Source organism: Haliotis rufescens, unplaced genomic scaffold (assembly GCF_023055435.1).
Source record: "Haliotis rufescens isolate VD_foot unplaced genomic scaffold, xgHalRufe1.0.p SCAF_120, whole genome shotgun sequence".
In the NCBI taxonomy this organism is placed as follows: Eukaryota; Metazoa; Mollusca; class Gastropoda; order Lepetellida; family Haliotidae; genus Haliotis; species Haliotis rufescens.
In genome coordinates, this window is record NW_025963803.1 from 242,862 (window position 1) to 314,950 (window position 72,089).

Genomic DNA, 72,089 nt, shown 5'->3' on the forward strand with positions numbered 1-72,089 from the left:
CAGTATACGGCTCACCGGTGGCACCCGTCACAAACATATGCAAAGACAAAAAAACGAAAAACGAAACAAAACAAACAAAAACAAAACATATGCAAGGACAAGATAGTTGAAAACAACATTTAGTACAAGTGAAAATGGGGCATCAAACATTATTCTTGTCACTGATGCATTACATCTGGATTTGCAACCCCCCCCCCCCCCCCCCAACCCCCACCCCCACCTCCACCCCCACACACAAAGGGAAAAAAAGAAGAAAAAAGGCTTTTGAAACATTAATAAGGCCTTAAATGCTGTCAGTTCTGAGTGCAGCATTAAAACATCAAACAAACAAATCATCATTAAATTAAGTGAATTAAGGTTGTCTGTTGCTTGGAAAATCGTTTCTTATAAGCAGGTCTAATGGTGTTCTTATCTTTACACGTGGTGATATAACTGGAATAATGTTAAAAGCGAAGCTAAACCCAACTCACTCTTGTTATCAGTTAAGGACTGAGATTAACCAGTCTCGATGATCCATCATTTCATTGGACTATAAGGGAAAATAGCGATCAAATTATATGAAAGGGTCACTGAAAATCAGTGTTGATACCATCTCTTTGCGAAAAGTGCAAGGCATGCCCTGTCTTACCCGGATCTTTACAGAAGCTTTTTTTGTGAATTCAAGTCTATCAGAAACATTTTTCCCAGAGCAAAGGAGCAGGATATGTGATGACTTTGCACACAGAAAATACCTTTATTTGTAATTATGTACAACAGTGCAAAGAACAGCTGACTTTTAGAAGCATAGACAAAGCAAAAACATTTTAATACTGATGATATTTGTTTTGGGGTGAAGTGATATGGGCTTTAACATCGCGGTCCGGAGCATTACACCGATACAGCGAAGTGCATGCATGTTGGCTGCTTGTGCTGGTTCGGACTAATTCCGGTTTTAGAGTGCTAGCCCACTGAGATACCATGCTGCAGTTTAATATGGATGCCCCACTCATTCACATGATGCACATGACTCCGAGCCGATCAGTTTTAATCCCTTTATGCCGAACGCTAGAAAGGATGACAAGTACCATCTTTCAACGTCTTTTGGTTTGCCTCGGTCATAGGATGGAACCCCGGACCTTCCACTCTCCGGGCAGACACTGCCCACTACACCACAGATCTAGAGAAGGCTTGACAATAATGACAATATAGAGAATCTCACCAGAGTGTCTTTTGATATCAAATATATCAACACGAGTTGATAAAAATGGAAAAATTCCGAGGCTTGCCGAGGATTTTTGCCACTTTTATCAACGAGTGTTGATATATTTGATATCAAAAGACACGAGGGTGAGATTATATTTATCATCCAACATCATTCTTCCAACTTTTTCAATTTGTTGACAGTAATTAGCAGTGTCTTCAGTGTAAAAAGTACTGCTAACAGCTTCAGTAGCAGAGCCATTAGTGATGTCATTTGATTGTGATGTCATGGTAACCAGTGACGTCACAATGGTCTGCAAAGCATTGTGATGTAATTTCATTGCAGCGATATCTACAGTGTAGATATCGCTTGATCTAATCCAGGCGATATCTCCTGTGGGAGCCAGTTTGGGATGATAAATCAATTTATGCTCTCCGTCATTTGGAGTCACAGATATGTCTTGTCGTTTTGATAGGCTCGTCAAGTAGCTATCATAGGTACCAGATGGAGTGTATGGACAAAATAGAAGGGTTGTGTAAGTTGACTGAAAAATATGGGAGGATTGAATGGAATGTCAAATATAAAAGAAATAACGCTGTTCGTAATGGTTCTTCAAGAATACCAACAATATAATATGCTCTAAAATGTATTTATTGATCACATGTTACAGGTGTCTTGAGAAGCACTTGGATATTGACAGAACCTGGCATGTTGGAGACAAAAGCCAATTAACAGTAGAGTGCCTCCTTCAGAAATAACTTACAACTTTTCTACAGTCACTCAAAGCCTATCATAAGCATATATACTGAACTGCAAAATAAACGTCACCCCAAGTAACATTGCATGAAAAATTGTCATTTAAATATCTGTGTAATTTTTGTCAAAGTTTCTAAAACTTAACATTACCTTGTCCGGAAAAATAAAATTTGATGTGAAAAATCAAAGCAAATGACAATAAAACTGATCGCCCAAACACATCACGGCAACGGCCATGGTAACCCGATGCACGTGAGTTCCGTGCAAATTGAAATGCACATGCGTTCCCCCATTTCTTGCCCTATAAAAATCCGCCCAGATCGTATAACATTCACTCGTTATTGAATTGCTACCACATGCCAAGATTGACAAGAAATCAGCGACATCAAGCCCTTGGACGATTGCAAGCTGGACAAACCACCCGGCAAAAAGCCAATGCATATCAAGTCCACGTGAGGGCCGTATACAGGCTTCAGCAACGGTACCAGACCACCAACACTACAGATGACCGACCACATAGTGGAAGACCAAGGGTTATCACCCGGCGTCAGGATCGTCAGATTGTGTGTTACTGCTGAGGAAACTGCTTGACAGACCATGGGGACACATCAGCGGCACATTGGAGCGGATACCGTGCGTCGACGATTGAGAAGCAGACATCTCCACTTTCACAGGCCACACCGAGGACCCATTCTGACACCAGGTCATCGCCGGGACCGTCTTCAGTTGGCAATACAGCACCAGCATTGGCGCCACCAGCCACACAAGAATCCTCTTCCTAGGCGAGAGCTGTTATTTTATCTCAACAGCAGATGGCAGAGAGAGGGTCGTGTGCTTGTGTTGTTGAGAGAGACTCGTGGGGTGGTCCGAGCATCAGGGTGTGGGTGGAATTGGTCTTGCACAGAAGATCGGCCCTGTGGTCTTCCAGAACATCGGTCCAGGGAGGGGCAATGGTGTCTGGAGATCACAAGCCATACCTCATTTGGCACGTCGCCGCAACCACGAGTTTCAGCATGATAACGCCCGTGCCCGCACTGCGAGAGCAACAAGAGACTTCCTCCAGCAGAATGGCATCAGAACCATACAGTGGCCTGCCCTCAGTCCCGATTTAAATCCCATTGAGCACCTGTGGGGCGAGATTCAAAGACGTCTGAATGACGTCCGATCGAGGCCGACAACTGCAGCTGAACTGCGTCAGACGTTCTTCAGAGTGTGGGTTCAAGTGCCTATGGCCTTCATCAACCCTGTTCCTTGTATCGACGTTGCACGGCAGTCATGATTGCACATGGCGGACACACGATACTGACTAGTGATGCCATTTTCTCAGAGACTAGTGTTGTGTTTCACTTTAAGAACATTTGACACTTTAATTTCAACCTTGATGATCAGTTTTGCCAGGTTTCATCTTTTTAATATGTCTCAAAGTATGTTTACAAATAAGGTTTCTCATATATCTATCCACAGTGACGTTTCGTTTGCGGTTCAGTTTATTTGCAACTTGTAACATATAGCTGTTACACTCTACTATAGCTGGAATATTGCTGAGTGCGGCGTTAAACAACAAGCAAACAAACAGTCAAACTCGTCAAGTTGCTGTTCTTTCTCTTCTGTAGATTGATGTTAGATACTATTTAACTACTTTCATTAATAAATATGTCAGATATTTGACATCTGTCTCAGGAACGTGGCCATTGCTATTTCATATCTATATAAAACAAATGTAACTATCCATGTAATAAACAAACAAGAAACACACAATAAAAGATAATATGGTACAACATGCTGTGGTATTATAAATGTCATCAAACAGTATGAGCAGTTAGGGAATCAAACATATATAGGTTGCATAAGATGGCGGAAGCTGTGATTCATACCTGTCATTGCTCTTTAGATCAACGGTAACAATTTGTCCACTGGTACTGACATACAATTTATAATCATAGTGAACCATGTCAAATACAGAAGAAGACACACGTGTGACAATCCGTGAACTGTTTGTTGGTAAGGATAATCCTATAATGCTTTTATTGCTGGTGTAGTAAAGCATATCGTCCTTTGGTTCCAGAGCCATCAAATCCGCCCTTATCGGGCCTTTAACAATTATTGTTTGAATTACTTTACCCTCATAACTAGAACTAATAATATCTGCATTGGTAGAAATGTAAATCTGTCTTCTTTTCTCATCGACAACAATATCTAAGGCATATTTGTATCTTGTTATTGTGAACACGTGCGTAACATTGACTCCTGTGGTTGACATACTATAAACTTGAATACCAGATTTGAACACATTCAGGAAGATGACTTGTCGACGCTCATCCACGTCCATATCTTTAACCCGTAAACCGATTCTGAGAGTGGACCGTTTACCATCATCTAATGTGAGGGTCATCAGATCTGTTTTCTTGTTTACGGCTATAATAATCTGCCCTGGGAGTGGTACATACAACAATGCCCTCACCTTGCAATTGATTAAGGTAGGGTAGACGGAAACTACTGAAGTGTTTAGCTTTAACTGTTTCAATTGTTGCTGATATATATTGCGGGGCTTTGACATCAACAGCCGTGTCCTTATCGTATGGCTGTTCCAGAGATGTTGTGTTGTGTCAGCGTGGCTCATTCCGTCAAAGGCTGCGATAAAAAGTACAAAGTAGTGTCAAATGCAACATCAAAATCATTTTTTTTACTCTGTAACGATACTTCTCTACGTGAAGATTTGATGTCACTTCCATAACACTTTGACCACCCAGTCAAATGAATGGTATATATGTTGGTTTGGTTGCCAACCAGATGTCAAATTGTTTGATAGGCATTACTTAGAAGTTGACGGATGACAAGGTTGACACATTTTTATGGATAACAACTTCTTTAATACTGTAAAAATCGATGTTTCGGTATAGATCCTTAAACCGTTGTCAAGCAAGCAAGCAAGCAGTCTTGCTTGACAACGGTTTAAGGATCTATACCGAAACGCCGCTTTTTACAGTATTAAAGAAGTTGTTATCCATAAAAATGTGTTTACCTAACTAGATGCCAGTCTCATAAATTAATTCGGTTTTATTTTGTCCCCTATTTTGACTTGTGAGTTATTGAGTATGGGTTTACGCCACTTTTACCAATATTCCAGGAAACTCAGAGCGGGACACCAGAAATGGGTTTCACACATTGCACACATTGGGGATTCGAACACGAGTGTTCGGCGTGAGAGGGAACGCTTTTACCACTTGGCCACCCCACCGCCCCATCTGTTTACATGTACCTTATGTTTTCTTCTGTGTTTACGTGGACTCACCTTTTCGCAAACACTATTTGATATTGATTCATTAACACATGTTTATGACATCGTCGGAATTGTACAATGATGAAAAGGGTTTTTGATTCTGAGAGGCTATGCACAATAGTCAGTTTAATCTGCACGTTTGCTAAACATTTATTAGCGCCAAGTTATATTAACTCTGCTTCCTATTTCATTGATAACATTGGGGTTAACAGACAAAATTGCTTCCAGTTCACTTGAATCAAACTTTCTAGACCTGCCAATTTATTCAACCATACAATTTGGTAGGGTCCGACAATAGCTCGGCAGTCCTGATTTGCTGAGAAGACAAACTGCCTCGGTGAGTGAGTGAGTTGGGTTTAACGCCGCTTTTTAACTTTATTCCAGTTATATCACGGCGTGTCAGCTTAATGTGGGAGGAAAGCCCGAAGTGATGCAGGTCTCAGACTTTAACCACTTCGGTGAAACCCACGAGCACGGGTATGGTGCTGACAAACCTAGAAACATAATTGGGGCGAAGCGGGATTGGAACCCACAACCATAGGTTTCAGGCGTGCCCAAGGGACGCAACTCTGCACAGCGAATCGCGGCGCCTTAGACGACTGGGCCACCCGTGCCCCCCAACCTGCCTCAGAGCGCCGTTACATAACAATGACATTGGCTAATAATGTTAATGTCGAACAGCATCTATACAACATAATGACACCCTTCATGATGTCTTTGTTTGTCCCAAACATCAGCCAGCAAGTGCCAAGGGCGGCAAAGGATAAATTCACACGCGAAGTTTTGTAAATGGGATTGTAGGATTGTCTACTGGGATAGATATAAGGTGCTGACAAACATAGAAACACAATTGGGGCGAACCGGGATTCGAACCCACAATCATAGGTTTCTGGCGCGCCCAAGAGACGCAACTCTGCACAGCGAATCGCGGCGCCTTAGACGACTGGGACACGCGTGCCCCCAGACTATTGTGAAAATAGGGGTAAATACTTACACGGCTGACAGGTTATCTTCTTGCTCCTGGTTTGCAATATCCTTGAGGCTATAGGACACGTGTTCTTCAATGATGTGTTCCATGAAGGCTCCTAGAGAAAAGTTTGTTTGTTGATTAACGCCGCACTCGGCAATATTCAAGCTATATGACGACGGTCTCTAATTAATCGAGTCTGGACCAGACAATCAAGTGATTGATATCATGAGCATCAATCCACGTAATTGGGTTTCGATGACATGCCTCAAACAAGTCATCCCTGACCATCCCATCCCGTTAGCCGCCTCTGACGACAAGCATAGTCGCTTTTTACGGCAAGCATGGGTTGCTGAAGACCTATTCTAACCCGGATCTTAACGGGTGCAAAAAAAACAATCATATGTATATACTTTATGTGTACAACCCTTAAGCATTAAACTAAAATAAGCACCGATAACATGATTGATTTACACATACCTCTGACACGTCGTAAAGAAATCTAAATTCATCCTTCGACTGGGAGGGATAGTTCGCACTCTTCGCGTGACAAACCAGGCCTTTAGCGCGATATGTATAGGAGTGACATCCAAAGGTATGGCGACAGAGCTGGTCGCACATCCGGGGCCCAAATGGTGACCGGTCATGTGACCCTGCTGTGACCCACACGTGAAGCAAGCAGAGAAGGGGAAACATCCCAGGCGAACCACTCTCCGTGTGTTGAACTCTTCTAAAAAGTAATGCATTTTCCATTTAGTGATATGTTCTCAAAATAGTCCCACCGTTTTCACAGAACACCACGCCATACATATTGGTAAAATACCAAGATGTAGTCTATAGAGTGCGTTTTCATTTATGTTTCATCACATGTTAATCAGTGTTAGAAATTGGCACTAGTCCTGTAGTCCTTGCCAAACTGCCCAATAGTTAAGGACTAGTACAAATTTGCCGTTTTAAAGGGTTTTGCTATATGTTATTATTATGAGGAGTAGTGGACTGAAACTGTTAGTTTCTACCGCTGTTAATCACTAAAATGTTCCATTAATTCTCAGTACTCGAAAGTAGGGAATGGTGAGCTGTACTCTGAGAAAGAGTGAGACCCGTGCTTGCCGTAACAGGCGACTATGCTTGTCGTAAGAAGCGACTAACGGGATCGGGTGGTCAGGCTCACTGACTTAGTTGATGCATGTCATCGTATCTCAACTGCATGAATCGATGGTCATGATGTCAATCACTGGATTGTCTGGTCCAGGCTCGATTATATACAAACCGCCGTCAAGTAGCTTGAATATTGCCGAGTGCGGCGTTAAACAAACAAACAATTAAAAACTGAGTGTGTGAGTGAAGTGGAATTAACGCCGCTTTGAACAGTATTCCAGTTATGTCACAGTGTGCCGTCTTAATATTGGGATAGGGGCGGTCGGGTAGCCTAGTGGTTAAAGCGTTCGCTCGTCACGCCGAAGACCCGGGTTCGATTCCCGACATGGGTACAATGTGTGAAGCCCATTTCTGGTGTCCCCCGCCGTGATATTGCTGGAATATTGCTAAAAGCGGCGTAAAACCATATTCACTCACTCACTCACTTATGTTGGGATAAAGCCCCAAGCGATGCAGGTCTCACACGGGGGGCGGCAGAACGCAGTTGTAAATTTTGTAATCTTATTTGTGTTGAAGATGAAACCCATTTTCTTTTACGGTGCCCATTTTATCATGATATTCGTACATCCGTTTTACCAAACTTTTTCAATAACCCTTCTTTTATCAATAATATTCTAGATGAGCAAATGCAGCGGCTTTTAAATAGTAATGGCATTCTTAGCAATCTTGGTCAAATGTGTTTTAATATGTATTCTCGAAGAAAGCGTTTTGTCAACACATTTTAAATAACTGTATGTAACCTATTACATGAAATAGTTTTTGATGTGTGTGATTTTGAAACTAGAATCATTGTATTGTATATACAAGTTATAGTGTCTCCTCGGCCTGCCCAGGCCTTGCATAAAACATTTGATGTATTGTATCTATATGGCTATTAATCTGTATTTTATGCGTGACACTGAAATCAACAATTCATTCATTCATTCATTCATTCATTCATTCATTCATTCATTCATTCATTCATTCATTCATTCATTCATTCATTCATTCATTCATTATATGACTGGATCACTAAACTCACTGATGCCACCCGGTGTTCGCGAATACATTCAGAGTTTGTATTTCAATCATTGAAACGTAGATCAGATCCCGTCTTTCCTAAAAACTTAAGATTGCCATTGCATGCAAAAAAATGTTCTTTGAAAAACACTGTGTCTGCGAAAATCTGAAACACACACACATATTATAATAAACACCGATATATGTCATATGTGCAGTATCATAACAATATTCATTGTTGATAACGCAGTACTTACCACCTTTGAGTTGGATGTGCCACAGCCTCCCTCAGGCCAAGTGATCAACTGTTTATTCTTCACCATCAAATGTGTCGTGAATATTTGTGGAATCATGCAATAAATTTCCTAAATATTTGCTAATGTGACATTTTGGAGCCAACTGTGACTAGTTTCTTTTCTTTGGAATGCACACATTATTTTGTTATTCGTATCAAATATTTCCTTTTATGGGAAAGAGTGGCACTGCTCACATTGAGAAAATAACAATTAAGAGCTCTATTTATTCAACGTCAAATACCAGAGATCTCTGCTTTCAGCATTTTATTGGAAAATGTCCATAATTGAGGTGAGTTATTAGTTAATTACTTCCCTCTTTTTCGTTAGGCACATGTTCAACAGAATTTCAAAATTCGCTCACTCGACACATTTTGAAATAAACTGGCTGAAATCAAGTCGACAACCTTCACACTGGCTTTTGGTTGGACCTAACCCCCTTCGGAAACACGTATAGTGTCTAAATAGTACTAACCTAGGGCATGAGACCTGTGAAGATCCGGGGTAGAATAGGTCTTCAGCAACCCATGCTTGCCGTAAAAGGTGACTATGCTTGTCGTTAAAGGCGACTAACGGGATCGGGTGGTCAGGCTCGCTGACTTGGTTCAGGCATGTCATCGATCCCAATTGCGTGGATGGATGCTCATGATATTAATCACTGGATTGTCTGGTCCAGACTTGATTATTTACAGACCGCCGTCATATAGCTTGAATATTGCTGAGTGCAGCGTTAAACAACAAACAAACAACAAACAAACAACAACAACTTAGGGCATGTAATGTCTCATAGTTACTCCACTGGTAATAATGTCAACTTCAAGGGTTTTTTCCTGCAATAATCAGATCTCTTTCACACAATTGCATTTCTGTCAAACAATGTCCTCAAAACTATTAAGTCTTTCAACAAACCATAAGGTTTCTAGTCGCCTTAAATTTAAGTTTTTGTCCATAATAACACAGGTCGTATCAGGTGTGCCAGAAACCTATGATCGCGGGTTCGAAGATCTTGATTATGTTTCTCAGAAACATGCGGTCCTCGTGGACTTCACCAAAGTGTTGAACGTCTGAGGCCTGATCACTTCGGGCTTTCCTCCCACATCAAGCAGACATGCGGTGATATAACTGAAATAGTGAGTGAGTGAGCTGGGTTTAACGCCGCATAAAACAGTATTTCAGTTATACCACGGCGTGTCAGCTTAATATGGGAGGAAAGCCCGAAGTGATAAAGGTTTCAGACGTTTGCCACTTCGGTGAAACCCACGAGCACGGGTATGGTGCTGACAAACCTAGAAACATAATCGTGGCGAACCGGGATTCTAACCCACAATCATAGCTTTCTGGCGTGTCCAAGGGACGCAACTCTGCACAGCAAATCGCGGCGCCTTAGACGACTGGGCCACCCGTGCACCCTGTTTATGTAGATGTGCCGTTACAATGTAATTCACTCACTATTATTACATATTTTATAAGTACTTCACTTTGACCAGGGTTACGCGGCGAGGGAAGAACTCAATTGATAACGTTGGTTTGTTTAAATGATTAAGTTAGTTGTTATTTACGCCTCCGGGTATGGTGCTGACAAACTTAGAAACATAATCGGGGCGAACCGGGATTCGAACCCACAATCATAGGTGTTTGATGCAGGTCTAAGGCATATAACACTTTGGTGAAAGCCACGAGCACGGGTATGGTGCTGACAAACCTAGAAACATAATCAGGATTCGAACCCACGATCATAAGTGTCTGGCGTGCCCAAGGGACGCAACTCTGCACAGTAGTTAAAAGACTCTTGCCCTTATTTGTCTAGATACATTACATAGGGGTCACGTGCACTTATGACACAAGCTTTTTGAAGTCAGCTCTATTTTACCCTAGATTAGGAGTGTAACGGGAAACTGAAGATTCCACGAGCCTTTTTCTTAATCACTGTTTTCAATATTTTGTTTTTAATTCTCTCAAAGCTTAGTTTTCAATTTCCACCCACTATAACTGTAAGAGACACTGCACTTTCTAAATGTGAAATTATGAATTGTATATTTCGTGAATTTGTGCAGAAAGAAAATCTATAATTAAAACTAATATTTTACCTATTAAAAGAAAGGTGAGGTGAGGTGAAATGGGGTTTAACGTCGCGTCCAAGATTATTGCACTTATATAGCGACGTGCATGCACGTGTGTGTGTGGCTGCTTGTACTAGTCTGGACTGATACCGATTTATAGTGCTAGCTCACTGAGATACTATGCCGCAGTCTAACATGAATACCCAACTCAGACACAGTATACTGACTCCGAGCCGACCAGTCCTTGTTTTAGGCCTTAATGCCGAGCGCCAGACAGGGTAACAACAATTACCATCTTTAAACGTCTTTTGGTATGACGCGGCCGGGGATCGAGCCCCGGACCTTCCGCTCTCCGGGCGGACGCTCTGCCACTAGACCACGGAGACGGTCTATTGAAAGAAAGAGTCTCAGCTAAGGGCTGCCACTGTTTTCACTTTGCATCTCTATGTAATATGGTGAGTGAATTACATTGTAAAGGCACATCTTCATAAACAGGGTGCACGGGTGGCCCAGTCGTCTAAGGCGCCGCGATTCGCTGTGCAGAGTTACGTCCCTTGGGCACGCCAGAAAGCTATGATTGTGGGTTAGAATCCCGGTTCGCCCCGATTATGTTTCTAGGTTTGTCAGCACCATACCCGTGCTCGTGGGTTTCACCGAAGTGGTAAACGTCCGAGACCTGCATCACTTCGGGCTTTCCTCTCACATTAAGCTGACACACCGTGATGTGATTGGAATACTGTTAAAAGCGGCGTTAAACCCAACTCAACTCACTCACTCGACATAAAGATATTACCATTAGGGAAGTAACTCTCACAGAGAAGTATGGTTCATGGTTAAAAATATCACAAGCACTCACAACGTTGTGGGTTTGAATTGTATCAACATCTGCATGTCTCGATGCGCAGATCTACTTCATAATAACATAATATTACAACATTGTAGCTATTACTTTGAAAAGATTAAGTATGAACAGATATTAAAACCTTTACTGTAGATAGCAAAGCCATCAGTACCATGTATCCCACTATGATTGTGTCCACTTAATACCCCATGTTCCTTGAAACCAATAACAACTGTTTCAGGAAGTCATTGTTGTGAAAACATACTTCAAGTTTTGTTTTCATAACATGTTTGTTTTCTTCTTTCATATTACATACATATTTAACTGAAATGTGCCATATTCTCATTCCTGATTCTGAAGGTACCACATGCAAATTACAATTCGTTTTACCTTGTGGGTTGCACGTGTGGGCTTTGAGACGGTATAGGTACTTGCATCAATGGGTAGATATGCTACAAAATTTCTTTGCGCCGTGTTGATCCTCTGGATGAAAGTTCACTCTCATTGTGTTTTGACACCAAGTGATATACGGCAAAACCGGGCGAAAACGCGATATAGGGTACCACACTTTGAAATGCTGTAACAACAAGTTCGTCCTAATTGTTTTCTCGTTAACATTCAAAATCATGTTAAGTATGTTTATGGGCTTTCAAAAAAATTTGTGGGGTTGGGGTGGGGTGTGGGGTGGGGTGTGGGGTGGTGGGGGTTGGGGGTGGGGTGGGGTGGGGTGTGTGTGTTGGCATGGGTTATACCTAGCCCACGGCCTAGAATCATAGCTGATTATCGCAGGAAATAGGAATGTCATTTATTTCAACCTATTGGAACTTGCTAAACAAACCTCAGACTACACAATCGTTTTTATCTGTGGTCAGCTTACCTCGTATTTATTTTAAAACAACCATCAAATATCAACCCTACGCTTCGCCGCCGAGGTGAACAAGAAAAAGGTGGCCGGAAATAACAGCGCTACACGGGCTTGAACTCACCTAACGTTTCTGATTGGCTAAAAAAATAGTGGATCGAAATATTAGCACACTGTGAAGGGGGGGAGGGGTGGTGAATTCAAAACCGTCAATGGTAAGCCTGCTTGCAAAATGTTGGGGTTGACAAGGCAATCTACAGAATTATTAAACATTTCGAAGCAGATTATAATCGGTCTTGAATCTCCCACCCCTCCTTCCCCATGTGCTAATATTATGATACACATTTTAACCAATCAGAAACGTTTGCTGAGTTCAAGCCCGTGTAGCGCCGTAATTTCCGGCCACCTTTTTCTTGTTTACCTCAGCGGCGCAGCGTAGAGCCGACATTTGATTGTTGTTTAAAAATAAATACGAGGTAAGGTGACCACAGATAAACATGATTGTATAGCCTATGGTTTGTTTAGCAGGTGCCAATAGGTTGAAATAAGTGGCATTCATATTTCATGCGATATCGAGCTGTGATTCGAACCGAGTGCGAAATCTTGAATAAGAACCATGATGGCGGGTGTCACTCCTTGTCTCTATGTATATAGAGGGGTGTGGTTATTTTCTGTACGAATATATCATGTTATACACGCTATCATTGAGTTCCTGTGTGTGGAATGTTCTACAGCTCGACTAATACAGCATGGGGTAGAGCCTTCGAGAATGTATTTAGTGAGTGAGGATGGTTTTACGCCGCTTTAGCAATATTCCAGCAATATCACGGCGGGGGACACCAGAAATGGGCTTCACACATTGTACCCAGGTCTTCAGCGTGACAAGCGAACGCTTTAACCACTAGGCTGCCCGTCCGCCCAAGAATGTATTTAGACTACGTATAAAAGGGACAAGAGCGTGCCTCTCTCGTCTCACATTATGTCAGAACCAGCGGTTGTGTCAAGATCATTGTGTTGATCACTCTGGGTGTCCAGCCTAGGCCTGTTTTGAAAGCTTGACCACTGTTGGTCACTGTTGCGGCTAGATGAATATTATGACAGCTGCCATTGTATTTCATTCTATTTGTTTTGTTACAATGGATGTTGAGTGAGTGAGTGAGTTTGGTTTTACGCCGCTTTTAGCAATATTCCAGCAATATCACGGCGGGGGACACGAGAAATGGGCTTCACACATTGTACCCATGTCGGGATTGGAACCCGGGTCGTCGGCTTGACGAGCGAACGTTTTAACCACTAGGCTACCCGACCCCCCCTACAATGGATGTTGAAGTCTTCATCTGAGACATTGAACGAGTGAGTGAGTGAGTGAAATGTAACCTCACATCAGCCATGTCGTGACGAAACAGTTATAATAATAATTATTATATTTAGATTAAGTAAAAAGCTGGACAGTATTATAACTGGTGTATCAGTTTCGATTTTAAAACAAGTTGATAACATTTAAAGGATACATTTTCATTCAACAATACAATACAAAATTAGGCTACAGATGACCAGCAACCAAATTTAGGCCACCTCACTAGGGACCGTAGGGACTTACAATACTTCTGCTACCTGCACGGTTCCACAGCAGGATGAAACATTGGATGACGTAGTGGTTTGACGACTGTTGGAATAATAGTGATTGCGGCTTGTCACCAGTGATGTCTGGTGCTTGTTTGTGTAATGCTGATTTGTTTGAATGATTCGTCCGCACAGAACGATTCTGAGCCTATCTTTATATTCAATCTACAGTGTCTAGAATAATAAATTGAAATAACTGTATTTCATTTTGGTATTTCATCCAGGAGACTAATTGTTCCAGCTGATCTATTATTAAATTGGTTATTAATATCTGATAATTCGACCCTGTTGTTATCAACCCTCAATTATGGATCCATGTGAAGTTGTAGAGTAACTGATGGCAGAATGTATTGTATTCTTGGGATGACGCTAACACTGGCGGACTACTTCCACATTGCTGGGAATTCCCTCGCCCGTATAAATACAGAAGCGTTTGATGATAATCTAAATGTTTCAGCATACGTTAGGATAAAGTCAGATAGTTGGACTGTATGTCGATTCAAGAACATCCTCGCCAAAGACCATCCAAGCGAACAGAACGAATACTCACATTCCCACTATGGAGTCGACCCGTGTCCAGATATGACGTGATAGTCTACAACAATCTATAATTTTTCGATCACATTTCACTGATCGGTCAATTGATCAATGATGGCTGACACTTGTAATCGCCCCCCCCCCCCCCCCCACACACACACACACAAACACACACCATACAAACACACACCACACGCACGCACGCACGCACGCACACACACGCACCACACACACGCACCCACACACGCGCGCGCACCAAACACACCACACACACACGCGCGCGCACCAAACACACCACACACACGCACTGACACACACGCACACACACCACGCACACCCACCACACACGCACACACACACACACACTCACGCGCATGCATTAGTGCAATAATCCTGGACGCGACGTTAAACCCCATTTCACCTTCACCTCCCGTCACATTTATTGTGTCGCCGTTTTAACGTCCTGTATTTGATGTCAATGTATTAAAGTGACCGACTTACTAAGGTAGTTCTTAAGAGACCTCTTTCATCTAATGGTGATAAGATATGAATCGTTTTGCTGTATCCAAACAAACTGTAGAGAACTTGAGCATACACACGTTATATTTATATTTATTCCTAGGTATAAAGTAGTGACATACAAAATATAAGAATTGACTTTCTCTTTGTAAGTTTATTGGAGTATGAACCTTCATAGATTGAGGGCTCAAAAAGTCGCAGGTTCCGACGTTCACATATATAGTCTCTTTATGACGGTTCACAGATTAAATTAGCCAATGCTTTATTTATTTCGGAACTATTTGTTAAACGGCAAGTTCGTTAAGAAGTTCGATCTCTTGATTTCCTTTGACTCTAGTTTACAAATAATGCCTGCAGTTAATACTTCTAATTTGTGAATGGCATGTACATTTGTGGATAATAACCTTGTATTGACACTTGTAGTAAGTCATTAACTGTTATTTTAATAATGCCAAATTATGCTTGGAAGGACGCAAAGAAGTCTGCTTGGCTACAATTTGAAAATGCAATAAATTTTGTTTCAGAGCCTAACTCATTTTACCGTGAAATATTTATTTTTGGAAGTGTACACATCATCTTTGCGCTGTCTGGTGCATCTAACATTTAACGAGAAATATGAGTTCTTGGCATTTCCAAGGCAATCCTCCAATTAAATAAGTATCTGATAACGTAAATCAGCAGAAAAGGTATGTATTTACAAATAGATTCGTTAATGTCTATCACGACCATTACTGAACTCTTCAAACGAATGACCGTTTCCGTGGGTCAGTGGACAGAACAACTGCTCTGAGAGCAGGAGGCCGGTGGTTCGGCGGGTTTCGCGTTATTTCATTTTTTTTGCGAAATTTCGAGTTTCTGAAATAAATTTGAAATAAAGAGTAAATAGTTGAAATAACGAGAAAAAAATCGAAATTACGAGAAAAACCTCCAAATAACCAGAGAATAATTGAAATTACACAAAATATAATCGAAATAAGGTGAAAATATTCTAAATTTCGAGCACATAAACTCCAAATTGAAATAATTCGAAATCTTGATTAAAAGTTCCATCATTTACTGACTGGGGCGGTCGGGTAGCCTAGTGGTTAAAGCGTTCGCTCGTCACGCCGAGAAATATTGCTAAAAGCGGCGTAAAACCAAACTCACTCACTCACTGACTTACTGATATAAGTATGCTGCCACCTCCTTATGCATTGAATATTGTGAAGTGTTTTATATCTATATCAACCTGTGACACTGCTGCGCGCATTTTCCCAATTCAGCAAATAAAGTCATTTTACCAAATTATTATGCTGCCAACTCCAATGGCCTCTGGGCGGTCGGGTAGCCTAGTGGTTAAAGCGTTCGCTCGTCACGCCGAAGACCCGGGTTCGATTCCCGACATGGGTACAATGTGTGAAGCCCATTTCTGGTGTCCCCCGCCGTGATATTGCTGGAATATTGCTAAAAGCGGCGTCAAACCATACTCACTCACTCACTCACCCAATGGCCTCTTAACACAACATCGATACCCACGCACCAACACCTCTAAAGTGCCGGAGACAGCCTCCGTGGTCTAGTGGTAGACCGTCCGCCAGGAGAGCGGGAGGTCCGGGGTTCAATCCCCTGCCGCGTCATACCAAAAGACCTTAAAAGATGGTACTTGTTGTTACCCTGTCTGGCGCTCGGCATTAAGGGGCTAAAACAAGGACTGGTCGGCTCAGAGTCAGTATACTGTGTCTGAGTGGGGTATTCATGCTGCTCTCCTGTCACATGATTGAAAACATCATGTTGTGTTCGAATCCTAATTCTAATAAATTTGATTTTGATTTTGTTCATTTTGCTTCTCAGTGTACATGTAATGTGCTGAGCCCCTCGTGTCATACGACATATAAAAATTACAATTTCTTGACCATTTACTCGTCACAATATGCGACGTAATATTTTAACTCATTCACTTTAGACCATATACCATCAGTCAGCAATCAATCCTATTAAACACTGACGTGTAAAATGTCTGTTTGTTAAAATGTTAAAATCAGTATACTCTTCCTGCTAACTATTAAATTCTATCCTTGCCAACGTCAACCAGTAAGGTCACGACGAACACTTGTCAACTTGAAACTGAAAGACCACAGGCCAATAGTGCAACGTATTTACAAGATAGGACAACACTAGACTCCATATAAACTGACGTCCAAAAGAAACTTTACCAACTGAAAATATAAATTTCAGACAAAGCATAAATGTTTTTTCGATGAAGTCTATCTAAAACACATAACCTAAATACAACAATAGTGTATGCAGAAAATGTTAATCGTCTGTTACATGTTTGCAAGATAACACGCGAAAAACACGTGCACCACGGACAACTGCAAATGCACGTGCGGGTAAGGGTATAAAACGATTGCAACGGCAAGTCAGACATCCACAGTGATAAAAAAAAACACAAAAGAAATGCCACGACTCACAGTCGAACACCGTGAACGAGCCTTGGGTATGGTACAGATGGGAGCCACCCAAGCCAATATTGCACGAACCTTCGGTTGCTCCCGTGTTGCCGTTACCAACTTGATGCAACGTTACAGACAGACAGGGCGGACCGTTTTCAGGCCAAGAACAGGCAGACCCAGGGTGACCACGCCCCATGATGACCGGTACTTGCGTACCTTGCACCTCCGAAATCGCTTCCTGACAGTGACGTCATCGGCAACAAATGCCTTAGGTCACAGAGTTAGTTGACAGACAGTGGCCAGGAGACTCAGGGCTCATGGAACCAGGGCTTTTAGACCATACAGAGGACAGCTAGTGACAGCGCAACATCGTCGTCTGCGATTGAGATGGGCCCGGACTCTACGACGTTGGCAACGACGTGACTGGCACAGGGTTGTCTTCACTGACGAAAGTCGATTCTGTATATTTAGGGCTGATGGAAGACAACGTGTTTACCGCCGAAGGGGTGAACGAACGGCGGCGTGTTGCGTGCAGGAGGTCGTACCATATGGTGGAGTGAGTGTCATGGTGTGGGGAGGGATCGGTGGGCAGGATGGTCATCGTTGACGGAAACTTGACAGCTTAGCGTTACATGGATAACATATTTCGTCCAGTTGTCCTACCATTTCTCCAACAGCAGCCACGTGGTGTCATTTATCAGCATGACAACGCTAGAGCCCATACAGCCAGAATTGTCACTAACTTCCTCGCAGCCAACAACGTCAACGTCCTGCCGTGGCCTGCACGCTCACCCGAGTCCCCCATAGAACAGCTCTGGGACTTGATGGATCGTCGTGTTCGACAACGACCACACTCTCCAGCCAACCGGCAAGAACTGATCTTGGCCCTCCAAGAAGAATGACGTCAAATCCCACGTGACCTCTTCAGACGACTGACTTTTCCTGTGCGTCGAAGAGTTTTTGCGTGTATTGAGGCATTTGGTGGTCACACACGCTACTAATGACTTGTTATTGAACGTGGGCGATTGTTTATGTACTCTGCCTATTGTCCATGATTCTGAAAGCTCGAGTTTTGTACCACACCCAACTTTGGGGGGGCTCTGACGTCATTCTCGGTCGCGGTATGATTGTCATTTTCAGTGTTGATTATGTTAATATATTGATCTTCTCAATACACTTTACTTCATGCATGTATGTTTTGTTGTTTTTGAGCAAGAGTGATTTCAAACTCTGGTAAAGTTTCTTTGGGACGTCAGTTTATTTATGTCTAAACGCAGAGCAGAATCCTATGATAATGGGATTGGATACCGTATTCACTCTGATAACGGTTCTTGTCTCGTCAGCCCCATACCGGTGTTCGTAGGTTTCACCAAGGTTGTAAATGGCCCAACCAATACCTGCAACACTTCATGGGTAGCTCCTAAATGAATCTGACACGCAGTGGTATGACTGAAATATATTTTAAAGCGTAATCGTAATAATATAAATTCCTGTTAACCGCCGTCAAATAGCTGCAACATTGTTGGATGAGGCGATAACGACAAACAAACAAAAATGCTGTTCTGTGATATTTTTATTAAAATATTACACGGAGGATAATCAATATCGAGGCATGTCTCTGTTAATAAGCAATCACAAAAACGCTATCAAACAAATTGAAAACAAGTGTTAACGACTGAATCAAAGCATCATTGTGGTGTGTCAACAACCCTCTCATTAACAACGTTATAATGGTGGTGATAATTTTTTGGATACACTTCTGCAGTTAACAAGTCTTTGTATCTTTTCATTATACAATTTAGCAAATCCAAATGCAGTATATAACGAACACGCTTATAACGAACTGCCCGATATAACGAACTTATTTTTATAGTCCAGACTATTTGTTGTATAAATGCTGTATATATGCTTATAACGAACTACGGTTATAACGAACTAAAATAAATGGTCCATTTGAGTTCGTTTAACCATAGTTTACTGTATAGAAAGTTTTAAAATACGTTTGTAGCGAACACGCTTGTAACGAAGTGACGGATATAACGAACTTATTTTTTAGTCCAGACCATTTGTTGTATAAATGCTGTATATATAATTATAACGAACTACGGTTATAACGAAGTAAAATTATTGGTCCATTTGAGTTCGTTATAACCGTAGTATACTGTACTACCTAGCAAAACGAGATGTCTCATAATACATCATCAAGACTAATTGGTGTGCCTTCTTCAATAGCCATCTGGTTTACAATATTTAGAGAATAATAAACTAGACCTACGACTTAGCAATTGAAAGCTGATAGATTTTTAATAGCTCCGTGACCCGTGAAGATCGATATCCGGGTTAGAATAGGTCCTTAGCAATCCATGCTTTCCCTAAAAGGCGACTATGCTTGTTGTTAAAGGCGACTAACTGGATCGGGTGGTCAGGCTCTCTGACTAGGTTGATGCATGTCAACGATCCCAATTGCTGTTGACATGCTCTGCCACGTAAGCAAACATGTACAGGCAACAGCTTACAAACATGCACAAAGAGTCAAGGAACCAAACATATGTAGGCTATTCTGGTACTCATTTCTTTTGTTTCATTGCTCTTCAAATCAAACATAACAAGTGAATCCCAAATACTGATATACAGTTTGTTACCATAGTGAACCATGTCAAAAGTAGACTTTGGCAAACGTGACACATATCGTGAAACGTTTGTTTGTAACGAAAATACATTAATTATCTTGTCATTGATATAGTAAAGCACATCTTGGTTTGGTTCCAAAGTCATTGTATTTACTTTGATAAGTTTTTTAACAATTGTATGCATGTTGTTACCCTCATAACTAACACTAATCATTACTTTTGTAAGAATAGAAATGTACAAGTTCTTTCTCTTTTCATCAACAACAATGTCTGTGGCACCTTTATACTTTTTTGTATTGATAACCTGTATAAGATTAGCACCCGTGGTTGTCATTCTATAAATGGTAAGTCCATGTCCGATTACATTTATGAAAACAAGTTGTCTGCTCTCGTCGACATCCATATCTTTAACGCGCAGACGAAGCTTGAGAGTAGACAGTTTACCATCATCTAATGCACAGGCCTTCATGCTTTTTCTTTTTGGTATAGCAATTAGGACAGTTCTACGAATAGACAAATACAGTAATGCTCTCACTTGACAACTGATCAAACAAGGGTAATAGGTGGAAAATGAGGAAGTGTTCAAATTTAGCTGTCTCAAGTGTGTCTGACTTTTCCCACTCGGTTTGGAAATCAGTAGTCGTGTCCTTGGTTCATCTTCGCCATGTCTGACACTGAACTGTCCTGCTTTGTTACTGCATCTCTTCCCGTCCAATACTGGAATAAATAAATAAATAAATAAATAAATAAATAAATAAATAAATAAATAAATATAAATAAATAAATAAATAAATAAATAAATAAATAAATAGTACGGTTTTACGCCGCTTTTAGCAATATTCCAGCAATATCACGGCGGGGGACACCAGAAATGGGCTTCACACATTGTTCCCTTGTCGGGAATCGAACCCGGGTCTTTGGCGTGACGAGCGAACGCTTTAACCACTAGGCTACCCGACCGCCCCATCCCAAAACGAAAACTCACACTCATACTTATATCTTAAAACATAACTGGTAATGTTAAGATCGCACAATGATTTTCAGGCCCGATGACGTTCTTGTGGAGGATATTTCCAAATTTGACACATCAGTGACAAAAATGATGTCAGATGCAATTCCCTATTATGACTTGTACCATATGTCGCCGTGTTTTTTCAGGTGAACAATTGATTTGTCTTTTCAAGTGTCCATGACAGGTGCAACCGGTGGGCAGGATACGCTCACGCCGTTGTGTCGAACTTTGAAGTGTCGAATTCATGGTTGTCTCGAAGTAAAAGCTTGGTCACTGTGTATTCCTTCTTTAGTCATCATTTTAACGTTTGTGTCGAACCCCAGATACCTAAGTATTTACGTAGGTCCTACAACTTCGACACAACGGTGTTTGACTGTAATTATGAAATATACTAGTATAAGATACGAGTCCTGGGATGAGTTCCTGTCAGTGACCTGTAAATGTTGGGTTGTTCGGTCAGTCAATAATTGTTAAAAACCACTTACATGTCTGACAAGAGATCAGCTTGTTTCTTGTAGAGAACGTTTTGAAAGCTCTTGGACATCTTTCTTTTAATACTGTGCTCCATATAAGTTGCTAAAATATAAACGTTGATAAGTTGTAGGGTAAGGAACACGATATTGTTTGAATTTATGTTTGAACTAATTTTCAATTTAAAAGAAAATCATTTAACATTCAACAATAATACACTTAACGAACATAACTGTAATGCACTTTCTATTGTGGTAAATATGCCCCTTAATTTCTATCTTTGTCCGGGGCGGTCGGGTAACGGTGTGGTTAAAGCATTCGCTCGTCACGCTGAAGAAACGGGTTCGATTCCCGACATGGGTACAATGTGTGAAGCCCATTTCTGGTGCCCCCCGCCGTGATTTAGCTGGAATATTGCTAAAAGCGACGTAAAACAACTCTGAACATAAACACGGCACACCTTGTGACGCCATAATGTGTAAAAATGAGTAATGCGTTGGATGATGAAAAGACTATTTCATTGGAATTGTGAATGAGTGGGTGAGTGAATATTTATAGTCACATCGGCAATATTTCAGCCATATCGTGACTAAATCAAGTCATAGGGGACTTACAGTAGCTCGGATCCTGCTTATGAACATTAGTAATACCTCCTGTGTTAACGTGTGTACATGCATGCACAACACCAACCTGTCTTCATTATACAAATATCGGACTTTAAGTTATTTCTAAATTCAAAATGATCCAGTTTAAAACGTGGACAAGTGAAATTCTTACTTCATCCTCAGTCACGGAAGAATGATTGATGTTTTTCATATGACAAGCCATTTCCACCACATGATATTTGTCAAACTGGCATCCAAAATTATGGCGGCAGAGTTGAACGCACAGTCTTGGTCCACAGGGTGCCAGTTCCTGTGTGTCTGGTTGCATGGCAACAGGTGCTCTGCCCCATACATGACTTATGACAAGCAGATGAAACATCAGATGTGTACAATCCTCCATATGTTAACTGTAAAAAGATTGGTTATACATCATATTTCTTCAGTGAGTTGATCTCGCTTAGACATTTCTGTCAATTGTGAAGTGTACAATCCTCCATATGTTTACTGTAAATAGATTAGTTATGCATTATATTTCTTTAATTAATTGATCTCGGTTAGGCATTTCTGTCAATTGTGAAGTGTACAATCCTCCATATGTTAACTGTAAATAGATTGGTTATGCATTATATTTATTTAATGAATTGATCTCGGTTAGGCATTTATGTCAATTGTGAAGTGTACAATCCTCCATATGTTAACTTAAATAGATTGGTTATGCATTATATTTATTTAGTGAATTGATGTCGGTTAGTCATTTCTGTCAATTGCGAAGTGTACAATCATCCATATGTTAACTTAAATATATTGGTTATGCATTATAATTCTTTAGTGAATTGATCTCGTTTAGGCATAGCTGTTAATTGCGAAGTGTACAGTCATCCATGTGTTTACTTAAATAGATTGGTTATGCATTATATTTCTTTAATACAATTGATCTTGCTAAGGCATTTCTGTCATTTGCGAAGTGTACAATCCTCCATATGTTACCTTAAATAGATTGGTTATGCATTATATTTATTTAGTGAATTGATGTCGGTTAGTCATTTCTGTCAATTGCGAAGTGTACAATCATCCATATGTTAACTTAAATAGATTGGTTAAGCATTATATTTCTTCAGTGAATTGATCTCGGTTAGGCATTTCTGTCAATTGCGAAGTGTACAATCCTCCATTTGTTAACTTAAATAGATTGGTTATGCATTATATTTCTTCAGTGATTTGATCTCGCTAAGGCATTTCTGTCATTTGCGAAGTGTACAATCCTCCTTATGTTAACTTAAATAGATTTGTTATGTATTAGATTTCTTTAATTAATTGATCTCGCTAAGACATTTCTGTCAATTGCGAAGTGTACAATCCTCCTTATGTTAACTTAAATAGATTTGTTATGTATTATAATTCTTTAGTGAATTGATCTCGTTTAGGCATTTCTGTCAATTGCGAAGTGTACAGTCATCCATGTGTTTACTTAAATAGATTAGTTATGCATTATATTTCTTTAATTAATTGATCTTGCTAAGGCATTTCTGTCAATTGCGAAGTGTACAATCATCCATATGTTAACTTAAATAGATTTGTTATGTATTATAATTCTTTAGTGAATTGATCTCGTTTAGGCATTTCTGTCAATTGCGAAGTGTACAGTCATCCATGTGTTTACTTAAATAGATTGGTTATGCATTATATTTCTTTAATTAATTGATCTTGCTAAGGCATTTCTGTCAATTGCGAAGTGTACAATCCTCCATTTGTTAGCTTAAATAGATTGGTTATGCATTATATTTCTTTAGTGATTTGATCTCGGTTAGGCGTTTCTGTCAATTGCGAAGTGTACAATCCTCCATTTGTTAACTTAAATAGATTGGTTATGCATTATATTTCTTCAGTGATTTGATCTCGCTAAGGCATTTCTGTCATTTGCGAAGTGTACAATCCTCCTTATGTTAACTTAAATAGATTTGTTATGTATTAGATTTCTTTAATTAATTGATCTCGCTAAGACATTTCTGTCAATTGCGAAGTGTACAATCCTCCATATGTTAACTTAAATAGATTGGTTATGTATTATATTTATTTAGTGAATTGATCTCGGTTAGTCATTTATGTCAGTTGTGAAGTGTACAATCCTCCATATGTTAACTGTAAAAAGATTAGTTATGCATTATATTTCTTTAATTAATTGATCTCGCTAATGCATTTCTGTCAATTGTGAAGTGTACAATCCTCCATATGTTAACTGTAAATAGATTGGTTATGCATATATTTCTTCAGTGAATTGATCTCGGTTAGGCATTTATGTCAATTGTGAAGTGTACAATCCTCCATATGTTAACTTAAATAGATTGGTTATGCATTATATTTATTTAGTGAATTGATCTCGGTTAGTCATTTCTGTCAATTGCGAAGTGTACAATCATCCATATGTTAACTTAAATAGATTGGTTAAGCATTATATTTCTTCAGTGAATTGATTTCGGTTAGGCGTTTCTGTCAATTGCGAAGTGTACAATCCTCCATTTGTTAACTTAAATAGATTGGTTATGCATTATATTTCTTCAGTGATTTGATCTCGCTAAGGCATTTCTGTCATTTGCGAAGTGTACAATCCTCCTTATGTTAACTTAAATAGATTTGTTATGTATTAGATTTCTTTAATTAATTGATCTCGCTAAGACATTTCTGTCAATTGCGAAGTGTACAATCCTCCATATGTTACCTTAAATAGATTGGTTATGCATTATATTTATTTAGTGAATTGATGTCGGTTAGTCATTTCTGTCAATTGCGAAGTGTACAATCCTCCATTTGTTAACTTAAATAGATTGGTTATGCATTATATTTCTTCAGTGATTTGATCTCGCTAAGGCATTTCTGTCATTTGCGAAGTGTACAATCCTCCTTATGTTAACTTAAATAGATTTGTTATGTATTAGATTTCTTTAATTAATTGATCTCGCTAAGACATTTCTGTCAATTGCGAAGTGTACAATCCTCCATATGTTAACTTAAATAGATTGGTTATTTATTATATTTATTTAGTGAATTGATCTCGGTTAGTCATTTATGTCAGTTGTGAAGTGTACAATCCTCCATATGTTAACTGTAAAAAGATTAGTTATGCATTATATTTCTTTAATTAATTGATCTCGCTAATGCATTTCTGTCAATTGTGAAGAGTACAATCCTCCATATGTTAACTGTAAATAGATTGGTTATGCATATATTTATTTAGTGAATTGATCTCGGTTAGGCATTTATGTCAATTGTGAAGTGTACAATCCTCCATATGTTAACTTAAATAGATTGGTTATGCATTATATTTATTTAGTGAATTGATCTCGGTTAGTCATTTCTGTCAATTGCGAAGTGTACAATCATCCATATGTTAACTTAAATAGATTGGTTAAGCATTATATTTCTTCAGTGAATTGATTTCGGTTAGGCGTTTCTGTCAATTGCGAAGTGTACAATCCTCCATTTGTTAACTTAAATAGATTGGTTATGCATTATATTTCTTCAGTGATTTGATCTCGCTAAGGCATTTCTGTCATTTGCGAAGTGTACAATCCTCCTTATGTTAACTTAAATAGATTTGTTATGTATTAGATTTCTTTAATTAATTGATCTCGCTAAGGCATTTCTGTCAATTGCGAAGTGTACAATCCTCCATATGTTACCTTAAATAGATTGGTTATGCATTATATTGATTTAGTGAATTGATGTCGGTTAGTCATTTCTGTCAATTGCGAAGTGTACAATCATCCATATGTTAACTTAAATAGATTGGTTAAGCATTATATTTCTTCAGTGAATTGATCTCGGTTAGGCATTTCTGTCAATTGCGAAGTGTACAATCCTCCATTTGTTAACTTAAATAGATTGGTTATGCATTATATTTCTTCAGTGATTTGATCTCGCTAAGGCATTTCTGTCATTTGCGAAGTGTACAATCCTCCTTATGTTAACTTAAATAGATTTGTTATGTATTAGATTTCTTTAATTAATTGATCTCGCTAAGACATTTCTGTCAATTGCGAAGTGTACAATCCTCCATATGTTAACTTAAATAGATTGGTTATGCATTATATTTCTTCAATGAATTGCTCTCGTTTAGGCATTTCTGTCAATTGCGAAGTGTACAGTCCTCCATGTGTTAACTTAAATAGATTAGATATGCATTATATTTCTTTAATTAATTGATCTTGCTAAGGCATTTCTGTCAATTGCGAAGTGTACAATCCTCCATTTGTTAGCTTAAATAGATTGGTTATGCATTATATTTCTTTAGTGATTTGATCTCGCTAAGGCATTTCTGTCATTTGCGAAGTGTACAATCCTCCTTATGTTAACTGTAAATAGATTGGTTATGCATTATATTTATTTAGTGAATTGATCTCAGTTAGTCATTTCTGTCAATTGCGAAGTGTACAATCATCCATATGTTAACTTAAATAGATTGGTTAAGCATTATATTTCTTCAGTGAATTGATCTCGGTTAGGCGTTTCTGTCATTTGCGAAGTGTACAATCCTCCATTTGTTAACTTAAATAGATTGGTTATGCATTATATTTCTTCAGTGATTTGATCTCGCTAAGGCATTTCTGTCATTTGCGAAGTGTACAATCCTCCTTATGTTAACTTAAATAGATTTGTTATGTATTAGATTTCTTTAATTAATTGATCTCGCTAAGACATTTCTGTCAATTGCGAAGTGTACAATCCTCCATATGTTAACTTAAATAGATTTGTTATGCATTATATTTATTTAGTGAATTGATCTCGGTTAGTCATTTATGTCAGTTGTGAAGTGTACAATCCTCCATATGTTAACTGTAAAAAGATTAGTTATGCATTATATTCCTTTAATTATTTCTGTCAATTGTGAAGTGTACAATCCTCCATATGTTAACTGTAAATAGATTGGTTATGCATATATTTATTTAGTGAATTGATCTCGGTTAGTCATTTCTGTCAATTGCGAAGTGTACAATCCTCCATATGTTAACTTAAATAGATTTGTTATGCATTATATTTATTAAGTGAATTGATCTCGGTTAGTCATTTCTGTCAATTGCGAAGTGTATAATCATCCATATGTTAACTTAAATAGATTGGTTATGCATTATATTTCTTCAGTGAATTGAACTCGCTTAGGCATTTCTGTCAATTGCGAAGAGTACAATCCTCCATATGTTAACTGTATATAGATTGGTTATGCATTATATTTCTTCATTGAATTGATCTCGCCTGGGCATTTCTGTCAATTGCAAAGTGTACAATCCTCCATATGTTAACTGTAAATAGATGGGTTATGAATTATATTTCTTCAGTGAATTGATCTCGGTTAGGCATTTCTGTCGATTGCAAAGTGTACATTCCTCCATATGTTAACTGTTAATAGATTGGTTATACATTGTATTTCTTTAATTAATTGATCTCGTTTAGGCATTTCTGTCAATTGCAAAGTGTACAATCCTCCATATGTTAACTGTAAATAGGTTAAGGTGAGATGAAATGGGGTTTAACCTCGCGTCCAAGATTATTGCTCACTGAGATACCATGCTGCAGTTTAACATGGATACCCAACTCAGACACAGTATACTGACTCCGACCCGACTAGTCCTTGTTTAGCTCCTTAACGCCGAGCACCAGACAGGGTAACAACAAGTACAATCTTTTAACGTCTTTTGGTATGACGCGGCCGGGATCTAATCCCGGACCTTTCGCTCCCCGGGCGGACGCTGATAGGAGTGAAGTGAATGTTATGCTGACTGAAAATGTATTTCATTTATACATCACATACATATCAGTTTAATGTAGGAGTTAAATATTACCGGTTTATATTTCAATGGAAACCGGAAACGTGACCGGGAGGTTTGAAATTATAAACTTTCCGGACTTTGACCAAACCCAGAATGTTTATCGAAATTGGAAAAAGCGAAGTAGCTTCATCATTTGAGAGGATGTAGCGAAATAATTTGTTTTCATTATTGTTGACATTTACATTTTGTGTGGAAAATATATTTCTTCTTTTGAGTGTGTTTGGTACATCATCAATGGTTGAACATGTAAAGCATAGTCTCTGATGTAGTGGGGTGGGTGGTTTTGTATATCTTCCAAAAACGTTCTGAAGTATTATGGGTTTAGGATTAACATGGTGAGAGAAATTCATTATTTTATTTGTATTGTGCAGATAAAAAGATAAAGTCCTAGTTCTGCTCGGCTTGCCCAGTAGTGTGTTGTTTTGGTGACCCCTACATGCATTTACAAAATCTGAGCCGCACTTACGTATGGTTGATCGAATCAGAGTTGTTCATGAGGATTGATTCTATACCCCAGATTTCACATTATATAGGACTACTGGCACGATTAATGTTTTGAATAATTTTCAAGCAAGAGCTATAGGTATATATGTGTTGAAAATGGTAGACTGAAGCTCGTGGTCGGCCTTAGACCCTTTTTCAGGAGAGATTTAGCACTATTTTTTTAAGTTTACAATTCGCTTCAAATGCTATTCCCTAAGTAATTATATCTATCCCTTATTTGTATTCTTTTATCAACCACGGTGCATGTATTCTTTTCTTCGGCGTGACGAGCGAACGTTTTAACCGCTAGGCTACCCGACCTCCCCTTCTTAATGTGAAGGAAAGCACGAAGTGATGAAAGTAACAGTGAGTGAGTGAGTATGGTTTGACGCCGCTTTTAGCAATATTCCAGCAATATCACGGCGGGGGACACCAGAAATGGGCTTCAAACATTGTACCCATGTCGGGAATCGAACCCGGGGCTACGGCGTGACGAGCGAACGCTTTAACCACTAGGCTACCCGACCGCTCCTGCAAGTATCAGATGTTTACCACTCACATGAGCAGGGGTATGGTGCGGACCAACCCAGAAACATAATGTGGGTGAACCAGGAATCGAAACCACAATCATAGGTTTCTAGCCTGCCCAAAGGTTGGTTGGTTGGTTGGTTGTTTAACGCCGCACTCAGCAATATTCCAGCTATATGACGGCGGTCTGTAAAATCGAGTCTGGACCAGACAATCCAGTGATTGATATCATGAGCATCGATCCACGCAAATGGGATTGATAACATGCATCAACCAGGTCAGAGAGCCTGACCATCCGATCCCGTTAGTCGCCCCTTACAGCAAGCTTAGTCGCCTTTTACGGCAAGCATTGGTTGCTGAAGACACAACTCACCCACCCACCCATCACAGCGAATTGCGGTGCTTAAGACGGCTGGGCCAGAGTAAGACCTAAGCGGCGATGGAGACCCGTCTGGTTCACACTGGTACACACTTATATAGTATACATATATCCATGAACGTCTAATGCATGTAATACACACAGTTTCTTATAACTAACACAAATGCGAATATCAATTGAAGTCGACTGCCCTTAAACTTGGAACCATTCTTCATTTAATAGAACCACTTTATAACATTGTTTATGGGATACAGTGAAGAGGCGTCCTATTTAGTATGGAATGTGGACAGTTTCTTGAAATATTGCAGGTATCAATGACAAACAAAACATCATTGTTACATGACCCGTGAAGATCCGGGATAGAATAGATCTTCAGCAACCCATGCTTGCAGTAAAAGGTGACTATGCTTGTCGTAAAAGGCGACTAACGGGATCGGGTGGTCAGGCTCGCTGACTTGGTTGATGCATGTCATCGATCCCAATTGCGTGGATCAATGCTCATGATATTAATCACTTGATTGTCTGGTCCAGAGTCGATTATTTACAGACCGCCGTCATATAGCTGGAATATTGCTGAGTGCGGCGTTAAACAACAAACCAACCAACCAACCAACGAAACATTGTTACATAACAACAGCAACATTAATCGCTTCTGTACTTACGACCTTGACCTTCAGAGTGAAAATGATCCCCTTCGTGCAAATGAACAGTTTAGCTGCTTTAATTGTAATAATTGCAATGTTTCAATACATTCAAAACACTCGCGCATGTGAAACATTATTCGTCTCTTGGAGAATATCCCAGGCTACTCTGATACCAGATTTGTTTTTTTTAAATTTTATAAATGGTTTTTGATCGATGGTGCATATTATAGAATGTTCTACAAATTTGGGAGTATGCACTTCCTTATAATTAATCAGAAAAATCGGCACACTAACTGCTCTCAGACACAATCAGCAGTTTGATCAACATTTACCGATTGTTTTGTCAAATGTCATCCTCATAACTATGATGTTGTTATGGGAAGAAGTGCATAATTATCATGGGTTATGATTAAATCACTGCACTTCCTCATTAAATGCAACTTTAATGGCAACTCATGAATATCTCTTGTTTCCAGAACAGGTTAAGTTTGAGAAATTTGCTCTCAGTGCAGACAGTTTCGTGAATAATACATTTTAATGTCTTGTGGTTTCGTTTGTTGTTTAACGCCGCACTCTGCAATATTCCAGTTATATGACGGCGGTCTGTAAATAATCGAGTCTGGACCAGACAATCCAGTGATTGATATCATGAGCATCGATCCACGCAATTGGGATATGATGACATGTATCAACCAAGTCAGCGAGCCTGACCACCCGATCCCGTTAGTCGCCTTTTACGACAAGCATAGTCGCCTTTGATGGCAAGTATGGGTTGCTGAAGACATATTCTACCCCGGAATCTTCACGGGTCGCAACCTAAAGATCTTGTGGCTGTCCCGAGACATACCTGTATCATCATGAATTTATCAGTCCTAGTAACATTTATTGCTATTATTGGGTATCGAACATACCACACACCAAAACACAAATCACATGATTCAAAGTTAATAAAGCGTTTACTAACGAAATAAAGAGTTTTACGGGCATTTATGTCTAGTCCGGTTCCCGCAGTTACCTTATTTATCACGCGCAGTCCAGAAACAACCGTCTGCGTCTTCTTGATTACAAAGCAACAATATGGCCGACTTCATCTACGGGAGTTTTGATATGGGCGATTCCAAGTCTGTTTTGGGGTTTCAAGCAAGAGAAACTGACATGCTTGGTCCTGAATTTGATGACTTAGATTTTCTGGAGGATTTTAATCTGGAAGAAATAGACAATTTTCTAGAAATTACGACTTCAACTACTCCAGAAATGGCAATGGTTTTACAAAACAACAAAAACCCATCGCTAGCACCGTTCATCATCGAATCGGAATGATGAAAGCAGGCAATCCACGTCTACAAAGCAGTCGGAATTGAACAATGGACAGATATGTTTTTATTATAATGGGTTATGGCGTTTGTCGCTTTTAAGAAATTGCTCAACCAGTTATGTTTTTGGTGTTTTTTGTAATGTTTGTAGATTATTTTATTTATATTTTGTTCCCACATGGAAGGGGGAACGATGGCTCAGTTGTCTGTCCATGGCGCCGCCATTCGCTGGGCAGTATGGCTGCAACGAATACACTATGAGGCGAATACGATTCATATCACGAATATAGGGTAACGAATACGAATATTAATTCACAGTTACAATCACAAGTCAGCAGTTTATGTAGTATTTATTATATTCAGTGAAGCTATAACATCATAATTTATTTGACATTGTTTGTTAATTATTAATATATTATACATTTATATACTGCACTTATCCAGGTACTAGTAACTGCTCAATGCGACAATGAGCAGTGAAAACAATACTATCAAATTAAATATTATTAGAGTGTTGTCACTGAAAGAAATCTATGCATATAATATGTTGTTATGGATATTTTTAGGTACAGGGTATGTAAATATATATGATAGCATATTCATAAATATTCGATTCTAGTGGCCATGAATAACGAATTCAATTCATGAATGGTTACGGTTCGATTCACCGAAAAGGCCAGTGAATCGTAACAGCCCTACTGGGCAGAGTTGTGTCCCTTGGGCACGCCAGAAAAAAAATTGTGGGTTCGAATCCCTGTTCACCCGAATTATGTGTCTAGGTTTGTCAGCACCATACCCGTTCCCGTGGGTTTCAGCGAAGTGGTAAACGTCTAAGAGTCTACATCATTTCGGGCTTTCCTCCAAAATAAAACAGACACGTCCTGATATAACAAGAATACTGTTAAAAGCGGCGTTGAACATAACTCACTCCCACGTGGAAATTGTTGGATAATATATGGTTCCTTTCCTAGCGCCTGCGTATGTGTTGCGTTGATCAAGTCAATGTTCCCTTTAAACAAACAGGCAAACAAAACAACTTCGAGTGCATAATTTCAATCTCAGATGTCCACTGTATGTGTTCCAGATATCAGTACTCTGTCAAGGCGTTCTACATTTTACACGTGAGATATTGACATATATATATATATACAGCATTAACGTTATTAATATTGTTTTATAATTAATCTTTTATAAAAAGTAAAATAGCTACAATTTTGTGATAGAGTGAAGTGAATCTGCACATGGAGACATGCAGATATTGTTATCCCCCGCCCCAACGAAGTTGGCGGATGATATTGGAATGGGTTCCGTGTATGCGTGCGTCCCGAAATCGTTTCCGGGGCATAACTCAGAACCCGTTAAATATTTCTCTATGAAACTTTGCATGTCTATCAGGCTCATGCTGAACTGGTACCTTTTCCTGTTTAGGAATTGTAGCAATATATATTTTTTTACGTTTCCATGGCATTAAGTTAGGCTTAGGTTCTATAAGGGTGATGTTCATTTCCGGAGCGTAACTCAAAAAGTGTGAAATACTTTCTTACAAAGCTTTGCATGTCTACCAGGCACATACTGAACTGGTGCCTTTTGATATAGGAATTTTATAATTTTTTATTTTTTATGTTTCCATGGCAACAAGTTGGAGGCATTTTCACCCCTGAGCTTATGTGAACACGTGGTCATGCATTCTGTCTGTAAATCACTGTCCTATTTTACAACTGCACCAGCTGTGCTCACGATACGACTGAAAGAGTTCAATATTGCCGCGGCATGGTATGTCGGAAGCCGAGAGAGGCGTGTTTGGAACCCTCGCAGTTATAGCGTGTGTTCGGGTACACTTTTTTATTGTTGATTTGTTTTTGAAAGTTCAGACAATATTTGTGAACCCGTAAGACCATATATTCTGAGTTCACGGAATTTCAATGTGTTCGAGTTGACAACACCTACACGTACCTGACTACAAGCTCGGATTTCATATCACGTTTTGGAACACGTTTCTGTTTCTCGATGTAACAGTGCGCCGCAACACGTCTGCAACAAAATGGCTTCTCAGGTCGTCAAAATGTGGAAAATGCCAATACAATAGTGAGTATTTGCCGTATATTTTAAAAATTAATTGCACTACACACTCGAAAAATGCACCATTATGGATAAGGCACGCATTACTTCAAGTCGTTACACATCCATGGCATTAAATTGAAGATATTCAGTTTTTGACGTGAACTGCAGATGTGCCTCATTATAGCGCAAGCCACGTATAGTAACGCTGTTCATTATGAAACCGGGTGGTTGTCCCCACCCTCCACATACCCCCCCGGATAGTTATCATGGATACGGAATACGTATTTTTCAGGCTTCAAGATTCATATTTTTAGTTCACCTAATCATACCGAGCATATTATATATTGCGGGCCTGTGTCTCTCGCCCATGGCCCACAGCAACATTTAGGTTATCGGTCTAGCTTGGCAAAATACAGTCTAATTTCAATGCACGAATGTTTGTTTGTTGTTAACGCGGCACTCAGCAATATTACGGTATACGACGGTGGCCTGTAAATAATTTAGTCTCAACCAGACGATCCAGTGATTGCCATCATGACACTTGATACACGCAATGTGGGATATGAGGACAAACAAACAAGTCACCATGCCTGACCACCCAATCCATTTAGTAGCCTCTTAAGACAAGCACATGTTGCTAGTGTAGCAGGGCGTGGAGTCATCTCACAGATGACATCCTTACCTTGTCAGCCTGCTGACGGGGTTAACCTCTTTGGTCATGTGGACAAGGCGTCCGACCCCGGATGAGAAGGTCCGTGGTTCGAATCCCATCGAGGGACGCGGAAATTTTATGGCCGCTACACTAGGAGCATATATTCTTAAATTTATATGTCTCTCTGTGTCTAATATTACCAATAAAATATAGTATTGTTGGGGCACGTGTGGCCTTGTTGTCAAAGGTGCTGCTATTCCCAGTAAGAGTTACGTCCCCTGGGTATGCCAGAAACCTTTGATCCTGGGTTTGAAATCCGGTTTGCCATGAGACCTGCATCACTTCAGTTTTTCCTCCCACTTCAAACTGACATGCAGTGATATAACAGGAATACTGTTCACTCACAAACTCAGATTGTATTGATATCTGGAAGCAGGATTCCGGGTTAGAATAGGTCTCCAACAACTATGGCGGTTGTTAGAGTCAGCCAGTGGATTGGGTTGTCAGGCTCGGTGATTTGATTGATTCAATTGTAGCAGGGTGTGGAGTCGTCCCACAGATGACATCCTTACCTTGTCAGCTTGCTGACGGGGTTAACCTCTTTGGTCATGTTGACAAGGCGTCCGACCTCGGATCAGAAGGTCCATGGTTCGAATCCCATCATGGGACTCGGACATTTTTTGGCCGCTGCGTTGGCGCCCAACATGGGGCTGAGCACGTTCATATTAAATTTGAGCAAAATATGCCTCAGTACCCTACTAAGCGGCCCGGGGCGTGCCTCCTGTCGACGGGGGAGTATGTAGCAGGGTGTGGAGTCGTCCCACAGATGACATCCTTACCTTGTCAGCTTGCTGACGGGGTTAACCTCTTTGGTCATGTGGTCAAGGCGTCCGACCTCGGATCAGAAGGTCTGTGGTTCGAATCCCATCACAGGGCTCGGAAATTTTATGGCCGCTACACAATCATTGTGCATTTTTGTACTCTAACGCCATGGATCGGTGCCCCCAATATCAATCATTGGATTGTTAGGTCAGTATTCTTTTTGCTTCATATCACTGTAATATTGCTGAGGTTTAGTTTGAATCATTTTCTTGAACATTGGCTGACGTCCTAAAAAATTATTTTTTTCAAATTTGGTAATGGTAGAGAAGAATGCACTCACAAAAACTGATAAAGCCCATTGAAACCCATGCTCACTTGTCACTAGCAAAATCAGACCACCTCCGTGGTCTAGTGGTAGAACGTCCGCCCGGAGAGCTGAAGGTCCGGGGTTCGATCCCCGGCCGTGTCATACCAAAAGACGTTAAAAGATTGTACTTGTTCTTACCCTGTCTGGCGCTCAGCATTAAGGGGCTAAAACAAGGACTGGTCGGCTCGGAGTCCGTATACTGTGTCTGAGTGGGGTATTCATTTTAGACTGCGGCATGGTATCTCAGTTGGCTAGCACTATAAATCAGCATCAGTCCGGACTGGTACTAGCAGCCACACACACACACACACGTACATGCACGTCGCTATATAAGTGCAATAATCTTGGACGCGACGTTAAACCCCATTTCACCTCAGCTCACCTCACTAACAAAATCACTGACAATTATCAAGTTTATTATGCACGATAGCTCGTGTGAGATCTGCATTATGACGTGACTGTAGCACAGGTTCATGCGATCAAAGTCGGTAAACAATGATCTGATTACAAAATGTTGAATATTTTATCCATCAACAACACCTGTTCCATCTATTGATATTCCGGTATTTGTTTGGTTGATCTTGAAAGTCAAGGCCAGTGTTTAGAAATCCTGCTTAGAAATCAGTGTAACCTGGAATAGGTGAGGTGAGGTGAAATGGGGTTTAACGTCGCGTCCAAGATTATTGCACTTATATAGCGACGTGCATGTACGTGTGTGTGTGTGTGTGTGTGTGTGTGTGTGCTTGTACTAGTCCAGACTGATGCCGATTTATAGTGCTAGCTCACTGAGATACCATGCCACAGTTTAACATGAATACCCCCCTCAGACACAGTATACAGACTCCGAGCTGACCAGTCCTTGTTTTAGCCCCTTAATGCCGAGCGCCAGACAGGGTAACAACAAGTACCATCTTTTAACGTCTTTTGGTATGACGCGGTCGGGGATTGAACCCCGGACCTTCCGCTCTCCGGGCGGACGCTCTACCACTAGACCACGGAGGCTGTCGTAAACTGGAATAATGTGAAGACTTGTTGGCTGTCACACCAGATGGCCAATCTCTTTGTCCCAAAGGGTGAAATTGCTCCTTTCGAAAGGACATCAACAGCAGTCCAGCAAGCGAATATTTTGACTTATTCCGTATGTATGAACCTCCCCTGTGGCCTAGCGGTAGAGTGTCTATCCGGAGAGTTGAAAGTCTGGGGTTCGCTCCCTGGCCTCGCCATACTAAAAGTAAAAGACGTTAAAAAATGATGCAGTAAAACAATCTGATAAACTTGGTATCACAATCAGATAAACAGGATATCGTAAGAGACGACTAACGGGACTGGGTAGTCAGGCTAGCTGTCTGGTTTGATGCATGTCATCGAATCCCAATTACGTGGATCGATGATCATGATGTTTATCACTGGATTGTCTGGTCCAGACTGCCGTCATATAGCTGGAATTTGCTGTCTTGACCAGACAATCCAGTGATTGACATCATGAGCATCCATCCAATTAGGATACAATGACATACATCTACCAAGTCAGCGAGCCTGACAACCCGATCCTGTTAGTTGCCTCTTATGACAAGCATAGTTGCCTTTAATGGCAAGCATGGGTTGCTGAAGACAAACAAATCATATTGCTGGACTATTCCTGAGTGCTGCGTAAACAACAAACAAACAAACAGTGTAATACATGGGTCAGTTCACTCTGACATTGTATTCATCATTAGTTTCTTTATTGGGTCATATTATGTCTTGAACATTGATTATTTTACGAATGACATGTGGTAACAAATTTATCACACTCCTGGGCAAAAGCTAAAGGCTGGCATCATCGCCTCCACTACCATCCCGAGGCAAGAGCATCCACTAGCCTTTTTATCAAAGTCTTGTTTCCACCCTTGCCACATCAAGCCCACTTTCCTGTGCTAAATATGATTGGACTATCGCACATATTGATAGTCCAATCAGAGAACGTTTTACAACATCAGCATCCACGACTGGAACACCTTCATATACAAGTGATTTACCGCGGCCTGTCTTTGTTGGCACGTCTTTTTCATCTTTTAAACCCAACAACGATTGCCTATATTTTTATGTCGGATGAAATCGCAATTTTTTTCTGAGATCAACTAGATCGTCGCCTATGGTAGTCACTATCTTTGTGAAGCTATACAAGATGAGAACTGCGATCTGATTGGATATCGCGTTTACATTACAAGGGGCACAACTCGTGATCTATGCGAGGTGGCGCCAGGGTCGAACCGAGGAAAGTGGCCTTGATGTAGCAAGGGTACAAAGTTGGCTCTGATATACATGATATAAGCTACTGGACACGCTTGCCTCGGGAAGATGACCATCTTTATTCCCAATACATGATATTTACGAACAGAAACACTTAGCTAATATCTCAATTTATCCAACAGTATTATATATTTCTGTATTCTCTTTAACAGGTTGAGGTCATGCGTTCGGCAGTGATGTGGTAATGGAAGATGAATTTGGCATTGTGAAGAGCACCTGTTCCATTACCTGTGATTTACATGAGCAGCCAGTGAAATTCTTGGCGCCGTCAAGTTACGTGGCGCCATATCCATGAGACCTCGATCCAGTTGATATTCATATGCTGGAAGCAGCCTGAACCTTAACCATACCTCAGTGGAAGGTTTGGTCGAATCAGGTTTTGCACTTTTTGTCAATAGTTCAGTTTCCATAGTAACAATGGAACATCCAGATACAGGTGAAATGGACCAGAATATCAACGTCAGTGAATCTGATGTTGCCCATGCAAATTATTCTAGCTCCCACGTGTCCAATATCATTTCACAGATGATCAATGATAGTGAACCTGAGGACACAGCATCGTCGTCTGGTGGTGGCGGTGGTGAGGTTGAGACCGAGATCATTGATGACACGGGTACCAAGTGTCATGTGTGTACTGTCTGCCAGAAGATCTTCTACAAGCCGTATCTCCTTCGTGTTCATATGGTCAGTCATACTGATCTCAAGCCATATGAGTGTGACATATGCCATAAAACATTTCGGCACCCGTCATCTTTGTCCATCCATAAAAAGATGCACACAAGAGAAGGTCTCGTGACTTGTGAAATCTGCGAGCAATTGTTCACAAGTCCATCGAAACTGCAGCAACATATGCAGAGCCACATTGCCAAACCGAGAGCAAGACGTGAGAACGGGCTTAGCTCTCCCTCAGAAGCGACAGAACACTTATCCGAAACTGAGAGACTTTCAGCTATAAAAGCTTATGGTGTCGAGTCTTTATATTCGAATATGTCAAGTGAAAAAAGTTTGGAACAGAAAAAACAACATGAATGTGATGTTTGCCAAAAGGTTCTGTCGTCAGCTTCGAATTTGAACAAACATAAAAAGGTCCATACAAGAGTAAAAAACATGTGTACCCTTTGTGGCATGACGTTTCCTTTCACGACTCAGTATGACATACACATGAGGCAGCACAAGGGCCTGAAGACCCAGGAGTGTGATGTGTGTGGGAAGTTGTTTCTAGAGCCCGGCAAACTGAGGATTCATATGCGTGTTCACAATGGCGACAAGCCGTACAGGTGCGATGTTTGTGGCCATGCTTTCTCACAGTCAGGTAGTCTGAAGTTTCATAAACTCAAACATACCGGGGAGAGTCCTTATGCCTGTAAGCATTGTGACAAGATGTTTCGGACCCCGACTAGGCTGAAAGAACACGAGCGACTACATACTGGAGAGAAGCCGTTCAGCTGCGAAGTTTGCTCCAAGTCTTTCAGGACATCCAAGATGCTCAGGAGCCATATCTTCACTCACGAGAAGGAGAGTAAGGCGAGTCAGGATGAGTCCGTGTCAGGGTTGTGTAATCCTGGTGATGCAGCAGCAGGTAGTCCTGGGAACAGTTCTGCGGTCTTCGTGATGGAGAGTTCAAAGGACACCCTGGCATCATCTGACCCTGGAGAGGAATCGTTGATGTCTGTGTCCGACTCTCAGTTGTCCTGCAGCCCTGCTGGGGACATGAAGGGCTCGGCTGATCAGCGACAGACATCATGGGATAATACGGATGATGGGATGACGGGATCTGAAGAAAATACCGACGACGGGTTGTCGCATGGTCCGATGTCCGGGTCATCAGATCGACCAAACATGACCAGTTCCGCAACGGAGAAGTTATGGAGGTGCGACATTTGTGACAGAGTGTTTACATATCTGTCCTACCTTGAGCGACACAAACTTGTTCAACACAGCGATGGCAGGAAGTACTACTGTAAGCCCTGCGACAGGATTTTTAAGTCGCTCATGGCCTTCCATGGCCACAAGTCTTTCCATACTGGAGGAGGGAAAGCCAACTGTGAGGTTTGTGGGATGGAGTTCTCCAACAGCCGGAGCTTGAACAACCACCGGAGGGTTCACACCAAGGAGGAGTATACTTGCGGGGTGTGTGAGATGAGCTTCGCTGAGGTGACAGAACTCCTGACTCACATGGAGGAACATGGCAGTTCCTCCTGAGCCAGGAATATGTGTTGATGAAGTCAGTTTGCTGATAATGTTTCTTTGTTGTTTGTTTGTTTGTTGTTTAACGCCGCACTCAGCAATATTCCAGCTATATGACGGCGGTCTGTAAAATAATCGAGTCTGGACCAGACAATCCAGTGATCGACATCATGAGCATCGATCCACGCAATTGGGATTGATGACATGTATCAACCAAGTCAGCGAGCCTGACCACCTGATCCTGTTAGTCGCTTGTTTGCTGATAAACAATAGGAAAATGAGTGAACCTGATTACCGTATTCGATGTAATAAGCACCCACTGCGATATTTTCTAATATATTGGCTAGTGAACAATCCCAATTAGCACCCCTTCCGATTGATCAATGTACACAGGACTTATTTATTCATGTATAATACGTATGTTATATGCATTCTTAATTATGGGAAATTAAATTCTGGAAAAAATATATCCGTCGTATATAAACATTTCAAGCTGTCAGCATAAACCACAAAATTTACGATCTTTCAACTCTGTTGTTTTTCACCAAAATAATATTCTAATAAGAGACCCCTATTTCTAATTTTGAGAGTGCCCTGGGCACTTATTATGTCGAATACGGTATATACTGAACAAAACAAGATAGATATCATGGCTATTTTTGGCGGTATTTTTTGGTAGTGAAGACTGACCTCCCAATTTCATAAAAAAATCCCCAGACATTTTGTGTTCAGTATCGATGGCTTGGTTTGCTTTACAGTCAATATCAATATGGCATTAGCAGTACTGTTCGATGAGCAATATCGTTCAATATATTGCCAATTAATTTCTATAATTGTAAATTTGTTTTTTAAATTAACAATAATTTTGTGAGGTTGCCAATAATGTAATGAGTTAATATTTAACCTGAATCTGATTATATGCACCTGGAAATAAATTAGCACCAACCATCTTTATTTCTATCTATCTTGAACTTTCATGTAGCCTTTGAACTGCCTCCAAGGTCTAGTGGTAGAGCGTCTGCCAGAAGAGCAGGAGGTCAGGGTTTGATTCCCGGGCGCTTTATACCAAAACACGTTATGAGCTGGTACTTGTTGTTACCCTGCCTGGCGCTCGGCATTAAGGGGCTAAAGCAAGGACTGACAGCTTCGAGTCAGTATACTGTTTCTGAGTGTGATATTTATGTTAAACTGCAGCATGATATCTCAGTGGGCTAGCACTATACAATCGGCCAAAGTCTGACTGGTTCAAGCAGCCACACACGTGCATACATATCTCGCATCTTGAACACGACGTTAAACCCCATTTCACCTAATCTCACTTCACCATGTAGCCTTTGGCTGTATAACTCTGATTTTGTGTTGGTAAATGTCCAAACTACCACTTACCCCAGATGAAATGACTCCTGAACACTAAATATTTCTCCAGGGGCTCGTCTCTGTGGGAACCCAGGCTAGAATGTGTCCAGCCCTCCATTGCTAGTCGATAGAGGTGACTAATTGGGAACCTGTGGAGCCTCGGGGTAGAATGTGTCCAGCCCTCCATTGCTAGTCGATAGAGGTGACTAATTGGGAACCTGTGTGGCCCACGGCTAGAATGTGTCCAGCCCTCCATTGCTAGTTGATAGAGGTGACTAATTGGGAACCAGTGGAGCCCCAGGCTAGAATGTGTCCAGCCCTCCATTGCTAGTCGATAGGGGTGACTAATTTGGAACCTGTGTGGCCTCGGGGTAGAATGTGTCCAGCCCTCCATTGCTAGTCGATAGAGGTGACTAATTGGGAACCTGTGTGGCCCACGGCTAGAATGTGTCCAGCCCTCCATTGCTAGTCGATAGAGGTGACTAATTGGGAACCTGTGTGGCCCACGGCTAGAATGTGTCCAGCCCTCCATTGCTAGTCGATAGGGGTGACTAATTAGGAACCTGTGTGGGCTCGGGGTAGAATGTGTCCAGCCCTCCATTGCTAGTAGATAGAGGTGACTAATTGGGAACCTGTGTGGCCCACGGCTAGAATGTGTCCAGCCCTCCATTGCTAGTTGATAGAGGTGACTAATTGGGAACCAGTGGAGCCCCAGGCTAGAATGTGTCCAGCCCTCCATTGCTAGTCGATAGAGGTGACTAATTGGGAACCTGTGTGGCCCACGGCTAGAATGTGTCCAGCCCTCCATTGCTAGTTGATAGAGGTGACTAATTGGGAACCAGTGGAGCCCCAGGCTAGAATGTGTCCAGCCCTCCATTGCTAGTCGATAGGGGTGACTAATTTGGAACCTGTGTGGCCTCGGGGTAGAATGTGTCCAGCCCTCCATTGCTAGTCGATAGAGGTGACTAATTGGGAACCTGTGTGGGCTCGGGGTAGAATGTGTCCAGCCCTCCATTGCTAGTAGATAGAGGTGACTAATTGGGAACCTGTGTGGCCAACGGCTAGAATGTGTCCAGCCCTCCATTGCTAGTCGATAGGGGTGACTAATTAGGAACCTGTGGAGCCCCGGGCTAGAATGTGTCCAGCCCTCCATTGCTAGTCGATAGAGGTGACTAATTGGGAACCTGTGGGGATTTGGGTGAGAATTGGTCCCCAACAACCTGTGCTGGACAAAGGAGGTGATGGATCAGGTAGTCAGGCTCAGTGACTTGGTTGATGGTCTGTCCACATCTTGGCACGTGTGGATGGTTGCTCGTTATATCCACCAGCGGATTGTCTACTTCAGACTTGATTATTTACATGCTGCCATCATATAGCTTAAATATTGCTGCCCATGCTGAGTACTGTGACGATAGTTGTAAATATAAAACATCAACTCATGAGAATAACAAGTCTTGATTATCTGTTGAAACAGATTCCACTTGGTGTATAGGGCAAAATAGAGGTAAATTATATGAATGGATCACTGGAAATCAGTGACGGCAGCTAGTGTTCTGAAGAAGGAGAAACATGTCCTGCCCTTCTGGTAGCGCTCACCACTGACAAGGTTAATTTTGTAAAACAAAAGCATTGTTTGCATAAAAAAGTAAGTGTTTGTTTGTTGCCTCACATTGCACAACGGCATGAGGGGCCGGTCGTCTTAAGGCGCCGCAATTCTTGGTGCATAGGGGGTCCCTTGGAGAAACCAGAAATCTATGGTTGTAGGTTCAAATCCCTGTTCGCCCTGATTATTTTTCTTGGTTTGTCACCACGATATTTATTTATACCCATGCTCCATGCAGGTGGCCCAGTCGTCTATGGCGCGGCTATTCGCTGTCCAGAGATGCGTCTTTTGGGCACGCCAGAAACCTATGATTGTGGGTTCGAATCCCTGTTCGGCCCGATTATGTTTCTAGGTTTGTCAGCACAATACCCGTGCTCTTGGGTTTCACCGAAGTGTTAAACGTCTGAGACCTGCATCATATCAGGCTTTCCTCCCCCATTAAGCTGACACGCCATGATATAGCTGGAATAGTGTTGACAGCGGCATGAAACCAAACTCACTCACTCATTCACTCACTCACTCACAGTGCACAGCAGTACCCTTACCATGCTGCGTTGGTCTGTAGGCAAACCAGACACTTGAGTGACGAACCAGAAAATCCAGTGACACGAAAAAAAATAAATACTGATTTTGTTCAAACTAAAAACGATATGTGATGAATGTCTTAATTGCATGGTACAAAGATGCAGGTGAGAATATAAATGGTAATCAAAACACATTGGTAAAGTTGCAAAACATGTCAATACATTAACAAATTATGATTTTGTATTGCAATGTGAGCATGTCGCTGTGTAAGTAAATATACATCTGTATGCAAGGCTCGAAAAATCTACTTTTTCGTTCGTATTGAAGGGTGGCAGTCTGCGCAAGGAAAGAGTGAAGGAACACTCATCCTACCGTTTGATTAAATATGTTTCAATGATATCAATTCATCTCTAAAAGTTTTCACTAAAATATGGCGGATAATTTCTTACCTCATGTATGTTTGCTTTTCTCGTATGTTTGTAGTCATAATAACGAGCTATGTGTCGCTTATGACATAAATAGATGCCATACTAGACAACTTTCTGTCAAAGAAATAACAAAAAGTCCATTTTTGCAGCAGGTCTCGGAACAATTTTCTAAACGGAGGTAATTATTATAAGGGAGGTAATTATTATAAGGGAGGTAATTATTATTATGATTTTTTTAAGCAACTTATTACTGATTCTCAAACGTCAAAGCGAAAGTGAATGCTTTTGTGGGGTAATGGCTGTTTAATCAGGAATGGCGGGGTTGATGAGAAAAAAACCATGATTTCATTACCAAACAGGCCAAAAAATGAATTTACTACAAAAAACGAAAACGAAATGTTCCTGGCTGAGTGACTTTGAATGGGCGTAGATGAATGTGGATGGCAGTGACTGTCAATTATTTTGTTCTCTCTGTTGTAAATATCCTCCACTCAAAGGTTAATTACCAAAAAATGGTAATAATAGCTGAGAACATTAAACTGTATAAAACTTTACAGGGCAAGTGAAAATATTGCAGGAGTACAAAATAATATATATCTACCTGCCCGCAGGACAAGTTGTGTTTGTACAGGATGTAGTAAACAGTGATTTGCTTCTTCGAGGGGTGTATTTGGTTTCCACTCTGTCCAAATAAGGCATCAGTGTCCTCAATGGTCTTGTCGTATGAGGCGACTAACGGGATCGGGTGGTCAGGCTCACTGGATTGTCTGGTCCAGACTCGATTATTTACAGACCGCTGTCATATAGCTGGAATATTTTTGAGTGCGGCGTTAAACAACAAATCAAACAACCAAATTCTCCATGGTTTGAGAGCAAATTCAAGAGATTGCCTATTCATTTCTAGTAACGTTCAATTTTTTTTTAAAATTTCCTTTTATTTTAATAACTTTTATATACGTTATCGATAGAGAATGAGGTCAAGGTTTTGTTTTCAAATTACCAATGATTTTGGTATCTTTTACATGTTATTGACAGTGATTGAGTCAGTGAGTGAGTAAGATCAATATTTTTGTTTTTGATTACCAATGATTTGGTAAATTTTATAATGTGTGATTGAGTGAGTGATTTAACTTCGCATCACAACATTATTTTTGCAGATAAGTTTTCTTTTTATAGTCCATCAATGTCATGAATATTGGCTATATCGGCTTTCAGTTCAACGATGAATGCTGGACAGATGTGCCTGTCTTGAGAAATGTAACGACCCAGGATAGATGTAATAGGTTGGTTAAGCATTGTTAAGAACCTTGACAAACAATGAAATTCATGTTATATTATTAATATATTGTTATGTTATTGACAGATACTTAATTACAGGGACTTTGTGGTTAATTTGCTAGTGCTGATAGTTTTGGTAGTCTAATTTTATCAAATTTATCAGTTTGGTAGAGTTTTATCCATGTGATTGTTAATATGGTACAGCCCATTAAGATCTGGCTTCGAATTGGCCTTAAGCAACCATGCTTGTCGTAAGAGACGACTAATGGGATTGGGTGGTCATGCTCGCTGACTTGGTTGATAGACGTAGATCAATGCTCATGATGTCAGTCACTGGATTGTCTTGTCAAGACTTGATTATTTCAGACCACTATAGTATAGCTGCAATATTGCGGAGTCGCAGTGTTAACCAACAGACAAATGACAGAGCTCCAGATAAGCTTTTGGTGTTGTGGGTATTTTACCAATGCATTTTAAAAGTTAAATATTTAAAAACACTATTCATCTAGTCCCTGCAAACTGGTGTCGTGTGAGTTCGAGAGCTTTATAGGACTCAAAAATACTACGATACTTCCACAAGAAAGTGTGATGGCAAGTGATCATGATGTGACTGTCATCGTGGAGTTTGGCAAGGTTGACGGAATGCCCGTTTATAATTTCAAAATAAGTTGCTGATTTGCTAATCGAATACTTTCGAATCGGTTACTTCACAATATTTTGATGATACGCACAAGTTTTATTTTTGTAGCGTATCTGTAATGTTCGTTGCGTATTTGATACGCTTGGATTATATTTTACTGCGTATTTATGCATTTCTGATGCGTATTTCACGCAGATACGCAGCTTATCTGGAGCTCTGAAATGATAATATAGTCACAGTGTGCAATATAAGCTACTGTGGCTACTTTCATGCTTTCAGGCTGGTGAATAGAATCTAGCTAACCTGACTGGCTAGCATAACATTGTTTTTCAAATGTCAAATATAATAGTTAGAAACTGGGAATTTCCTGCCAAAATGTTCAGTGGATTTTAAATGCCGGATGTTGTTTTTTTATTTCAAGGACATACTGTAACGTTTCTTGGCTAAGTATTTTTGTTGTTGTTTAATGCCCCACTCAGCAATATTCCAGCTATATGACGGCGGTCTGTAAATAATCAAGTCTGGGCCAGACAATCCAGTGATAGACATCATGAGCAATGATCCACACAATTGGGATACGATGACATGCATCAACCAAGTCAGTGAGCCTGACCACCCGATCCCGTTAGTCGCCTCTAACAACAAGCATAGTCGCCTTTTACGGCAAGCATGGGTTGCTGAAGACCCAATGGTCCCTCATCACAAGAGTAAGTGGCAAACACCTATTGACTCAGCTTGAAGTTCTATAACCTTGTTGAAACTTGAAATAAATATTTCATACACTGCAGTGAACTGCATATGAAAGACAAAACCTGGATGACAATACTGTTTTACTTTTGAAAGGTTTATTCTGAGTATCCAGGGCTCCTTCCTCAAAGCCAACTTAGCACAAGGATCGTCATAAGTCGATGTTAAAGTATGAGTGTTACGATTGCCTTAGTGCTAGGATTGTCGTAAGTCTATGTTAAAGTATGAGTGTTACGATTTTCTTAGTGCTAGGATTGTCGTAAGTCTATGTTAAAGTATGAGTGTTATGACCGTCTTAGCGCTAGGATTGTTGTAAGTCTATGTTAAAGAATGAGTGTTACGACCATCTTAGCGCTATGATTGTCGTAAGTCTATGTTAAAGAATGAGCATTACGATCGTCTTAGAGCTATGATTGTCGTAAGTCTATGTTAAAGAATGAGTGTTACGATTGTCTTAGCGCTAGGATTGTCGTAAGTCTATGTTAAAGTATGAGTGTTATGATAATTTTAGTGACAGGATTGTTGTAAGTCTATGTTAAAGAATGAGTGTTACGATCATCTTAGTGACAGGATTGTTGTAAGTCTATGTTAAAGTATGAGTGTTACGATCGTCTTAGTGCTATGATTTTCGTAAGTCTATGTTAAAGTATGAGTATTACGATCATCTTAGCACTAGGATTGTCGTAAGTCTATGTTAAAGTATGAGTATTACGATCATCTTAGTGCCAGGATTGTCGTAAGTCTATGTTAAGAAATGAGTGTTGCAATAATCTTAGTACAACAACAGTTGTAAGTCTATATTAAAGTACAAATGTTACGATCATCTTGGCACTAAGCTCCCATTGTGGAATGGGGCCTATGTGCGGAGTGAGTGTTGTCATTATATTTGATGCTGCGAAGGAACTGGTGTACAGGTCCATTTCAATATACATGATATATGGCAAGGGAACAAGTATAATTGGTTTTGTTAGGTCAGTCTTTGATGAGTGTAAACTGGTTGAAATATAGACTATGGTATCAGCATTAAATTTATGAGTTTACAGGACCCAGTTTGCACAGGTTTGAAGAATAAGGACCAGACATGGATACAAGTGTCATTTTGTCCTTCCAGCCTTGACACACTGAGAAAAGTGTTCTATCGTGGGATATTGTTGTTTTTATGACATTTCTGTTGTCTGACATTGCTCATTATTCATGAAGTAAATTTGACTCTGGTGAAGTGGACTACACATGAATGGCACGACCCATGAAGATCTGAGTTAGAATTGGTCTTCAGCAACCCATGCTTGTTGTTAGAGTTGACGAACGACCTGCTGGCTTACTTGACATGACTATACTTCTCAAGTTTTCGTATGAATATTTGAGTATCCATGTGCACCTTAGCACTGGAAGGTGTGATTGTTTGGATGTGTTGTCATTCAATGCAGAGGATTGGGTGTGGGTGAAGTATATGTTTTTAAAACATGCAGCACAATTTATTTCCCTGTATTAATGTGAAGAAATGAGCTTTTAACAGAAAATCCAGGCTCCTAGATTATCAAATGGTTTGTCTCTTAGAGTGTGAACTATTTCAGTATCCCTATCCAATGTTGAGTAGTATAGATGCCTTCCTGGGTCCAGCATCATTTCACTTCTCTTATTAAAAGCAGGGCGGTCGGGTATCCTAGTGGTTAAAGCGTTTGCTCATCACGCCGAAGACCCGGGTTCGATTCCTGACATGGGTACAATGTGTGAAGCCTATATTGGTGTCCCCCGCTGTGATATTGCTGGAATATTGCTAAAGCGGTGTAAAACCATGCTCACTCACTCACTCTTATTACAAGCACTGTAGAAGTAAACGTCCTGAATACCTGGAGGCAAACTGGACAAAGCAATGTACTCCTGGTCATAAGTCAGAAGTAAAGAACAGAGTTCTAAGATATGCAGCGGTGTCCCCTCTGTGGCTGGTGTGGACAAATACGTCTTTAGGCAGAAAACTGCTGTTGGTGAAGCTGAAGATTTGGGTACCAGTCTATGATCCCCAATTTTCTAATAGGACTGACTGAGTGAGATATCTATTCATACAACCTATGTTTTGCCTTGATGCTATGTATTTTTATCTGTGCTATTTAAGTGTAGTGTATGAAATATTGAGTTAAATAAACAAATGTCAAATGAAATCCCTATCATGTTTGTTATCAATTGAAACCATGAAGTTTCACCAAAGAGGCACTTTTGATGGAATCAGTCTGCATTGTCACTAAAGAGTTGTGGTTTCTGTGGTCCCTAGAATCATGTTGCTAAGAGACACCTAAATGTATTTGGCAGTCAAGCTTTGTGATTGGTTGAATTTGTGTCATCCTGTCCGATAGTGCCTTCAGTCACCGGTGTGCCCGGTCCTGACTCAACTCAATGATTAGCAAGTGGCAGTAATATAGCTGAACTGTTGCTGACGGAGGCACCAAATATTATTCACTCTCACTTGCCAGACAGCTTCCGTGGAGCATCTGCCCAGAGGCGAAAGGTCGCTGGTTCGATCCCTGGCCGCATCATACTATACTCACACGCAAAAGAAACGCAAGTGGTTTTAAGCAAATAGGTAACAAACACGGAACCATAAATTGATACGAGTTTTAGCGTGTAGTGAAGCCTGATGGTGTTATCAATATTTTTGGTTGCATTTTGGAAGCCCCGAGTAAAAACGCAACATAAAAAACGAATCGCCAAAACGCACCATTTCAATGAATATGTGGGTATCATGCACCCATTTCTCGCAAAATCGAAAATGCACGAACTGTAGTGGGTATAAAACAGTGGTCGATTCCTGGACCTACCACTACTTGATCAACAATGCCACGCCTAACTCAAATTCAGAGAAACCAGGCTATCGGACATTTGGAAGTCGGAGAGTCTGTCCAAGATGTCGCCCGTCATTTCAACGTTAACATAACCACAATTTACCGTCTCCTGCATCGATACAATGCCACACAGACCACAGATGACCTTCCTCGGAGCGGTCGTCCTAGGGTCACCACACCTCGACAAGATCGGCAGATTACCCGTCAACACAAGCGACATCCGTTCCTAACTGCAAGTGAAAGTGCTCGACAGACCATAGGAACACATAATCGACACATTAGCCGGGGCACTGTGATCCGACGTCTCCGTTCCAACAACCTCAGATGCATGTCTCCCATGCAGACGGAAGAGTCAGAATTTGGCGGCGTCGAGGTGAACGTTTCGCTGACAGAAACGTTGTGGAAAGGGATCCATGGCGTGGACCTAGCGTCATGAGATGGGCAGGGATTGGACTTAATTCGAGACTTGGACCCATGTGCTTTCTGAATGTTGGTCAAGGTCGGGGACACAGCGTCACTGCTCAGCGGTATATCGACCAAGTGATCAGACCCCACGTTGTTCCATTTTTTGCACAACATCAACAACACATTTTCCAGCAGGACAACGCTCGTCCCCATGTGGCAAGAGCTACCATGGCCTTTCTGCAATAACACAACATCCGTGTACTACCGTGGCCAGCCCTCAGCCCTGATCTGAACCCCATCGAACACTTGTGGGATGAGGTTCAAAGGCGTCTGCACTATGCGCGCCCAGTCCCTACAACTGCCGATGAGCTACGCACAGCTGCCCTGGATGTGTGCAGGAGGATCCCTAGGGCCTTCACAAATCGTCTGATCCACTCAATGTACAGGAGATGTGTGGCAGTGATCAATGCTAACGTCTTGGTTTCTACGTTTTCGTAGCAAGCAGATAGGGTGCACAAGTTGTTCGTTGTTTGCATGTCCAGGCCTAAACACCACTTGTTGTCACCAAATGTTTTTATTTTCGGCCCATGATTGGAAACTACGGTTAATTATTGTTGAAAACTTCCCAAATTCACAATTGAAACTTATAGCCCTGTAGTTATTTCGATTATTAATGTGGTACTTCTACAACTGCACATTCCAAATATACCGAAGGCGTCAAGCGCTGGGATGGAGTTTGACCATAAACAACCACAAGGGAGGTCACTCGCTATCAGGATCATTACCACGGTCAATATTATAAGAGCGCCTCAATTAATCTGTCATTTCCTATCATCCGGAATATACACTGCCGCATAACTCTCGACACATATACTTGAAAAAAAAGAAACGCTAAAGTAGTAAAATCGTAAATATCTCGGTCTCGGTTCAATCCCCGGTCGCGTCATACAAGGAGACGTTAAATGTTTGTCGTAAGAGGCGACTAACGGGATCGGGTGGTCAGGCTCGCTGACTTGGTTGATGCATGTGGTCCAGACACGATTATTTGCAGACCGCCGTCATATAGCTGGAATATTGCGGCGTTTAAAAGCAAACAAACAAATGATTGCTCTTTTTGTTGCCCTGCCTTGTGCTTAGCCTTAAAGGGATAAAACAGGGACTAGTCGTCTTGGAGTCAGTATACTGTGGCTGACTGTGGTATTTATGCTAAACTGCGGCATTTTATCCACACACACACACACACACACACACACACACACACACACACGCACACACACACACACGCACTCACTCACACGCACTCACACACATAAACACAAACGCACGCACACAAGCACAAACGCACGCACAACCCTCACACGCACTCACTCACACGCACACACTCACACAAACACACACTCACACACACAAACGCACGCACACACACACACAAACACGCACTCACTCACACGCACTCACTCACACACACACAAATCGTTGCCATGATTGTTGGCCAAGAGGAAGTTCAAATCTTTCAAACAAGAGAAAGCTGAACTCCTTTTCATTTTGGGTTCTAACCCCGATTACGTTTCTAGTTTTGTTAACACCATATATCCGTACACACACACGCACGCACGCACACACACGCACACGCACGCGCACACACACGCACACACACACGCACACACACGCGCCCGCGCGCGCACGCACACGCACGCACGCACACACACACACACACACACACACACAGGTGCATGCAGGTCGCTCTGTAAGTAGACGCGACGTTAAACCCTCGTATCACCTTTCATCTCCGGATCTTACGAATGCACGTGGATAATCAATCTCATTAAAATCAGATCTTAGTTCTCGCTGCCGCTAAACAAAGATCTGAGGACATCCCATTACGGGTCACGTCAGACCGACCTTGCGCTAACTTTGACCGACCAATGAAATGAATGACAAGAAGTCGACATTAGCCAATCAGAAGGCAGCTTCCTCGTGCTTTACGGCACTAATCCAAAACTGGCGACTACGCTTCGAAACATATTTTGACAAATTCTCGATACAAAATTTGAAACCTGAACAAAAGAACATTCTAGAATGGCTGATAGGATAGGATAGGATGACTCATGCATCAACAGCGCGTCACAGGTGAGGGGGAATGAAAGGTGTGTGTTTATAAGACAGAAAAGAATTCATAATAAAACAAAAGTAAAGGGTATTGAATAGAGCTATGTGTATGGCGTGCTACCCTAAATAGACAGACCGTACCCGTCAGCCCAGTTTGAATTGAGCGCGCTTGACAACTGACGTGGCCTCGTCGTTTAACCCGCGCTCGCTAGAGCGTGCGATCTGGTTTGATGAATGAAGGGTGTGTGTTGAAAGTACAAGTACCACAATAGAGACGGGTTATGTCAACACGATATACACCGTGTAATGTAGGGAAAAAAAATGTACGTCTAGCTGGATCAAATTCATCTTGTACGGTCTACACGTTGTACACCACGAACGTTAGACGACCTGTATAGAAAAAAAATATAGACAAAATAGATAAGACTACGCAATCAGCAAGCTAGCAGTTTACGTTTAGCGCGCAAGAACGAGCTAATGTATAGCAGAGAGACTAAGCGACCGGCCGCCCATAACAATGTCAACATACACTACCCCGGCCTTACAATTAATGTTAACATACCAGCCTCGCCTGAAGCTTCCCATTCATAAATTGTGTGACCAGTGTCCCGTATTTATGATACGTTAGGGAAGATGTGTTGTACATTTGTTATTTTAAAAGGGAGTTATTTCAGAGAGGATATATATATGGGTATTCCCCTCATTAAACCTTTCTTTCGATGGTGTCTATTAAACGTATCCGGTATTTAATACATTTGAATGATGTAGGAAAGTATGTGCGTGTAGATGTTGTACCTATATCCGAACACGAATGTATGACACCTTTCAATAGATCAATTACGATTCTAACCACGACACGCAACATGACTATGAGCGTGGTTAGCAGTTCATATTTATAAACACATCGTAAATGACAGATTTCTGATGAATGAACTCGCCCGCCACACATGTCTATAGGGTTATGTTCGCCCGAACTGTAAACAGTGACACATTGGATAACAGGAAGGGTGTGTGGAATGCACTCGTCCTTGTAAGGGTAAAATACGCGTTTAAACGCACCATTTAAATGATGACGACATTACTTTTTAGATGTATTGGTATCAGTGAGTGAGTTAATTTAGTTTTACGCCACACTCGGCATTATTCCAGCTCTAGGACGGTGGTCTGTCAATAAACGAGCTTGGACCAGACAATCCAGTGATCAACAGCATGAGCAGCGATCTGTGCAACTAGGAACCGATGGCACGTATCATCCGAGTCGGCGAGACTGACCAACCGATCCCCGTCAGTCGCCGATAAGCATGGGTTACTGAAGGTCGATTCTATAACCCGGGACCTTCACGGGTGTAGTATGACGAAGACTATATACTAATATGCAAAAAACTGAGAAAAAAAACAAACAATTCATTCATTCGTATCATTTATTGATTCGAGTCAATCGGTTCCATACAAAGCCGTGATATACGAATTGACAATAGTATTCACTCTGGAACATTATTTAGTCACTCATATACACATGCTGCTGCTGCTCGAAGGCCCTATTGTTTAAACAGCGAGTCCATGTTTTGAAACACATTTCGCACTGTTGAATGTTTCCTTTTCTACGCTGTTTTAAGGTTGAATGGTTGTCTATAGTCTATGCTTTATCCATTGCTTGGAACGATTTCCGTCCAGGAGGTCCCAGTTTCACCATTCCTCTCACGTAGAGGGAAATTCGGCGTTTCTTATCGTTCAAACGCCTCAGTTTACGAGGTGTTTTCAAAATATGAATCAAACTAGACGCGTGGCGTTGACTCCGCATTCTCTTCAGACTGTTAGACTGATACAGTAGTGATGGGTATTTATGCCTAATCGTTCTGCTCACGATCATCATCCTCCTCCTCGTCATCACGGTCGTTATCCTCTGCAACGCTATCAGATTCAGTCTCACTTTCTATTTCCGGCATATCCATCAAAGGCAGGATCTCTTTCATCTTGGGTTTTAGGAGGAGTTTGATTTTATTTTTGAGAACGGATTGTTCCGTGGAAGGATTCATGTCTCCCAGGTTGTATAGCATGTTTTGAAACAGAGGTGCCTCTTTAAAGTACGTGGTATATTCCATCGCATAGTTGAGAGTACTACGCACTAGATCCTCCCACCTCAGTTTCAATCTTCTCTCAATCCATTCTTGCGTTCGTCCCTGTCGCTCGTACTATTTTTTCTGCAGTTTCATCTTGTCATGAAACGTATCGTACACCTGTTTCCAGATGCGTTGTAAGCCTACATTTTGCCACTCCTCGGCTTCCATATTAGTGAATGTTGACTTCCCACGTGGAGGTTTGACGGCAAGACCACTGCCTTTCTGGGAAGAGGCTAGGTCGTCAAAGTCACTGTCATCGTCATCACTCTCGAGTCTGGCACGCTTTCTCTTAGGTTGAAGGCTATTGGCCGGACACCAGTGTTTGATATGTCGCTGTAGATCGTGCATGTTATCTATCAGCACCCCGCAATCTGCGCAAGCCGTGGCCATAGTCAATGATGTCTCACTACTCGTGTCTGAATCGGTTTCAATTGGAGTGAGCTGATGTTGGGGCAATCTCTCTTCTTGTGTCAGAGGACGATCCAGAGATTCTGTTGTAGTCAACTTCTCCCTACGCAGATCAGGTTCAGACTGTGCTGTTGTTCTCCTGTTTTCCTCATTTATGAGGTTAACCTGCAGTCGATCCTTATCTTTGGTGGTAGGTTTTAGATCGATGGTGAGTTGTCCATAGGGTGTTTCAGCAACCTTTTCATACATAGCCATAAAGTGATCCATATGTTCGGGGAAAATTCTACGAGCGAAGAGTTTGATTTGCTGTTTATCTATGGGGGAATGAAACAGGGTGACATAATGCGCGTTCAAAGCAATGTCTCTTGATTCCTTACCTCTCGGAAACAGATTTTGTATCAAGAGAAAGATCAATACATTCTTGTGATGTGAGGTTTGAGTAAACAGCCGCGAAATACGCTTGTCGTGCTTTGCTTCGGCCAGGAAATCATCCAGGACCAACACGTTCTGTTGACGAGCATCAAAGTAATCCTCGTCCAAGATATCGTAGGGAATTCCTTTTACAAAGGTCAGCTGAGGCAGCTGCTCACCGAGGTCCTTATATAATGGCTGCCATTGAGTATAACACCAAACGATACGGGTAGGTTGGGGTTGGATCAGGCCATGCCGGAGAACATGAGAGGTAAACACAGACTTTCCACAACCACTGGGTCCCACAACGAGCGCATTTGAGGGAATCAGGAACTTGAATTGTTCTCGAAGATCAGATATACATGGTAATCGAGGCAGCCACGAGTGGACTTGCGATGGCGGCGGCGGCGGATTGGCTTGTAACGGCGGGTTGGCTTGACGCAGCGGCGGCGGTGGATGGACTTGCGGCGGCGGCGGCGTTAGCGGGTGGGCTTGTAATGGCGGGTGGATTTGCGGCGGCGGCGGCGGTAGCGGATGGGCTTGCGGCGGTGGCGTTAGCGGGTGGGCTTGTAATGGCGAGTGGACTTGCGGCGGCGGGTGGTCTTGTAACGGCGGCGGCGGTATGCTATGTTTATTTCTCCTGTGTCGTAACATGACATCTCTCCTTGAAAACATTTTTTCACAGTCCGGACAGGTGGCAACCCCCATGGTGATCCAATACGGTGTGCGATTAGAGGGTATGAAGCTTTCTTTTATACCCTTGACTCTGTTGACGCTTCAAGGCAGCAATTGCCCGTTCCACCACAGCCTTCACCTCCGACACATGTTGTATTTTCACGGGTTGGGGTGTTGTCTTCGATCCCTGTTGGGTTGTCATCGTTTTCATTTTAGGTGTTACCTGTCTCTTCTTTGTCTTCAGCGTCGACTTCTTGGCTGCTTGTGGTTTCTTTCTCTGTTGTGATTTTCTCAACGTAGTCTTCCTAAATATATCTCTAGGGTCAAGTCAAATCTCTGATGCTTTCTTCATGTTGTTCACGTCCAATCCGTTTGCTGGCGAGAGTAAAACTGTTTGTCGGGCTACACTACTGTAGAGTTTATACTGTCTTACACGTGCAGGGAATCTTGGAAGACACTCTTTTCTTCACAGCACACTTGTGAGTATGTTAAAAAAGCGATCATATTAGTATATAGTCTTCGTCATACTACACCCGTGAAGGTCCCGGGTTATAGAATCGACCTTCAGTAACCCATGCTTATCGGCGACTGACGGGGATCGGTTGGTCAGTCTCGCCGACTCGGATGACACGTGCCATCGGTTCCTAGTTGCACAGATCGCTGCTCATGCTGTTGATCACTGGATTGTCTGGTCCAAGCTCGTTTATTGACAGACCACCGTCCTAGAGCTGGAATAATGCCGAGTGTGGCGTAAAACTAAATTAACTCACTCACTGATACCAATACATCTAAAAAGTAATGTCGTCATCATTTAAATGGTGCGTTTAAACGCGTATTTTACCCTTACAAGGACGAGTGCATTCCACACACCCTTCCTGTTATCCAATGTGTCACTGTTTACAGTTCGGGCGAACATAACCCTATAGACATGTGTGGCGGGCGAGTTCATTCATCAGAAATCTGTCATTTACGATGTGTTTATAAATATGAACTGCTAACCACGCTCATAGTCATGTTGCGTGTCATGGTTAGAATCGTAATTGATCTATTGAAAGGTGTCATACATTCGTGTTCGGATATAGGTACAACATCTACACGCACATACTTTCCTACATCATTCAAATGTATTAAATACCGGATACGTTTAATAGACACCATCGAAAGAAAGGTTTAATGAGGGGAATACCCATATATATATCCTCTCTGAAATAACTCCCTTTTAAAATAACAAATGTACAACACATCTTCCCTAACGTATCATAAATACGGGACACTGGTCACACAATTTATGAATGGGAAGCTTCAGGCGAGGCTGGTATGTTAACATTAATTGTAAGGCCGGGGTAGTGTATGTTGACATTGTTATGGGCGGCCGGTCGCTTAGTCTCTCTGCTATACATTAGCTCGTTCTTGCGCGCTAAACGTAAACTGCTAGCTTGCTGATTGCGTAGTCTTATCTATTTTGTCTATATTTTTTTTCTATACAGGTCGTCTAACGTTCGTGGTGTACAACGTGTAGACCGTACAAGATGAATTTGATCCAGCTAGACGTACATTTTTTTTCCCTACATTACACGGTGTATATCGTGTTGACATAACCCGTCTCTATTGTGGTACTTGTACTTTCAACACACACCCTTCATTCATCAAACCAGATCGCACGCTCTAGCGAGCGCGGGTTAAATGACGAGGCCACGTCAGTTGTCAAGCGCGCTCAATTCAAACTGGGCTGACGGGTACGGTCTGTCTATTTAGGGTAGCACGCCATACACATAGCTCTATTCAATACCCTTTACTTTTGTTTTATTATGAATTCTTTTCTGTCTTATAAACACACACCTTTCATTCCCCCTCACCTGTGACGCGCTGTTGATGCATGAGTCATCCTATTCGATCACGTGACTTGGATCAGCCAATCACCTTCGCATCCGCCTGGATCAACCGGATCAACCAAAAAAAGGTTCCTGCGCCCTCACTATAAACTACTCAAGATCCTTTTGGAAGAATTTCTTCAACTTATGAGAATTCAAGCGCCGTGTTGTTAGTACGCAGGACACCTGGACTCTATAAGAAAATTTGATAAGTCACATAAGCGCCGCGCTTTGAATATCGGACCAACAGTCGGTCACTCGCACTGCCGGGGTCTGTGCATTCAAGATGGTTCGGTTTCCTTGATCTATCATTTGAACTTATATCATGTCCGTACCATTTTGGAAGAGGGAAATCAGAGTGTTCGCCAAAGACATTCATGTTAACTGTACCACCCTTTACTGAAGACGTGAAAATCAACACGCTAAGTCTGCTTGCATTCAGTGACAGCTTCGAAATACACTTCGAAGAGGACACTGATGGCACAAGCGGATCATCCAAAGTAAGTCTCGATATCTGTCCAGATAGATTAAACTGACTTCATTTCACCACGCTTATCCTTTTACGTTAAATCAAATTGGAAGTTGCGAAAGTAGTCGGGTACGTCACGCTCATTTGGACCCTCGATCTATTGAACGGTAGTCGGACATTGTTAATGGATATAGCTCGATTATATAATGTCTGTGGAAGCTCAATGCATAACTAATATAGGATGCAAACAGAATTTGATGCGTGTGACTATCTTGTTTGGTTTAATAAAGTGTTTGTTAATATCCCTCGCTGACATGAGATTAATTCAGATCTGCAGCGTGCCTTGTAGTTGCAAAATGAATGACGTCCCGCGATTTTTCATGAATGAAAAAAGTAGTCCCGGTGTGACAGAGGTCACGGTTATCCAATCAAATGAATAAAACAAGGTCAACCTTGTACGACACACGTGTGACATACGGATTTAGTATCTTACCACCTGTATCTTCACCACGTGGGTAATAAATTGCATTATGACGTACTTCCTGTCCAATGGGGGCGTTTTTCTGGGAGGAAAAGTTTAGGGCTTTCAGGAAATGATGTAGATGGCGCTTCTTCTGATGCTGTCGAAGTAATAAACAAAACAATAAATATGTCAATTCCTTCACGTTGAAATATCTTTATTGACACTGAATACTTCAATAATCGATAGACAGTTAATATTAATGGGCTGAGTGTTTCTAGCCTCGAAATCGGGAGACTTTTATGACTTTAACAAACCCACGACTGAATCGGGGAATATCCCACGATCATGCAAAAGACGGGTCTACCTTTGCACCACCCTCCCCAACCCCACCCAATTTAAAATAGCTCGCCTGTATCATGGTTAAAAAATTGGAATCCCCTGATATGATGAGGAATATGATGCAATATTATAAAAGTTTCAGAACTACAAATACATAATTCACTCAAACAAGACCTCCACACTCTTAAGGCGAGGATCTATGAACAGAGAAACATGGACATCTAGGCTGCTGATATCTTTCCTACAGACACATTTCATTGGTATGCCCTGTTTGACAGAAATATATATTTAAGAACAATTTAGATTCAATACATGCAATAGTTCCTTGCAAACCATAACAAAGTAGACTGATAAAAGAAATCATAAGTCAAGCACTTTATGGTATCAGAGCTATCAATTTTCCACTTACACCAGTATCATAAGCCTCTCTCAAACGAGAATATTCAGATTGGCGCCATACATGGATGTCCTTGGTTTTTGCATAACTTATATACAAATTACCCTTATTAAAGAGAATATTCCTAACGGGAAAATGTAATAATTTAGTTACTTTTCTTCTTCTGTTGTATTTGTACAATTCCAACTTCATTATATTGTTTCTGTCATTGTAATAAATCACATCTCCATTATCACCCAGAGTCAGACAAGACAGAGCCAGACCGCGCACTTCGTGTGATGATGCCACTCTCTTCATTCTCTCCCCATCATATGGCACCGCGAAGATAGATCGAACCACATCGATATAATATACAATATGTCGCCTTGTATCGAGGCAAATAACCATTGGCTTAATGCGACATTTGATTTTATTCAAATATTTCCCATCAGGTGTCATACTATTTATGCATGTAGGTGTCCCCCACGCAGCTAGGAACACTAACTGTTTAGCATCATCAACTGCCATCGACATGGCGTGTATATCCGTCCTTACAGAAACAATGATCTTAGTACGTAATGAGAAAGCTGCGATGTTCCACGGCCCTAGACTACCAATCAAAAGCGTTTGGAGCCTTGGTACATATGCCATGGATAAGACAGATCGTATTTTTATATGATCATATGTTGTAATGGAGCTGTTCATAAGATGGAACACACGTAATGGCATCTTCGACGTATTCAGGTAGGGTGCAACGAACACACGTGTCATGTCCTCCGTTCTCACTGTAAAAATATAATTTTGTGTTTTATGAATCTTGTAAGTTATTAATCTAAAGTCAAATGTGTAATCTTTAAGCTCCCGCGTAGCAGATCATAATGGGCATCAGCGAAACAACTTTCAGACGTTGAACACAATGATTATCAGGTGCCAAACTGTTTATGTATCTGTAAATTGAGTAACGTGATGATAAAATTGTATCTACTTATCAGGTGTGTAGATACCAACACATGAACATGGCACATGTTAGGGAGTATAGAATCGATGACATGGAAGGTGTGGAAATGCTGCTTTTGTTGAATCCTCACTGACACACTGGTCAGTGTCAGATCATTTTGGTACCCGTGAAGATCAAGGGTAGATAAGGTTTTCAACAACCCATGCTTGACGTAAAGGGCAACTATGCTTGTCGTAAGAGGCGACTAACATGATCGGGTGTTCAGGCTCGCTGAATTGGTTGATGCATGTCGTTGTGTCCCAATCAAGTGGATCGATAACGGGATTGACTTCTAAAGACGTGATTATTTACAGACCGAAATAGCTGGAATATTGCTGAGTGCGGCGTTAAGCAACAAAATATGACGGTGGTCTGTAAATAATAGCGTCTGGTCCAGACCATCCAGTAAATGACCATCATGAGCATCGATGCAAGCAATTTGGATACGATGACATGCAACAACGAAATCAGCGGGTATGACCACCTGATCCCGTGTGTCGCATCTCACAAGAATAATCGCCTTTTCGGGCTGAAACCGTCTTCTCACCCGGATTTTACTGGGGTGCTGAGCATGGGGTGCTGAAGACATATTCTAACTTGGATCTTAACGTGTAGCGAACATTGAATACCAGTATCATCAATAATTAATGATGATATATAAACATAAGCTTATGCTATAGCCGGAACGGACTCTTTCGATTATGGAAATGGTCTTGTCGCTAATATTTTATAGAACAAGAGACAAACTCCAACAATCGCCGACCTGACTATATCATTGGCCAAGTAGACATGTCTTAGAAGTATAATGAAAGCTTTCAAATTGTTCGTCCATCTCTAAACATACCGCTGGGTGTCTTTTCCTTTGATCTCACTGTAAGAATAAAATTAAAAGTATTATATATGGCTTAATTGTAAATAAATATTTTGGTTGATAATGTTATGAATCTTAATGCACCCGTGCATCAGATGCTAATGGGAATTAACGAAATACATTTGAAACATTGACCAAAGTTTCATGAGGTGTCCATGAGGTATCTATCTCTAAACATACCATTGGGTGTCTTTTCCTTCGATCTCACTGTAAGAATAAAATTGAACGTATTATATATGGCTTAATTGTAAATAAATATTTTGGTTGATAATGTTATGAATCTTAATGCACCCGTGCATCAGATGCTAATGGGAATTAACGAAATACATTTGAAACATTGACCAAAGTTTCATGAGGTGTCCATGAGGTATCTATCTCTAAACATACCATTGGGTGTCTTTTCCTTTGATCTCACTGTAAGAATAAAATTGAACGTATTATATATGGCTTAATTGTAAATAAATATTTTGGTTGATAATGTTATGAATCTTAATGCACCCGTGCATCAGATGCTAATGGGAATTAACGAAATACATTTGAAACATTGACCAAAGTTTCATGAGGTGTCCATGAGGTATCTATCTCTAAACATACCATTGGGTGTCTTTTCCTTCGATCTCACTGTAAGAATAAAATTGAACGTATTATATATGGCTTAATTGTAAATAAATATTTTGGTTGATAATGTTATGAATCTTAATGCAGCCGTGCATCAGATGCTAATGGGAATTAACGAAATACATTTGAAACATTGACCAAAGTTTCATGAGGTGTCCATGAGGTATCTATCTCTAAACATACCATTGGGTGTCTTTTCCTTCGATCTCACTGTAAGAATAAAATTGAACGTATTATATATGGCTTAATTGTAAATAAATATTTTGGTTGATAATGTTATGAATCTTAATGCACCCGTGCATCAGATGCTAATGGGAATTAACGAAATACATTTGAAACATTGACCAAAGTTTCATGAGGTGTCCATGAGGTGTCTATCTCTCAACATACCATTGGGTGTCTTTTCCTTTGATCTCACTGTAAGAATAAAATTGAACGTATTATATATGGCTTAATTGTAAATAAATATTTTGGTTGATAATGTTATGAATCTTAATGCACCCGTGCATCAGATGCTAATGGGAATTAACGAAATACATTTGAAACATTGACCAAAGTTTCATGAGGTGTCCATGAGGTATCTATCTCTAAACATACCATTGGGTGTCTTTTCCTTTGATCTCACTGTAAGAATAAAATTGAACGTATTATATATGGCTTAATTGTAAATAAATATTTTGGTTGATAATGTTATGAATCTTAATGCACCCGTGCATCAGATGCTAATGGGAATTAACGAAATACATTTGAAACATTGACCAAAGTTTCATGAGGTGTCCATGAGGTATCTATCTCTAAACATACCATTGGGTGTCTTTTCCTTCGATCTCACTGTAAGAATAAAATTGAACGTATTATATATGGCTTAATTGTAAATAAATATTTTGGTTGATAATGTTATGAATCTTAATGCACCCGTGCATCAGATGCTAATGGGAATTAACGAAACACATTTGAAACATTGACCAAAGTTTCATGAGGTGTCCATGAGGTATCTATCTCTAAACATACCATTGGGTGTCTTTTCCTTCGATCTCACTGTAAGAATAAAATTGAACGTATTATATATGGCTTAATTGTAAATAAATATTTTGGTTGATAATGTTATGAATCTTAATGCACCCGTGCATCAGATGCTAATGGGAATTCACGAAATACATTTGAAACATTCACCAAAGTTTTCATGAAGTGTCTCTGTAATTGAGTACTATAATAGTAACTAAACATCAATTGTGTGGACACCAACACTTGTATATGCAGCATGTGAGGGGAAAAAGAGTTGATGACAGGAAAAGTATGGAAATGATACGAATGTTGATTCTTCATTTACACAGCAGTCAGGTTCGGCGACATTTTGAAGGAGAGTAAGACTTCTGACACTCACATCGGTTCAGACAGGACACACGATGAGTTTGGTTTTCAAATTGTTCGTCCATTATGATGCATATCGTATCATGTATCAAAACTATCATATATTATCTTTGAAAGTCAAGTTGACTGTTGATTAGTATTACAAAATCTTACTTGTCATCTCGTAGGCTTTTCTTAAAATACGTCAAGAGCAAAGAGTAAGTGAGTGACTTGGGTTTTACGCTGCTTTTAACAGTATTCCAGTTTAATCATGGCGTGTCAGCTTAATGTTGGAGGAAAGCCCGAAGTGATGCAGGCCTCAGACGAGCACGGGTATTGTGCTGATAAACCTAGAAATATAATCAGGGCGAACAGGGATTCGAACCCACAATCATAGGTTTCTGGCGTGCCCAAGGGACGCATCTCTGCACAGCAAATAGCGGCACCATAGACGACTGGGCCACCCGCACACACACGCACACACACGCACACGCACGCACACGCACACGCACACGCACGCACGCACACACACACACACACACACACACACACACACACACCCCCAAGAGCAAAGAATGAACACTCACGTTTTATACATCGAAAGCCATTTGATCTGGAATGAACAATCCGTGATTGTCTCTCTGCGCATAGCTCATTTCCTTGTGAAATAGGTCCGAGTCTCTCCTTGACAGACACATCGTTATTATAAATGTATTCACACCAGTTGCTTGAATATATAAGTGAACCACTAAGCATTGCCACTAAGGCGAAACAGTAAATACATTAATTAAAAATGATAGTCATTAGGGTTTTTTGTTACAGGCATTGCAGGAACATGAACGTGACGATGAACATGTGTGTATACACGATCAAAACCCTTTAAACCACCTCCCTTATGATTAACATGAGACCCAGATGTTTAAAATGTCTTTCGAGACATTCCAGATAATTTTTCACAGTTTACAATCATACCTTGGTCTTGTGTAGATAGACTACCTCCTCTCCGTGAGTCTGTAACGGATATTTGGAGCTTGTAGCAATGCAGGCGAGTCTTTTTATAAAAAATACGCAAGATTTGCACTCAGTGAATTGGCGACAATGATATTTGCACATTTCCGGTCCGACTGGCTGCTTTTCTTGGTAAAGTAATCCAGTGACCACCATGACGAGAACTGTGCTAACTATTTGAAGTATGTAGCCACAGCCTCTGTAAGGAAGCATCTTTCTGTACTTGGATGTTGCTGCAAACAAATAATCAACTTGCAGGAGGGCGATAAATTAATAGGCCACTGTTCTCAGCTTCACTGGGCTTCAGCTATACATTATCTTAAAATATACTCATAAAAAGGTACGCGGAACTCGGAAATAATTTAAATTTCCAAACTTGTCAGAGATAGCAGTTGTATGTAGCAATAGTTGCATGATGATAATTAACGAATTGGGAACATATTAGAACCGGAAATGAAGTAACATTGACGATGGCGAAAAAAATCGTCGACCCACACACCTTGCAAACGGGACAACAAAGGGTGTCAGTATGTTGTCCCGATAGTTCTATGGAGTGGCGTGGGGTTCACACAGTCACCAACACCACAACCGACCCACCGCCATATCTGTCATGAGGTCTCAGGTTTACATTGGCTTGACGTTCATGTCGACGTCGCCAGTCACGACCACGCCAATCAAGGAAGTGCAAAGTGAATCGGGACTCACCTGGAAACATAACACGCGACCAGCGACGATCACCACAGTTTCGACATTGTGTACACCAATGACCCCTACTGGGAATGACACTTTGTAAGGGGCCGTCGAGCATGGACATGAACTCCGTGTAGACAATTTGTAATCGTCTCTCCCATTAGTCGTATGACGTGTTCATTACGCAAAGTATTTTAGAACTGTATGGCAATCAATAGGATTGATAGGTATAACTATCCACAAAGATTAATCGACATTTCTTGAAAGTATCAAAATCAGGAATGACACCCTACGCACGTATTTGGCTCTACTGCGTGAGACACTATGCAAACTTCAGTGAGTGAGTGAGTGAGTATGGTTTTGCGCCGCTTTTAGCAATATTCCAGCAATATCACGACGGGGTCAACAGAAATGGGCTTCACACATTCTACCCATATGGGGTATCGAACCCATGTCTTCGGCGTGACGATCGAACACTTTCACCATTAGGCTACCCCACAGCCTCTGTGCAAACTAATGGCTGTGTTTTGGTGTAACGTTTTACAGTCATAAACGTTTTTGCATAGGCTGTTTGTCGTTAACACTTAACTTTGTTTTAATTGTTGGTATTAATATTTATATTTCATGATACCCAGAAGAGTATACATTGTTAAAGGACTCCTGGCTAACGACACGCAAGTTTTAAATACACAAAATGTCCACATTAATCTTTGCAGATTTCCAGTGTGAATGGCTGCTTTCTTGAGAAAATGTTCAGGTGACACCCATGATTAAACTGTGTAAGCTATTTGAAGCGTAAAGTTACACCCTCCGTGTGGCAGCATCAGTCTAAAAGTGGCGTAAAACCATACTCACTCACTCAATCAGATGATATTGTCTTCTTATGTCTGGACTTGTGGCAAGACGATAGTGCGTGGTGCAGCAAACATCGCAATGACGCTTGAAATAAACATGATGATCTGAAGTTCCACACGCAACTCGTGACAACAACTTAGAAAAATACACAACAGTGTTGCATGTTATGCAATTGAATTACGATACACAAATTATATCAGTGAACATACTCTCACAGCGTTTTATCATAACCGCGGCAGCATATGTATACTGTCTTTCGGAAATACCTGGCTCGAAATCCACCATTCGATTCATATCTGTGTTCTTAACAGCAAATGCGAATGCTAATGTTTTACAAGCATGTTTCGTTTGACCTAAGCATTAAATATGCAATATGCTCGGTAATTAGACATAGAGGATACAGTTTTGTGGATTGAAATTCCCTTCCGTGAAACGCAGGGAGATCAGGTTCCCCATCACAACATGCCCTCTGTTTCCGATCAGCAACGAATGCGACTTACACTGCATGGAGCACTCCAAGCCTCGTTTTCGATTCAAGATGGTGTAAGTGTGAAAAGGGTCACTAGTCGCACGGTTGGCGTGTGAAAGACGTTTTGCCAATTGGTGGCGTTGCTATCACAGTAATGTGTGGGATCCTTCCCAATATTAGGGAGAATTGTTTCTCTCCTAAATAAGCATAACATTTAGAATACAGAGAACCTACAAGGCCTAAAGACGGGCCAACAAGTAGTTTTATTTAGAGGTGTTTGTTTGTTCTTCTAAAAACAGAAGCAGCCAGACCTTCATTAAGAACTATCGGAATGAGCATTTACTGGTTAGAATCCCAGTTTGATTTCTCGAAGGAGAAGGAATTTCCCAGAGAATTGTCCTACTAAAATAACTCGTCCTTAAATATCCTGCAGTCTAATTTCGTCGCCAGAAGAAATAACAGATTATTCATATATGAGTGAACATAAAATCCGTTTTTGTCAAACATTGTCATTTATGATCATGAGTTGTGTGCAGCATTACGACTTTACACAATTTGAAAAGGACACACCTACTATTTTCGATGTTGATTCTCCTCAGGTTGATTCCATGAATGAATATCAGTGTTCTGAAAACCAATTAATCCAACATTCGAGTTTTTGCTTCACTGCACTAAAAGGTTTGTTTTAAACATGCTACTGAATTTTCGTTTTAAGACATTAAAGCTGAAAGGTTTTGTTTTCAGATCATTGCCTTTAACAAAGATAAATGATTAGATAGGGTTTTTGGCATGGACAACAGTGTATAGTAAGTGTTCCTGGCTTTATCATGGCCTGTGGGAGTATTGTTTTGACCATTCTGCCGTACTGTAGTACATGTGCCCTGATGCGGGGAAACAAACGATGAATTTATGGATGGGTGTGCACTGTAGATATCCGGTAGGATTTCTTGTGAAGTTTCAGTTTTTGCTCACTTTTTTGAAAGTTGAAATTTATGTATGGCTAAATATATTGTAAATAAAACCGACAAAGCCGTTTCTATATTCACTAGACATGTGTACTTGTGTCTATTGACTATATCATGAGCATGACTTTATGAATCACTATCAAATGGTGATGATACCAGGTGTTTGCCAAAAGGTGAGCCTTTCCTGCCCCACGCGTAGCACCCGTCACATACACAATTTTGACAACTACAAAGTGTTGAGCCGATGACAATCAATAAATGTTCTTTACACGAAAGACTTTACAATTACAAAATCACTTAACCTAATGAGCAACGTCCTTGAATCAAAACAAAGAGCCTACATGCGAGAAGTCGCATCTACATCCCCGAGACGGGAGACCACGCGGGCGACGGCACCAAGGACATCATATACAGCGTGAAGAAACCTAATGTCATCAAGGACGCTCAATGTCCTGGACCAGTTGTACCCCGGATTATCAGTATATCTTGACATTTCGACACACCAATGTGTGTTTGTTTATCTTTTTATCCAGCCGCCTGAAAGAGTCTCGTTTTGTCACACCAGGCTAAATGATTCTGTATGATTAAGGCATACCAGTTGCTGATAGTTTGACCAGTGATCATTGGTGGTGTCATTTGGGGTCCTGATCCTTTAGATTGCATATCTTTAGTTACAATAAGGTGATAATAATACAACTGTGAACCCTTGCGACGTTTTCACTGTTACTACTTTATTCTTATGTAACCCAGGTGACACACAGCGACTTGAAAGATGAGCAAGGAAGCAAAATTGTTCTCTATAAAATACACTCTTAAAAAAAAGAAATGCACAGGTGGTATGTAGTTCATTGAACTTGACAACACAAAATATCCGGTATATAAATTGTACATATGTTAATGGAAAATGTTGGTTGCCTTCCTATTCGACAAACGGTGCGTTAAAACGCAGCCATTGTCGATTTGCAATGTCTTAAACGGCATTGTTTTCACACTTAAAAAATGTCATGGAGGAAAACAGTAAAGTTATGGCATTCGTAGTTCGTGGTAGTGGCTATCAAAAGGCAAGCATAAGTTAATAATTTGTCATTCAATTTGATAGACAACATTTTTCAAGTTCGAAGACTCAGCGCTGCTGATCGGAACATCACCTTAGGACGTATCCAAAGAGGGGAATCGCAGTCCTCTGTTGCATGCCACTTCGACGTCCACCACAGCACAATTTGCCGCCTTTGTGACCGATACACACAGTTCAATTCCACTGCAGACCGTCCGAGAACCGGCCGGCCAAGAGTTACCACCCCTGCACAGGATCGCTACATTCGACTGTTCCACCTGGGTCATTGCAATGCCACAGCTACGGAGACTGCAGGACGCAACCCCGGTTTGAGGAGAACATTGGAACAGACTGTCAGGAACCATCTTCGCAGGGCTGGAACCCGACCCAGAAGACCAGTTATCGTCCCTGTTTATCGACGCTTGAGTTGGTGCCATACCTTACAACCTTGGAATTTGAGAAACTGGAGACTTGTGTCATTCAGCGATGAATCACGATTTCTTCTTTACCGGCGAAATTGAAGACCACGTGTTTATTATCGTTGAAATGAGCGTTTTGCCCCACATTGTGTACGTGAATTCGACAATTTCGGTGGCGGTAGTGTCATGGTGTGGGGGTCATATCCTGCACCATGAGATCTGACTTGGTTGTGGTTCAGGGAAATATGACAGCAAATCGCTACATTCTTCCAATCATTGACCGCAAGAGGGAGCTGTTTAAACAGGACTACGTTCCAAATCACACAGCTCATGTCATGGTAGACTACCTTCATAATGCCAACATCAACGTCTCCAGATCTCAACCCAATCGAACAGCTCTGGGATAAACCCGATCGACGTGTACGTCAACGTAGTGTATGTAATGTTTACAATGACAAAATATGACTATCGATCACCAAAATTTCATATTTGTATCTATGATATTAAATTAAATATATCGGCCTTATTAGGTACAGTCAATTTACTAAACATTTACCTGTGCGTTTCATTTTTTAGAGAGTGTATGTTTCTCCCTGACGAAACAGTCCCTATTATAACAAGAGAAAGGGAATGAATGAGTATAGTTTGACGCCGATTTTAGCAATATTCCAGCAATATCCTGGCACTTGGCACTAGAAATGGGCTTCACACATTGTACCCATGTGGGGAATCGAACCCGGGTCTTCGGTGTGACGAACGAATGCTTCAAACACTATGCAACCCCAGCGCCCGAATTTAGAACCTGGTGGGTTTCCAAGTTACATTGAACAGGCCGGTATCATCGAGTGAAGAGAAACAAGCAGCACTGACTTCACACTGTGTTTGAGCCCTGATATCGCTACATGTATACTGAATGCTATTGAAGAGTCGGCTTTATGGATGTGTAAAGTAGACATGAGACTGCCCTGTTCACAACAAGCAGGGCTGAGGTATACACTGTGTTTGAGCTCTGATATCTTTGGGTCTATTCTCAACGCAGCTTTTAAAGGTTTAGCCATATTGATACAAATGTTAGCGACGAAGTTGTCCTCGTCCCGAATTCTCGAAATAAAGATCGGGAAAACTCAGCAAAAGTCATTTCTCAAAGTTAACTGAGTTTGATTCTGAAATTATAATATATTAATAAAAAATGTTATTATCATAATGTTATACACTATATTCTATCCATTCTTCCTCATCGAACTATGTCCCTAAATTTCAAAAATATAACAGCAGAAAAGAAAACTATTTTCAATCAGATAATTGGGAAGATCATAATGAATTTTTTCTCAGCTTGGGCAAGCTCAGGATACTGCTTCAGGTGCTGATAACATCCACTATCAGCTCCTGAAACACCTGCCAGAACCATGTTTGGAAACCCTCCTGATTTTTGATGAGATATGGACATCCGGTAAATTCCCTTCTTCGTGGCATGATGCCATAGTTGTTCCAATACCAAAACCTGGATGGTATCACACTGATCCCTCAAATTATTGACCTATTTCCTCGACCAGTTGCATTTGCAAAACCATGGAACGCATGATCAATAATCGATTTATATAGTACTTAGAAACCAATAATTTTATAACAAATATACAATGTGGTACCGTAAAAACAGGAGTACCATCGGTCATCTAGTTCGTTTAGAATCATTTGTAAAAAATGACGTCATTAAAAAAAACACATGGTTTGTCTATCTGTTTCGATCACGAAAAAGCATACGACACAAAATGGAAAATACGGTATTTTAAAAGATTTACATGACTTATGTAAATTTATATCCCGTTTTTGATCAGACAGACAATTTCAAGTTCCTGTATGATCTACCCAGTCTGATCATTATTCTCAGTATCAGGGTGTCCCACAAGGCAGTATTTTGTCTGTCACGCTGTTTAGTCTAAACGTAAATAGATAAGGTTTTAAACGATTCCTTTGATGGATCTCTATCCTTTGATGATTTTATAATTTCCTGTCGTGGTAAGAATATGAATAGTATTGAAAGGCGGCTACAGTTATGCCTAAATAAAATCCATAAGTGGTCATTAGAAAATGGGGCACTCGTGAAGAGCAACCTACCCATGGTGAGTGCTGGGTAACGCTGATAGCTCTTCCCCCGTGTGGACCGGGGTAGAATGTGTCAGGACCCCATATGGGTCGACAAAATTGGGGAACCTGTTTGTCGTGGGTTATGCCCCTGTGTCGGTGGAGGAAGGGAGTCTGGTGTTTGGGTGCACTGGAGCTAGGAACCGGTGTTCCTTTGCCCAACACACCACTTTGACCCTAACTTCACCTAGACGGGTGGTACAATTGGCCCGATTCTATCAATCGGCTGGTAAAGCCAAGCCCTGTGCATAAAATTATGTATGCACACAATGTGATTCTTATGAATGTATTATTTAGACTTGGTCATGTATATCATGCTTGAATTCTCAAACTATCAATGTAACAATTTGCCTAGAGTCTCTTATGCCAGAAGGCGGTGGCTCATGGGCCAATCTGGTGATGTCGACCTCCAAATTCAATATGTATCCAATTACTTGTCATGGGCCGAGCCAGCCTGTCATTTTATTTGGTATACAGATATTGCTATTTGCGTCATATTTGCTGGAGAATCCCTGGTGTTTGCATCTTGGATATCCCGGGCACCAGAACATCGTTCTTTGTAACACTCCGTGGTTGGTGGGGAGCAGGGGTGTTGAATTACTCTAGTTCATCATGTCTCACCAATGCCCCAGTTCAAACCGATCAAAACGTACACATGTGGATCTAGATGACACTGATCAAAATGAAAAATTATCTTTTGAAATCGATTCCTAGGGCAAATGTATTGTGATCGAGGCAGCTGATAAACAACCCTTAAAGCTTAATCCTTTCGCTATTTGAAAAGCTGATTCAGGAATTTGCAGAGAAGTTAAAAATGTGACACGTCTTCGTAGTGGCGCTCTACTTGTTGAGTGTTCACGGAGACAGCAATCTCTCAATCTGCTATCTTTAACTTCATTTGAAAATATTGAGGTTTCTGTGTCCGTGCACAAAACCTTGAATTCCTGCCGAGGCATTGTTCGATACAGAGCACGTTGCCTGTCGACATGTCGGAGCAAGAAATTACAGATCAATTGACAAGTCAAGGGGTAACTGCAGTTAAGCGTTTCACTATGAAATCTAGAGACGGTGACACCATCCCGTCAAACAACTATATGCTTACATTTGCAATTTCGGCCCTTCCTAAATCTAATAAAGCTGGTTATCTCAACATCGGAATGGAGGTGTATGTCTCCAATTCACTCCGTTGTTTGAAGTGCCAAAGGTTTGGACATCTTGTGATCACTCTGTAGTCTGTCAGCGCATGACAACACCGACTGCACAGCTGAAATTAAATGTGCAAACTGCAAAGGTCAACATCTGTCTTCATCAATATCATGTTCAGAATGGCAAAAACAGTAAAAAAATCCTGAAGTTCAAACATGAGAAGAATATCTCGTTTTACGAAGTTAAGAAGCTTATTGAAAATCAATCTCCACAAACTCCACTAACCAGAACCTATTCTGCTGCTATAGCTATCTCTGCTCCAACTCCTCCAACAATATCAATTTCTATCCTGCAGATTTGACACAGATTACGTCAGATCAACCTGTTAGCATATTTTCTGTAGTAACCTCAAATACGTCTTCGACTCAAACAATAAGATCATCTGAACATTTGACTGATGAACCTGATGTAGAGTCTTTTACTAAAGAGCCAGAGGCTGCAGAACCAGCTGCTATTGCTGTTGCTACTCGGAACAAGAAAAGAAGAAAAAAATAAACAGAAAACAGACTACCATGAAATCCTTATCTTCAGAGGTTCTTCTCCACAACTCCTTCGATGTTCTGAACATGGATCTAACCCCATCGTCCCAGAGCAAAAGTAAGAGGCCATC

General features: G+C 41.0%; 1 protein-coding gene across 1 annotated transcript; it reads left to right on the top strand.

Annotated features, from left to right (window-relative positions):
* The first annotated feature begins 33,365 nt into the window (after positions 1 to 33,365).
* Positions 33,366 to 40,172, top strand: LOC124115426 (zinc finger protein 728-like). The gene is made up of 2 exons (XM_048393893.1): positions 33,366 to 33,479; positions 37,741 to 40,172. The coding sequence occupies exon 2, from the start codon at positions 38,006 to 38,008 to the stop codon at positions 39,788 to 39,790; it is 1,785 nt and encodes a 594-aa protein (XP_048249850.1). The 5' UTR covers positions 33,366 to 33,479; positions 37,741 to 38,005; the 3' UTR covers positions 39,791 to 40,172.
* The last annotated feature ends 31,917 nt before the right edge of the window (positions 40,173 to 72,089 follow it).

Coding starts and splice junctions, on each gene's coding strand:
- LOC124115426 (XM_048393893.1), top strand. CDS start 38,006: ATGGAACATCCAGATACAGGTGAAATGGACCAGAATATCAACGTCAGT.